Raw genomic sequence first — 66,520 nt, 5'->3', positions numbered from 1 at the left:
TAGGGGTGAAGACCACAACCTAGATGAAGGCCTCGTCTACACACTCTCGAACAACGTCTTCAACTATGTCTCAACAAGAGTCTTTCATGTGGCTGGAAGGCAGATTTCAGAGGATGAGTCAAAACAACTTAGAGGGGCTCAGGAATCAACAGGTCCAAGTCAATGCAAGTTCAAGCGATCAGCCAGGAATCCATCTGCCTACTAGGACAAAAATCAACACTACCCAGGGGCAAATATCAGAATCCCAAGGCTGCTCAGTATGTTTTATGCGTATGAAGTTCCACATAACGGGGGGGAAGGGCCTAGGCATACAAAGCAAGAGGAAAATGTGACTCCTACTCCTGGAAAAAAATCAATCAAAACAGACCCTGATACGGCCCAGTAGTGGGACTTAGCAGATCTGAACTTTTAAACTCACATTATAAATTTGTTGAGGATTTAAAGGAAAATATGGTCCTAATGAGTGCACAGATAGGGAATCAAAGAAATGAAATCCTGAAAAGAGAACCAAATGGGAATTCTAGAACTTTCCAAAGCACCATAACAAGTGAAAAAGTAACTGGATTTACTTAAAAGGACATTAGAAATGACAGAAGAAATGATCTGAAAACAGATCAATGGAAACGATCCAACCTAAAAAATAGAGATTAAGACAACGTTTAAGAAAGTTAATGGCGGGCCTCCCCAGTGGCGCACCGGTTGAGCGCTGGGTTGCGAGGCTGCCTGCAGCCTCTGCAGCGCCGGTTCGATCCCCGACCACAGGGCGAGGGTCCCACATGGCGCGTAGACCTCTCCTGCCGCCCGCTGCTCCCCTGAGCAGTGTACTTTGTCACTCTGACTGTTCTGCTCTCCGCTCTGGCTCTGGTGAATTCTCTCACCCTTCCACACCTCTGACTGTACCCAGTGCTTGTATAAATAAATAAATAAATAAATAAATAAATAAATCTTTAAAAAAAAAAAAAAAAAAAAAAGAAAGTTAATGGCTCCTCAGACAAAATAAAGGCTCTAGTGCAGGTATAGTCGCTGTCCCAGAAGGGAAACTGCAGGAAAACAAGGCAGAGAAAACATGAAAACAAATCATTTCCTGAAATTGGTGGGAATAATCACTCTACAAATCCAAGAAACTCAATGAACTCCAAACTGGGATGATTACAAAAGGGGGTTAGACCAACCACACTACTAAGGACCAAAGATAAAATCGTGACGCCGGCCAGAGGGAAGCAAGCGTATCACAAACAGGGGAACAGCCATCAGAACAGCTGCCGGTGTCTGGTCAGAAACAGCGGAGATCAGGGCGCGTGGGAGAGGTACTTAAAGCGTTGAGGAAACAGGAATCGTCACCTCGGCACAAGGGGCGCTGGGAGGAGGCAGAGGACAGGAACCTGCCGGCTGCGGGTGGGAACGTGGACGGGAGCTGCTATCGTGGACAGGGATCTGGGTTTACTTTAAAAGCCAGAACGTGGACCCCGTGTGACCCTGCAGCCCACTCTTGGCATCTACCCGAGCAACGTGAAACCGGCAGCTCAGAAACGACGCGCTCCCCAGCACTGGTCTGGTTACAGCCGGCAGGGCGCGAGGGAGCCGAGCGCCCTCGGACAGAGGGTCAGATGGAGAGATGCCGCCGGCCACGCCGTGGAATGCGGCTGGACCGTGAGGAAAAACCAAAGTCCCACTCACAGCCCCCGCGAAGGCGCGCAGAGGAGCCGTGTGTGGGAAAGCGAGAACCACCGGACGGGCTGACGTCACGAGCAGATCCGACAGGGTGACCTTCTAGCTGACACCTGTAAACGCAGGAGTGGCCTGGGCGGGGCTGGGGCCTCCAGGACGGTCTCCACGAAACCCACTGTGGCCCGGGAGCGCCCTCGCTGGAGGCGCGTGGCCGTGAACGCTGCTGGCCTCGCCCACGACCCCAGCTCGAGGAGCCGGCGAAGCGGCCAGAGGCTCAGCCGCAGCCAAGCCCGTCTCCGGGGCAGGCGTCTGTGGGGGCCAAGCTGCTGGGGCCTCCGCGCCGACACCAGGTCGCCTTGATCCAGGTGGATGACAGCAAGAAGCGGAGGGGGCAGACCCTGGGAAGGTGACAGCAGGTGGGCATGGTGGGAGAGCAGGGAGAGGGCAGGGGAGGGGGCTGGGGGTGGGGGCTCCTTCACACAGACCCGGCAGGGGCCCTGAGGTGCAGAGACCGCAGGGGGTGGTGGAGGGAGACTTCTTCACTTGACAAAGACTGAGGGTCGAAAACCAAAGGCGCCAGGACCCCGGGACAGGCCGTGGGCAGTCACCCCACTGAACTGGGGAAAACGAAGGGGACCCTGTTATCATCTAGTCCGGAGACGTGATCAGAAATCACAAGGCAGCAGTGCACAGGCCGGGTGGGCGCGGCGCTGGACGCTGCCCATCTCTGTGGGCCTTTAGAGGGGGAGGCGGGAGCCCACGCGAGGGCTGCTCAGCCCGCTGACCCCTGGCCAGATCTGCGCGGCCCAGCCAGGCAGTGCATCCTCCTCGGGACTCCTCAGCCTCCCATCCCAGGCTGTGCCTCTGGCTGCCGAGTAACATTTGAAAATCTCCACCATCCCCCAGCCCGGAGGGAAGAGGGCGTCCCCTCGCTCCGGTCACCCGGGGGAGGGGGCCAGAGGAACACCGCTGCCAAACAGGCCCCGGGCCCACGCTGCAGCCAGAGCTTCCCGTGCCCACCCCCGCCCTCAGCCCATCTCCCAGCCCCCTCGGCCCACCCATCCCCCCATCGCACCTCAGGGCGAGCGCACCCTGACTGCTGGTCCTGCCCATCTGAAAGCAAGGAGACGCACTGAGCCCTCACGAGCCGAAGAGCCCGCGTTCCCGGGACATCCCAGGGCCCCGGCCTCAGGAAGCTCTCCAGACAGAGGCCTGGCCGCCCCGCGGAGCCCACCACCCGCCTTAGCCCTCCAGCCTCGGCCGCACAGCGACTCGAAGCCTCCGCCTGCCGCATCTAAGAAGTCCGGGCCCAACGGCCCAGCGCGTCCAGAACCACGCGGTGAGCAGGGCCGGCTCCAGCCTCCCGAGCCAGCCCCGGGAAGGGCCCCACTCCTGCCTGGGCCCCGGGGGCTCGGCCGCAGGAGTGGGCCGTGCATACTGGCCCACTCTCCCCGCCCGCCTGCCCAGGCTTGGGAGTTTATCACCTTAACTGTGCCTGAGCCCTGGGGCCCACATGACAGGCCCAAGCCACAGAGGCCTCCTGCCGAACACCCCCACAAACACCAGCTCCCCTGAATCAGGGTCGCAGGGTAGCCGGCACTCCGCCGTGGGGAGCACACTCGGTTGTCCAATTTTGCAGTTTTCCTCCAAAGCCTCCCTCCAACTGTCCTGCTCGTATTCTTCTGAGGAGGTTTGCACGTCACGAGTCGGAGTCTGAGGGCAGAAAGCAACACTGCATGTTCCAAGAGCCGACAGCTCAGCCTCCGCACGCAGGCCCCTCGTGCCCTGAGGCCTGCAGACCAGGCCGCTCCGCGTCCTCGTCCTCACGATCGCAGCGAGCCGCCTTTGCAGACAGACCCCCCCTCCCTGCGGGCCACTTCTGCGTCAAAGCTCAGAGGGAGTTTCCCAAACTCCCAAAATTTCCAGAAACGCCTTCTCTGGGAAGGCGGGTGGGAGGAGCAGGGGTCACTCTGCAGGGAGCAACCCTGACACACCCGTGTGCACCGGCAGCGGCACCTGCAGGTGCAGCCGTTGGAGGCCGTGCATGCGGCGGGACGAGCGAGCTTTCAAGGGGGGTGGACAGCAGTTGGTCCTTGCGCTGGAGACCAAGGAGTGATGCCCTCGGGAGCAGGGGACACCATGGCAAAGGACCGCTGATGCCAACGGCAAAGTCTGGGAAGGGTGGGCACGTCAGGGTAGCAGCAAAGGTTTTATAGGGAAATAAAGGCGACAATGACTTGGGCAAAGAGGGTCCTGGAAAGCCCGGCTTGCGACTCTAGAACATCTTCAGGGGGCCTGGGGGTACCTGAGCATGGAGCCAGGAGCTAGACCATCGGGTGTGCCAGGCCAGACGGTGGGAAAGGGGCGGTTGCATGCACCGACACCAAGCCGGGTGCTGCCTGTAACCACGCAGTCACATTCACAGCTTATAGCTGCAGGGGCCTCCCCGGTGGTGCAGGGGTTAAGCACCCCCTGAAGCTGTCCGCAGCCTCTGCAGCACAAGTTCGATCCCTGGGCAGGAGCTACCCACACGGCGCAACAGACCTCTCCTGTCTTGCCCGCTGCTCCCCTCAGCAGTGGATTTCAGTCAGTCTGCCTGTTCTGCTCCCTGCTCTGTCTCTGGTGAGTCCTCTCACCCACCCCCCGCACCTCTGGTCTACACCCCAGCTCTTGCATGCACAAATAAATCTTTAAAAGGAACAAAAAAAGAAAAACACAATTCACAGCTGCAGCCGGAGAGTCCGGAAGTGGACAGAGTCAGTCCCCGCCTTTGCTCTTCTCCTTCAAGACGGAGTTGGCTGCTCTGGGTCTTCTGCCGCTCACGTGAACTTCCGTTTGTCACTGTCCACGGAATAAGTTCCTGTGGTTTTAACCACGATGGCAGAGAATCTGTCCATCAAGCTGGGCAGAACTGATAACTGGCCAACGTCGAATCTTCTTAGCTATGAATTTGGAATCTCCCTCGTTTATTGCTCTTCCTCCACTCACCAGAGTGTGGTCAACCTTCCGGAGACCACGTACATAATTTTGTTGGGTTTACACCTAAGAATTTCATGACGGGAGCGTGCCAACATAGTGTTGTGTTTTTAATGTCCAATTCCACTGTGCGTTGCTGGTGTGTAGGAAAGCAATTGACGTTTGCGTATTAACCTTATATCCTGCACCTTTGCCACCGGGCCTGGCCCGAGCCAGGGGCCAACCCCTAAGTTCCACTCACCACTTCCACCCAAACCCATTAGCCAGGACTTAGTTATAGGGCCACACCCAGCTGCACGGGGGGCTGGGAAATGGAGTCTTTAGCTGAGCGGTAAGTGCATAGTTAAAAATTCTATTTCTGGGGGCAAAGGAAACGGATATCCTTGTAGCCACCCTTGAAGGACCATCTACTCCAGCCACCTCCTTTGACAAAAGACACTGAGGGTCCCCAGCAGGTAAGGGATCCTAGGAAGGAGGGAGGGATCAAGTTCCTACGGCAGCTGAGGCTTAAGAGCTTCCTTGGCCTCCTGGTGATGGGGGCCCAGCTCCTTACTGCCTGTTCTGGTGGCTGCGTCGGAGAAGACAAATGCAGGGTCTAAGGGGCAGAACCCCCAAGTCCCTAGCATGGAGAGGGGGTGGTGGTAAGGTCCTGCGGCGGCTCAGGTCAGGCGGCTCCCGGGGCTCTGCAGGGCCCGTTGGGAGACCGGGGCAGAGGAGGGCCGCAGCCTGGAAAGTCTGAGATCAGTGTCTCTTTTCACAGGTTGAGCCCTGGGTTGCTTGCAGGGTGCTGCGGGTGCAGGTGTGTCTGGCGTCCGTCCGCGCTGGCGTCGCACCCCCCCTCCCTGACCTCTCCCTGGACCCAGCACGGCTGATGAGGACAAGGTGTCCGTCCGATGGAGTCTCTTAATGTCATACCGAAAAAAAAAAAAACAATTTCTTCTGCATAAGTGCTTCCGGCTCCAGACTCCCCGATCGCCCTGAGGCAGGAGGAGCAGGAATGGGAAGAGGGGACAGAGGAGGCGAGGAGGGCGGCGTGGGGGTGCAATGGCCGAGAATCCCCTTTGGACGCGTTCAGATTCAAAGATCCCCCGGGTCTCCTGGATCCCTGCAGCTAAACCCCTGAGGTCCTCCCCCACCCAGAGAATGGCCAGGATGGCATCTAGGGCGCAGCCGGGTGTTGGGGTGTGCGGTCACTCTCCAGGCCACTGCATGGCAGGGAGTCACCCACCAAGCGAGGCGTTTCTCAGAACACACGCCCTTGTGGAGGAAAATCAGCGCACACAGGAGAGCTGAGCCTGCCCCGCGGAGCCGGAGACACACGTCCTGCGAGACACACGTCCTGGAAGACACACGTCCTGGAAGACACACGTCCTGCGAGACACACGTCCTGCGAGACACACGTCCTGGAAGACACACGTCCTGCGAGACACACGTCCTGTGAGACACACGTCCTGCGAGACACACGTCCTGGAAGACACACGTCCTGCGAGACACACGTCCTGTGAGACACACGTCCTGCGAGACACACGTCCTGCGAGACACACGTCCTGGAAGACACACGTCCTGCGAGACACACGTCCTGCGAGACACACGTCCTGTGAGACACACGTCCTGGAAGACACACGTCCTGCAAGACACACGTCCTGCGAGACACACGTCCTGTGAGATACACGTCCTGCAAGACACACGTCCTGCGAGACACACGTCCTGCGAGACACACGTCCTGCGAGACACACGTCCTGGAAGACACACGTCCTGCAAGACACACGTCCTGCGAGACACACGTCCTGTGAGACACACGTCCTGGAAGACACACGTCCTGCAAGACACACGTCCTGCGAGACACACGTCCTGTGAGACACACGTCCTGCAAGACACACGTCCTGCGAGACACACGTCCTGCGAGACACACGTCCTGAGAGACACACGTCCTGGAAGACACACGTCCTGCAAGACACACGTCCTGCGAGACACACGTCCTGTGAGACACATGTCCTGCGAGACACACGTCCTGGAAGACACACGTCCTGCAAGACACACGTCCTGCGAGACACACGTCCTGCGAGACACACGTCCTGGAAGACACACGTCCTGCGAGACACACGTCCTGTGAGACACACGTCCTGCGAGACACACGTCCTGCGAGACACACGTCCTGGAAGACACACGTCCTGCGAGACACACGTCCTGCGAGACACACGTCCTGTGAGACACACGTCCTGGAAGACACACGTCCTGCGAGACACACGTCCTGCGAGACACACGTCCTGCGAGACACACGTCCTGGAAGACACACGTCCTGCAAGACACACGTCCTGCGAGACACACGTCCTGTGAGACACACGTCCTGCAAGACACACGTCCTGCGAGACACACGTCCTGCGAGACACACGTCCTGCGAGACACACGTCCTGGAAGACACACGTCCTGCAAGACACACGTCCTGCGAGACACACGTCCTGTGAGACACACGTCCTGTGAGACACACGTCCTGCGAGACACACGTCCTGCGAGACACATGTCCTGGGAGATAGGGACGAGCAGAGCCCGCTCCAGCCCGCCCACCCCGGGACGTCCACCCCGGGGCCCTTATCCAGCCCTCACAAGGAATGAGGCGCTGATGAGCTGCTACAGGACACGATGGCCCCAGAACCCCTCTCGCCCTGAGACAGACGCCAGCACGGAGACCCAACGCCGGCCGTGTGTGAGGGCGCACAGGCGGGGCCCCGGAGCCCGAAGGTGGCCCCAGCTGCTGAGGGCGCGAGGAACGGGGCGACTGCTAATGCCGCCGGCTCTTTGCGGATGGTGGAAGGGTCCTCTAGATGAGAGCCCCGGGCCCCGCGGCGGCCGCACAACTCCCGACGCTCCACGCGCAGCCTGCGCGGGCGAACCTGGGGCTGCTGAATCATAGCTCAAAAAAGCTTCTTTATACAGCGAACCCCGGGGCGTCTAAGTGCTGGTCATTTGCCCCTTGCCTGCGGGTTTCAGAACGAGATGGCTAGAGGGGTCTGGGTCCAGAAGGCTCTGCGGGCCTCCTCGACCGGACGCGGCCTCGCTGTCAGCCTGGGAGCAGGGGCCGCCCAAGTCTCTCGGCTCTCGCCGGTGTACCCCACGGCCCCGCCACTCCCCGTGCCTTCCTGCTCCCATCTTACCTCCCGTCTCTTCTTGACAAACAGCCCCTTACCTTGAAGCCTGCGTGGGACGTCGCTGGGGTTTTCTTCCCTGGGAATTCCAAGCTTGGCCTCATGGCTAAAGCCAGAGCCGGAGAAACTGCGGAGGCCCAGGAGGGGCTAGAGCTTCCAGAAGCCGCTTCCCGCACCCCAGCCCCACCTGCAGCTGTGGGGAAGCACCGGGCCCAGGCCTGGAATCAGAGGAGTGGCAGGGTCAGGAGGGGCTTGGACCTGCTCCCATCCATGCCAGCCTGGGGAATCCCAGCCTAGCCAGAACCCCAGCGGGCCCCAGGGGGTCCCAGCAGGCCCACCGCTGGCCAAGGTCTGCGCCCAGGGTCCCGGGAAGCGCTGGGTATTTTCTCTTGCTCTGATTCTCAGAAAATGGACCCTCAGGACTTAGGGGGGGAAAAAAAAAAAGCCCAACAACCAGCCTAGCCAGCTTAGGGTCCTCTTCCTACCCCCCAAGTCCTCTGGATTCTGCTCCCACTGGGCGGTGCTGGCCGCAGCCACCCACCGGTCTGGGGTAACAAGGGAAGGGCGCAACCCCGGAGGGCTGCAGCTCCCCCTCTCCCGAGAAGGCATAGTGGTCCCTGGTCACCTCCTCCGCAGGGACAGTCACGCCATCAGGGACGCTCGCGCCTGAGCGCCCTCCCTGCCGCCTGCGCGCGGGCGTCATGACTCCAGCAGCACAGCCCTCCCGAGGAAGCAAAAGCACCCCGTTCCTCGCGCAGGGAGCGGGGTGGGGGCCTGTCCCCGAGCCTGGCGGCGGCGCGCCCCGGGAGGTGGCACGCGCTGGGCGGCCGCGGTGCGCGCCTCCTCCAGCCATTACGGTAGCGCGGCGCGGGCACCACGTGGCGGGGGCCCGGCCGGCGGGAATGCGCGGAATGCGCGGCGCGGGGGGCGCAGCTCCCCAGCCGGGGCCGGGGTCCGCAGCGCGCGCTCCCGCCGCCCCGCTCTCCCCGCGCGGCGCCCCCCGGCCCCGGGCCCCGGCGCCAGGACGCGCAGGGCGGATCGGGCCGGGTGGGGGCCGGGGCAGAGGCCGGGGCGCACGAGGCGCGGCGCGGGGTGTCGGGCGCACCGCCGCTGTGCCTGCGCCGCCCCTGGCGAGGGTCGGGGCCCTGGGGCTCGAGGGCCTCCTGGTCAGCACCCGGCCGCCCCCCCAGGGCCACGGCGAGGATAGGCGTTTGGGGGCGCTTCAAGGGCAGAGGAAAGCAGGGTGGCGGGGTGCGAGAGTGCGGGGTCCCCCCGGCCGGCTGTGGCGCGCCCGGGCAGTGACAAATCCTGGCCCCCCCCCCCCCCGCGGGAAGCGACGGGGTGTCCTGGCGTCGGTTCCGCCCCTCATGTCTGCTCCGCGCACCCCCACCGCGGCTCGCGAGGCCCGCAGCGGCGCCCTGCACCCCGGTCCCGGCCTCGGGGGGCGCGGCGTGGCCACGGGACGCGGAGGGGACGCGGACGCGGCGCCCTCGGTCGTCACCCCCGCCCCCCGACCTCCGCTTGGTTGGGGCGATCATCTTCTCACCCTGGTGCCCACCCCCCGTCGCCGGGTCAGCGCCGGGTTCCTGTTCCTCGGGGCGCAGGCGATGCGGTTTGAGGGGCGCGGGTCGAGGCTTGGACTCGCCCCCACGGGAGCATTTTCCCCAGGGATCCCCGAGGCGTCGCGGGAGCCAGCCCCTCCCCAACCACTTGGGGTTTGCTTTGGAACCCCCGCACACACCTCGCCCGGCTCCCGCGGCCTGGGCGCCCCGAGACTGGGCGCGTGGGGGGCGCAGCCTGCGCGTGGCCGGACGAACGGACCGAGGTGCAGACGCGCGCGCCACTCGCGACGGGAGGGGCCCCAGCCACGTCCCGCCCCTCTGGGGCGCGGGGATTCGCGCCGCGGGGTCGGGGTGCCAGTAGCGCGGCACGTGGGGCGCCACAGGCGGCCACAAGGCGAGCCCTGTGCGGTAAGGGGAGCCCGAGCGCCCCCGGAACCCCGCGGCCCGCTTTCGGAAGCGTTTTCCAAGGCGACTTAAGGGCTTAGCGGGGGAACCTGGCGGGGCCGGGCCGAGGCCTTTCAAGTCGCCGCCAGGTGTGCGGCTGCAGGTGACCCCACCTGTGCGCCCCCCCCGCGCCGCCCCCGTCCTCTCCGCGAGGGGGGGCGCGGGGGGTCCACGCCTCGGGAAGTCTCCCCGCGCCCTGCACCCCCTCCCGAGCCCCCCCGCCCCGAGGGGCTCGCGCGGCCGCGGCCCGGCCCCGTGAATGGGCGCGCGCCCGCCGCGCGAGGGGAGGTGCCCGCGGCCGGGACGGGGCGGACGCGCCGCGCGCGGATCCCCCCCTGGGCTCGGGGGGCGCCGCAGAGTCCCCCAGCCCGTCCTCGCGGCTCCCGCGCCCCGACGCCGGCGCCGGCCCTTTGTGTCCGCGGGGCGCCGGGGTGGGGGGCAGCGCGGGAGCCGAGCCCGGAGCCCGCGGGGTCCGCGTCGGGGCGGGTTTTTGGGGTGTTTTGGGTTTTTTTAAGACAGTGCGAACTCTGGACTGCGCCGGGAAAGGCTCCGAACGCTGCGCTTCGCCTTAAAGATGAAGCCAGAAAGCGCGCCGCTGCCCGCCCCGAGCGGCCGCCCCCCGCGCCCCGCGGCCGTCGGCCCTCGCGAGGCCCGGGGGACCCGAGGGGCGCCCCCGCGGGGCCCCACATTCCAGCGCCCGCCCCCCGCGCGGGGTCGCGGCCGGCCCTTCGCTCCCGGCCGGGCCTGCACTTTTGCGCCCGTCCCTGGGCGGGGCTCCCCGAGATCTGCCCGCGCCGCCTGGCAACAGCGCGGCGCCCCCATTGGCTCATGCTAATTCCACCCCCGCGGCCGCGCGCGGCCGGGCGGGGGGCGCCCCCGGGCCCGGAGCCCCCTTCGGCCCGGGCGGGCGAGCCTCCCGGCGCCCCGCGGGCCCTCGCCGCCCCCGGGGCCCGCGCCCCGCGCCCCGGGCCGGCTCCGCGCGGCGGCAGCGCGCAGCCCCGTAAATCAGCGGGGCGGCCGCCGGGCCCGGATTTTATGAATGAAGCGCGGCCGGGGCGCCGCGTGCGCGAGGCTGCTGCGAGGCTCCGCGGGCGCGGGCGCCGGTGCCCCCGGGCTCTCGGGGGGCGCCCCGCGCCCGGCCACCCACCGCCTCCGAGGCCGGCGCGGGGCCGTCGCCCCCCGGACCGGGCTGTTAGCACCCCGAGTTCCCGGTGGGGGAGGGGCCGCGGGAAGCGTCTCTCCCGACAGCGGGGTGCGGCTCGCGCCCTGCAGACGAGGCCGGGGCGCTGCACCCACCCCCGGGCCCCCCGCGGCTGCAGCCGCGGGGCTCGCGGGCACCGGCCTCGGAGAGACGCCGGCGGTGTCGCCCCTTGGGGCGGGGGGCGCAGGACACTGGAGGGTGGACACTGGGCGAAACGTCTTCCAAAGCCGCCAAGACACGGGCTCTGCAACTTAGAGCGCTTTATTCTTTTATGGGTCTCTGGGGTAATATCGGGGACCCTCCCCGAGCACCCCATGTGTAGACCTTGTGTCAGTCACCAGGTCGGCACCCCATTCCCTGCGCCTCCAACTGCCCGCCCTTCCCGGCCCCCCGCGCGCGAGCGCAGCCCCAGGGCGCGTCCCCCCGGCGCGGCGCGCACCCCGGCCCGGCCAATTAGGCGCTTCCGGTGGTCCCGGCCGGGGCGGCCGCGCCGTGTCCAGCGGTTTGTTATTTTTTTTTTTAATTTAAAAAATGAGACCGGACAGAGGCCGGGGTTTCCGCAGCCTCCGAGGGTCTCTCCAGCCGCTGCACGCCGGGCGGGGGCGGGGGGCTGGAGACCCCGGCCGGGGCGCGCGGGCCGGGCAGAGAGGGCGGCGGGCAGCTCCCCGCGCGCGAGGGCGGGAGGGAGGAAATGCCGGCCACCATCTTGGGCTGCGGCTGGAATTTTCGGGCATATATTTTATCTTATTTTTTGAAGCGGCACATGCTAGGCTGAAACCCCTCCGGCGTCCAGGGTCGCCCCCGCGGGCACTGGCGACGACCCCCCCGTGCGCCGGATCGAGCCTCCGCGCAGGCTCGAGCCCTGCCCCGCGGCCCGGCGGGCTCAGCGGCTCCTGAAATCTGCACGTGGCCACGAAAACGAAAGAGGAGCAGCCGCGGCGGCCGGGCCGCCCTGCGCCCGTGGGTGCCCGCGTGGCGCGCTCGGAGGTGCGCGCATCCTCGGGCTCAGCCCCCGGGCCCGGCCCCGCGGCCCCCGCCCCGCGGGCTCCCCGGCTGCGTGTGGCCCGCCCGCCCGCCCGGGCGTCCCCGCTGCAGAGCCGCTGCCATCCCACCCCCCAAGTCCCGGGGGGCCCACTCGGGGCGGGCGCCCCCCGCGCCCCCTCTCCCCCGGCGGGGAGCGAGGCCGCCTCGGGGCGATTTGCATTTCTATGAAAACCGGGCTGGGGGCCCTCGGCCGCGGGGCCGGCGCGGCGCCTCGGGACGGCTTTTGGGTCTGCCCCTCGCCGCGCCCCGCGCCGCCCCGCGCCCCCGCCCCCGCGCCCGCCCGCCCGCCCGCGCGCATTCTCCGCCCGGCTTTGATCTCCGCTTAACAACAGTAACGTCACGCGGCTCCAGGGGAGTTTTGTTGGAAGTTGCAAAGTCCTGGAGCCTCCAGAGGCCGTCGGCGCAGCAGCAGCGAGCAGCAGCTCCGCGCGCTCCGGCCGGCGCCACAGGAGCCCGAGGAGCGCGGGCCGCAGGCGCCCCGCGAGCGCGTACCCGGCCGCCCCGCCGCCCCGGCCCGAGCCGCCCGGCCATGGCGCACCAGCTCCTGTGCTGCGAGGCCGAGTCCGTCCGCCGGGCGTACCCCGATGCCAACCTGCTGAGCGACCGGGTGCTGCGCGCCATGCTCAAGGCGGAGGAGACCTGCGCGCCCTCGGTGTCCTACTTCAAGTGCGTGCAGAAGGAGATCCTGCCGTCCATGCGGAAGGTCGTGGCCACCTGGATGCTGGAGGTGCGCGCGCGGGCGGCTCTCCGCGGACTCCCTGCCACTTGTTGCCCAAACCCGCATTTCCCGGCCACCCACCGCCCTCGTGCGCCCCCCGCCCCGGCGCTCCCCTGCGCGGGACGGCGCCGGAGGCGGCTTTTCGGGCCGTGGATGGCGAGCGCGCGTGCTTTCTCGGCCGGTGGGGGTGGGGGCGCAGAAAGGCCCCTTCCTGGGGGGAGGGGTGCCGTCCAGGAGGGGTCCCTTGGGGGGAGGCCCGCGCCCGGGGGCGCCCCGCTCGGCCTGCAGGAGCGGGCCGGGCGCTCGGGCAGCGCGGTGGCCCCCGCCGGGGCAGCCGGGTCCGCGTCGGAGCCCCGCGCGCCGCCGCCCGGGGAGGGCGCAGACGGGGTTCGTTTCCAAATTAATACCATGGACACGTATGCACGGGCCGCCCGTGCCAGTATTATGCGCCATCTTTGTTCTTTTATTGCAAAGCAAAAGTGTTTATTAATAATTGGGGGCCGGGTGGGGGCGGGGAGAGGCCCGCGAGGCGCGGGGGCCGCCGCGAGGGGCCGCGCGGCCGCCGGGAGCCGGCGCGGGGGGGGGCGCCGGGCCGGGGCGCCGGCGGGCCGGGGCACCCCCCTCGGGAGAGGAGGCCCCTTTGTTCGGGGAGCGAGTCCCGGGGCGCCCGGGCCGGGGAGCGCGCCGGGCTGCGAGGTCGGGCGGCCCCGGGACGCGGGGAGTCGTCCTCGCGCGGGGGCCCGGCGCGGGGGGCCTGTGCGCGGCGAGCTGGGGGTCCCCGCGCCTTTTCAGACCCGCAGCGGGCGCCGGGGCCGCCCGCGAGGATTTTAAAGTCATTTTTGGAAGCGCGGCGCGGGGCCCTGGCGAGAGGCGAGCGGCGCCTGCCCGGGGAGGGGGGCGCCCGAGTTTGAATTCCTGGGGCGCGCCCCAGCGCCTGCAGCGAGCTCCCGACCCCCGGCCCGGGTGGCGGGTCGCCCGGGGGTCATTTTCAGGGGGTTCTTAGGCGCCCAGTTATTTTTTTTATATTTTTAAATATTTTTTGAAAAGATGACGTCTGGGGAAATGCGGCGCGGCCTGGACGCCACCTTTGTGTCTGCGCGCGCGGCGGCGCCCCGCGGCCCGCACCCCTGGGGCCCGCACCCCTCGGGGCCGACCGCGGGCCGGGCGGGCCGGGGGCCCCGGGGCCGCCTCCCGCCGGGCGCGCCCCGCCCGCGCGCCCCCGCCGCGCCGGCCCGCGGGAGTTTCCCTTTCAGTTTCGGGGCGGGGGTGGCGGGGCGCGGGGCGCGCGGTGACGGCGCCCGCCCGCAGGTGTGCGAGGAGCAGAAGTGCGAGGAGGAGGTCTTCCCGCTGGCCATGAACTACCTGGACCGCTTCCTGTCGCTCGAGCCGCTCGCGAAGAGCCGCCTGCAGCTGCTCGGGGCCACCTGCATGTTCGTGGCCTCCAAGATGAAGGAGACCATCCCGCTGACGGCCGACAAGCTCTGCATCTACACCGACAACTCCATCCGGCCCGCCGAGCTGCTGGTACCCGCGCCCCGGGCCCGGGCCCGGCCCCCGGGGGGCGGGGGGGGCCCGCGGTGGCGCGCGGAGGCCGGCAAGGCGCCCCCGAGGGGGCCGGCCACGCCGCCCCGCCGCGCTCCGGCCGCGGCGCCCACCCGGTCTGCGCCCCTAGAGCCGCCGAAAAGTGGGCGGCGAGCGCCTCCTAGCGGCCGCGCGGGCCCTGCGCGCCAGGTGTGGGGCCCCCGGGGCTCCCCAGCACCGTCCCCAGCAGCCGCCTCTTGCAGCGCACCTCCTGCTGTGCTCTGGGGTCCCGAGGCGCGCCCCACTTCCCGGGCCCCGCAACAGCCCCTTTTCCTCCTCCCCAGGCCTCCCTGTCCCTCTGGCTGGGTCCCCCCAGGCCTGCCCTTGTTCCTCTCTTCATGCTTGTTGCCCCCCCTCTCCTGCAGCAAATGGAGCTGCTCCTGGTGAACAAACTCAAGTGGAACCTGGCGGCCATGACCCCCCACGATTTCATCGAGCACTTCCTCTCCAAAATGCCGGTGGCCGAGGAGAGCAAACAGATCATCCGCAAACACGCGCAGACCTTCGTCGCCCTCTGCGCCACAGGTACGCCGGGCAGCTGCGCGCCCCGCCTCGGTCTCCCCGCGAGGGCACAGCTCCAGGCCCCTCCTGCTCTCCCAGGGTCCTGCTCTGCAGAGGGCTTGGCGGTTTTTGTGGGGGCTGGATGGGGACCCCATGTCCCCCCTTCTGGGCTTGGCCCGGCCTGGTGGCTCCGGGATGAAAGGGGCGCCCCCGGTGGCCACGCCTGCTTCCCACCCCCCAGCAGCCCTCCTGGTGTCCAGAGCTGCTGGCCCCCTGCTGGCCTCTCCCAGGCTGGGGCGCCTGCAGGGGTGAGGAGCACTGCAGCCTGTGCCACGTGCCCGGCCGCCTCCGGCAGTGGCCTGCAGAGGAGCCCGGGGCCCACCGCCGGGCAGACCTGGGAGAACGGCTGTGCAGGGAGCTGGGCTGGGGCGGCAGTGACTGGCAGCAGGGGGGCCACCCTCCTGCCCCCACAGCTGGCCTTTCGGAGCCCAGTGGGTGATGTCAAGTTGGGGTGGCCTCGCCCCTTGCTTCCACCTGCTCAGTGTGAGCCCGTTGTTCCAAGAGGAGGTCTCTCTTACCAGGTGACCTCTGCCTCCTCGGGGGCCAGCCCTGCAGGTGGCCAGGGAGGCTGGGATGCCTTCGAGGACAGAGGCCTCCAGAGAGGCGCAGCCAGCCTTACCCGGAGCCGACCGCGGCTTGGAGATGGCAGCGTCTCCTGGAGAGGGGGCACAGCAAGCTTCCTGCACACCCGCCCCAGGGTGCCCCTGTGGCCAGGCGACCCCCTCCCGGGACCAGGGGAGCCCGGCTGGAGGCTGCCCAGCCAACCTGTCACTGCTCTGCAGTGCGGCCTGTGGGGGCAGCTCCTCCAGGGGGCCCCGGCCCTGCCCCCCACTGCCCTGCCCCGAGCCCACTAAGGGCCCCTCTGGGGATGACAGTGACTCGTCACAGCCCAGGTCAGGGCTGCAGGGTTTAGGGTGCAAGTAAACGTCCCTGTGCGCGGCGGGGCGCTCGGCTCCTGCACCCGGGGTGCCCAAGGTGCCCAGGGCTGGGTTTGCGTTGGCCCCAGGGGCCAGGTGGCCTGTGCCGTCAGGGTTGGCGCACAGTGCGGGTCATTGAGCGGGTGGCATCGCTGCCACCCGGCCCTAGTGGTCACAGTGGCCCTCGGCTCTTCACTGCAGGGAGCCCGGAGCCCCGAGAGCATGTGTGAGCGCCCGCCTGCCCTCCTGGGGAGCTGGGCACAGACCCAGCCCGGCCCGACTGTCCCTCTGCTGTGCTGCCCTCTTAGGCAGGGTCCGGAGGCTCCGCGATTCCGTGGGTGTCCCAGTTTATCATGACGAGCTTGCTCTCAGACCCCCCTTTACTGGGGGAAGGGGCGCCTTGGCAGGTGTCTCTGCCAGCCTCGCAGTGCCCGGCAGCAGCTGTCCCCCACAGCGGCTGCCCGGCCTCCCGCCCCGGCCCACAGGAGCCTTTGGTTGAACAGCCCGAGTGATGGCCGCTCCGTATAAAGCCCAGACGCCTGGTCTGGGGGATGGCGGAGAGCCCTCGGGGCCCCTCCATACCGCCAGGGAGCCCCGCGGCCTAGCACACACCGGGCAAGAGGAGGCAGAGGCCTGACCCCGCCACGCCGCAGCCCAGCACCTGGTCACGCAGCCGGGGCTCTCGCCTCCCCGCCCACCGCAGGGGCTTGCGGCTCCCAGACTGCCGCGCTGTCCTTGCCAGCGGCCCTGGGAGGAAAAGCAGACCTGCCGCTGGGCCCCCCGGGGTCCCGAGTCTCCCCACTCCCTGTGGGGCCCCAGAGGCTGCAGGAAGGGCAGGCGCGTGCCCACTGCGCCCCCTGCAGGCCGGCGGCGGTGCAGCACCCGTGGGGGCACCCCCGCTGGAGAGGGGCTTGGCAGCGGGCGCTGGGCAGGGCCCCCGCAGAGCCGCCAGTCTCCAGGCCGGGCTGCGTGCTCTTGTCGGTGGCGCGTCCACGGGGCTCAGAAGGCTAAAGGCCGGCCCGACCGTCCGCCTCGCCGCCTGGTCCCCGCCGCCACTCCTGTCGTGTCCGAGCGACCGCCGGCCCGTGGGGGCCAGGCCCGAGCTGGCCGCGAGGGGCCGCGCACCTTCCTGAACGTTCTCTCCCGAGACGCGCACGGGGCCTGACGCTGCTGGGGGGTCGCGCACCCGGGCGCGGCTCCGCTCACAGGCCCGCCTCTCTGCTGCAGACGTGAAGTTCATCTCCCACCCGCCCTCCATGGTGGCCGCCGGGAGCGTGGTGGCCGCGGTGCAGGGCCTGCACCTGGGGGGCACCGGCAGCCAGCTGTCCTGCCACCGCCTCGCCCGCTTCTTGTCCAAGGTGATTAAGTGTGACCCGGTAAGTGACCGCCGTGTCGCCCCTGGGGGCAGAACCGTCCAGAAGGGGGGGCAGTGCCAAGGCCCCAGGGGAGTGTGCTGGGCTCTTGGGGGTCCCGGCTTCACCCACCTGACCCCCTCCCCGGACTTGGGGACTGCACCTGAGGGTCCTCGCTGCCCGAGGTGTCTGCCCAGTCCAGCTGGCCCGTGGGCCCAGAGCCGCTTGGTCTGGGTGGCCAGGCACCCGCAAGGCCCCTGGGGGCAGCACAGCTGAGACCACCCGCTTTGCGGCCCTCTGAGAGGCTGCTGCCCTGTGCCGAGCTTTCCTCCTCAAAACGCCACCGTTTCACTCAGTTCTTTTCTGGGAAGAGAATTAAAACGACGGTCACCAGGGTTTGTGGCCTTTATCGAACGAGACCTCGGGGTGGGTGGTTCAGCTGGGAGCCAGTGGCTGCCGCGCCCCGGGTGCCCCAGCCAGGGCCACCTCACCAGTGTGACTGAGGGCAGCAGAGGTAGTGCGGGACAGGCGGCTCAACACCGGGCCAGGCTGCCTTCCACAGAAGCCCTGGGCAGTGCCTGGTGAGATCAAGATTGTTTCCATTAGATCAGAACCCAGTGGCCTCAGGGCTGACAGGCGGGGACACTCATGGAGGCTGAAATCCCTTTGTGGGGCTGGCGGGGGCCCAGCAGGTTGCCCGGGGCCAGCCGCTCGCAGCCAGAGTCCCCTCTTCCTGGGGGGTCCGCTGAGGGAAGGCAGGAGAGAGGGGCCCCCTGGATGGCCTTGGCTGGCAGCCCAGTGGCTGGGAGGTTCCGGGTGCGAGTGGGGTCCCGTGGCCTGGACAGTCGGGCCAGGCAGCTGCTAGCCAGGAGCCCCCGTTTCGTGGGTCCCGGGGCTTGGGGGAGGCCGCGAGGCAGGCTGGCGCCTGAGGACCCCACGCCCCGCCCGCAGGACTGCCTCCGCGCCTGCCAGGAGCAGATCGAAGCCCTGCTGGAGGCCAGCCTGCGCCAGGCCCAGCAGAACCTGGACCCCAAGGCGGCCGAGGAGGAGGCGGAGGAGGAGGAGGAGCTGGACCTGGCCTGCACGCCCACCGACGTGCGGGACGTGAACATTTGAGGGGCCGTGGGGGGGGGCCGGCCGGTGCTCTGCTGGCCCCTCCGGGACCTGTCGCCCGGGAGGGGTCGCGCCCTCCTGCTGTCGTTTCCTTTGCTCTTCCTCCCTTCTGTCTCTGACTTAAGCAAAAAAAAAAAGTACCTGAAAAACTCTTAAGAGAGAGCGAGAAAGGATAGTGTTTGCATAACCCTGAGCGGGGTGGGGCGGGTGGGGGGAGGCGGGAGGCGCTGCAGAGTAGAGGGGTTCCCGCGGAACCAGCTCTCGCGGCGGCGGGGGTCCGTGCTCCAGGGGAGGATTAGGTTTGATTCTTTCTGTGTCTAAAACAAACAAAAAAAGTATAAAAACATGTTTTGAAAAAATAGAAAAAAAAGTGAAACCACGTTTAAAGTAGAGGGTTTAGGTAAAGAAAAGACGGTTCTCGAGCGCCGCAGGGAGCGCAGCTTTAAGGCGGTTTCGGCGTCTGTCTGTCCCCCGCTTGCTCGTGCAAATAGTCACTTTATATGTCTGTGCGTGGAGGTTAGCACGTAGGTGGCGTGTGGCACGGGCCCTGGCGAAGGCCGCCGTGGCCGAGGGCGGCGTGGGGCTGGGCGCCCGAGCTGGCTGCCCCCTCCTGCCATGCACCCCCAGCTGAGTGGTTTGCGGGGCGTCCCCCAGCCGAGCATCCGGGGGGCTTAGCCGCCTCGCCGGCGCCCAGGACACACCGCTCCCTGGAGAAACTGCCCGGGCGACGTGATATATTCTATTTTTGTAATCTCCCTATTTTTGTAGCTCCCTGGTTTCACCCCCAGACTGCAGCCGCCCCGTCTGTGCAATCCACAGCTCCTCTTGTGTCTTTTCCGTCCGGTATTCTGGAAGCATTCCATTGCAAAGCACTTTCGGTCCGTGGGGAGAGGCGGCCTCTGTCTATGTTGTGTGTGTAGGGGAGCAGTGCTGGGATGGTTGAGGAACGGTGGGGACGCGGCGGCGGCCGCAGGGGGGCCTGAAGGCTGTGTGGACGGTCCGGAAGAAAAGGGCCGCCCCCGCGGCCAGGGTGGCGGCTCCCGCCCTGTTCGCAGACAAGTTGACGTGCAGGATTCCTTTGGTGCCGGCTGGCGTTGGAAGGTTGAAGGTCGGGCCCCGAGAGGGTCTCCCAGAGAAGGCGTAGTTTCAGGCTTTTCTTTAGAGGTTTTGCAAGCGGAAGGTTTTTAAACACTAAAATATATAATTTATAGGTAAGGCAAAAAAGAATATTTATTGCAGAGGATGCTCGTAAGGCCAGTATGATTTATAAAGTAATGCAATCTCCCCTTGACTCACACACACACCCCCCTTTCTGCCTAGGATGTTCAGGTTTGATTCAGCTGACAAAAAAAAAGTTAGGTCCTTTGTAGGAGGAAAAAAATCCCAAGGGCGCGCGTACACACGCACACACACACACACACACACACATACACACACGTGCGCGCGGCCTGTTGGGTGTGTCCCAAAGCGACTCCGTCCTCAGAAGGATAACGGGGGTCCCTGAAGCAAGTCCAGTGCCAACACGGCCTCGTCCCCCTCTACGGTGTCGGCCACCGGGACACACGTGTGCGCGCCGTGGCCACCCATGGACCTTCCGTTGCGCGGAGCGGCGCGTGGGAGGGGGGCGGCCGGCTGCTGCCGGGACTCGCGGGGAACAGACTCGCGTGGCTTCTCTGTCTTTCACATTGTTTTGCTGCTATTGGAGGATCAGTTTGGTTTTATACAATGTCATTTACTGCCATGTTCTCGTTTTTATTTTCTTGTAGAGAATTGTATGATGGATGCCCTTGTTTTGTAGTTGTTTTTTTTTTTTTATGTGCTCGATTTTGACTTCATGTGATTACTGCTCTATTCCAAAAAGGTTCCTGTTCCACAATACCTCACGCTTCACTAGCATGTGTCGACCGGCGGGCGGTCGCCTCCGCCTCAGGCAGACCCAGACGCGGCGCCCTCTGCGTGCCCTGCGGCGTGCCCGGCCGCGCTGGGGACGCGTCGAGGGGCGGCCTCTGGGACAGCGCCGCGGCGGCCGCGCCAGCCTGCGGTCACGTTCCAGTGTTTGCTCATCATCCTGTCAACGACAGCGTCCTGCTCGTTAGAGACTCCAGATCTCATGAAGCCGCTGACCGTGCCGCGTGCCCGCCCAGCGCGCAGCCCAACCAAAAGCCCGCGCGCCTGCCCGGGGCCCGGAGACCGCCGCCGGCCAGGGACACGGCGCCCTCCCGTTTACCTCAACCCTCGTGGCTGCGGCATCTCTGTCTGAACCAAACGGGGTCCCTGAGGGCTGGCTGGTCCGTGACGGGCGGCTGGGTGGGCCGCAGGGCCGGCGGGGAGGTCTCCGGGCGGCGGGCGCCTTGGTTCTGTGTGTTCTTGGTTGTACACCGCCGCGGTCCCCAGCACAGACATGTAATCGGCACATTTCCAGCAGAAGACAAAAGACAAACGTGAAAAGTCTAGAAATAAAATTGGTAAAACCCCCCAGGGTGTGGCCTGTGTGTTTTTGTCTCACTGGCTGGGGCTGAGCTGGCCTCCCCCTCAGGACCCTGGACGTCCCAGGACCGGAGGGCATTCCCCCAGCAGGAGGGAGTCCTGGGCTTGCCAGTGGGAAGGGGAGGCTGTGTGGCCCCCAGGTGAGGCCCCTGAGAAGAGTTTGGGGTGTCTGCAGCAGTTCACACCCCCACCCCCACGACCTAAGACAATGGCTGCCCGCCACTCGCACAGGGCGCTCCCGGCTTATCTGCAGACACGTTCTCTGCCTCCTCGACCCGCTTCTGGTGCAAACTGCTGCTGCTCTTGGTGGTTCTCAGTTCCCGGGACACCCTGGGCTTGAGGTCAGTGGACTCGGGCCTTGTCCTGGCACCCAGAGGCCCACTGGGCACCCCTGGGCTTCCGATGCATGAGACCGGCCTCATCCTCCTGGGTGGAGGCGGCAGTGGGGACGTGCTGGGAAGAGACAGCGGCCTTGCTCACAGCTGTGGGGCCAGGGGCTCCCCAACGTGTATGGGAATTCAGTGCGTGCTTGGGAGCTACACAGACACCGGGTCCCAGGTCAAGGTCAGTACCTGCCAGGTCAGTTCGCTGACCTTCAAGAGTGCTATACAGGGCCCTGCTCCGGGGAGGGGCAGCCCCCCATCCCCGGGAGCACTCACGGGGGGCTGTGGGCTCTCCGTAGGTGTCAGCCCCTCTAGGATAGGTGGGTGTGGCGGGGCTGCGGCGGCCTGTGCTGCGGCACCAGGAATTGCGGGTGCTCCGGAGGCTGCCCCTGCATGGCAGGGTTCCGGGGGCAGTGAGGCCAGAGGAGGCCCCTGAAGGCTGGACCTGGGTCCAGGCCCCAGGACACGTGTGCACCGTGAGGGCTGAGCCAGGGCAGCCTCGACCCCGGAAGGGCTGCTGGAGTCAAGTGAAGGTGGAGGGCAGGGGCGGGGAGCAGGTCAGGACTGACTGGGGCGTTTCCTTTTTCCCGGATGAAGAGCAGAGCTGTAGGTGGACAGTGAGGTGAGAGGGGTCTGGCCCCTGGCCATGCGCAGGGCAGGGCAGAGGCCCCTGGTCTTTCCCCCTGGGAAGCCCCTATTATAAGGAGCATCTGAGCTCCCTGTCACGAAAGCCAGCGTGGGCGCCTGCGTCCCTCCGGGGCTGCCAGGGATGCGCATCCCCTGTGCCCGAGGCTGGCCTTGAGAGACTGACAGCAGCCCCTTCCGCCAGTCCTCGTCCTGAGGGTCTCACCTCAAGGGTCTCACCTCCCAATGTGTCCCGTCCCGATGGCCCCTCTGCCCAAATGCCCCTGGGGCGCCAATGCCCAAAGTCCTGGGACCTCCCGGCTCTCCAGGAGCCTCAGACTTCCCGAAGCCACAGCTCCTGCGTGAGACAGGACGACACCCCAGGCCACCTTCATCCTCCACTCCACGCCGGAGGCTCTCTGCCCATTCCCAGCCTGCCACCATCACTGCTGAGAAGTGGGGGCTCTCTGGGGGGCTGGGGAGCCCCAACCTGCTCTGACCTAGAGGGGTGGCCCTGCCCGACCGGGGTGTAGGGGCTCCAGGGCTCAGGACCCATCCCGTGTGCTGAGGCCAGTCAGAGCTGGGCTGGAGACTCGGGAGGGTGGCAGTCAGGCCCCTGGGGTCCATGGCAGCAGCCCAGCCCCATACTTCCCCCAGACCTGTCCCGCCCGGCCTCCTGGAGGTCCCACTGCCCACTTGTCTGGCCCCATACCAGCTGCCAACCGCAGCGCTGCTGCTGCTACAGTGGTGTAGGCTGCCCAAGGCGTGTGGCCCCCCCCCCCCCAAGCTGGGCTGGCCTCTGGAGCACCCAGGAGCCGTCATCCCAGGAATGCCTTTGATCAGGACTGCACACCAGGGAAGCCTGGAGGCCTAATCCGCTCCCAGAGCCCCCTGCCCTGGGCCCCAGCCCTGGGCCACACTGCAGGCCAGCAGACAATAGCGGGTGGGCGGGCAGCTCTGGCCAAGAGGCTGGAGGCCCACATCCGGGGCATTGTCACTGCTGCGCAGGACGGGGAGGACAGGGAAGAGGGCATGGAGCCCCCGGCAGGCCCCCGTGCCTGGAGCCGCTCAGAGGCTGCGCCACGACTTTAATCAGCAAGTGACAGCAGCGACAAGACACTCGACAGGCTTTCAGAGCAGCCGGTTTAGTGGGGGGAGCCCTAGTCTGCACCACGGCCCGAGCACAGCAGGGCCGCCCGCCCCGCGCTCCCAGCTAGCGCCTCTCTCTGAGCTGCTGCGGGGTGTGCAGCTCCTCCCCACCTTACAGCAAACCCTCCGGCAGTGCGGGCAGGGTCACCCTGGTGCGGGGCTCTGGGCTACGTTCCCACGGGGATAATTATTCCATAGAGCAGGGGCCTCCCTGGGGGCACAGGGGTTACATCTCAGCGCTAGGAAGCTCTCACCAGACACTGCAGCACGAGTTCGATCCCCGGCCAGGGAGCTACCCACATGGCGCGCAGGAGGTTTTCATCCGACAACTGTCTTAAGGATGCTCGGGGCCCGGGCAACTCAGGCCCCACTGTGAGCCCCAACTCCGTGCTGGCTCCGCCCCGCTCTATACAGGGGCAGCCACCCTCGGAGGCCAGGTCAGGACGGGCCGGCGGCCGCGGGCGCAGAGGCTTCCCCTCCCTTCCTCCAACTCTCCTCAGTGTCCTCGCCGCCGGGTGGACGCGACATAAAGCAAAGGCAAAGCGGGCAGTGACGTGGCCTCTGGGGCCCAGGCCTTCCTCGGCCTCCGTGGGCCCAGAGCCCCCGTCCAGGTGGCCGTTTGATCCTCCCACTCACTCCCGATCACTCAGGCTCCAGAAAATGAATGGAGTCACGTCCTCGTTATGTGAGATAGCTGTCTTCTCCCCCGCGCCCCCAGGGACGTGTGTCCCACCATCCGGATGGGGTTGGGGGGGTCTTCACGGAGATGACGGAGGTCAAGTGAGGTCACGGGGCCCCGAGCCAAGACCGTGTCCTTCTAAGAGGAGGACCAGGACAGAGACACGCACAGAGGGGTGGCCCCGAGGACAAGCCCAGGAGGGGCTGCGGGAGGACCCCTGCCTGCCCTGACCCAGACGCAGCCTCCGGATGGGAGAAGCGGTGTCTGTGGGAGCGTCTGTGGGAGCCGGGAGCCGACTGAACACACCACGTCTCCCCCAGGAAGGCGCCTGAGAGCTGTGAATCTAAAGGGACAAGGTCTGACCCCAAGAGCTTGTGAGCCCAGCGGGCCTTGGGGCTCACCCCCCGCCAGCAAGGCAGACAGGAGGGCCGGGGTCTGTGGGACCTGCCCCCACGCAAGCTGTTCTGCAGCGCGGACGAGGCAGTGGGTTGGCAGGGAGGGGCAGGGAGGCCCGGCCGGCGCGAGCGTGCGGCGCAGACACCTCCCGCTGTGAAAGGCGCTCTTTATTGCCACAAGTAGAACATTATCGGAGCCGGGGATTTGAGAGCACAAAACCCACAAAGACAGCCACACCGCAGGCCCTCCGCTGAGGCTTTCTGTGGCAACAGGCACCCACGGACCCCACAAGTGAGCCCCAGGACGAGGGAAGAGCGGGCAGCCACACGCACTGAGCAGTCGGGCTAAGTGGGGCCCCCGACGCTGACCAGCGCCCCTCTCCTCCCGGCCAGCGCCAGGGCCGGCAGCTAATCGGGAAGAAAAGACGGCCACCTGTCAGGGCTCCCGTCTCCGGTGGGATTCGGAGTCCCGTGTGCGAGGGGAGCCCCATTTCTAGATGCCCAGGGGGCTTTTAAAGCTGGAGCAGGCGGGTGGCGCCCCTTTACTAGCCGACCGCGCGCGGATGTGCTTCCGCAGACAGGAGCAGGGGCTGCGGGTGACCAGCGCTGCCTGGGGCCGCGGGAGGGGGCGCCAGGGGGCCCGGCAGGGGCTCAGGAAGGCGGCCTGGCTGGGGCCCGCACAGCCAGAAGCACCGCGCACGGGCAGGGGGTGGCCAGGCCGCAGGAGAGGCCCGGGGGGCACCCAGGCCCCGGGGCCGGCCACGGCGGGGAACAGCCTTTCGCCGCCAACCGGAACCCTCCTCAGGGAGCCATGAACGCGCCGCTTTGTCCACCTTGCTCGCAGCTGGGCGCGGGACACACGGACACCTGCTCCTGGGCGTGCGGTCTTTGTTCGCCCGGCAGCCTCAGAACGAAAGCCCGGCGCCTCCCGCGCTCACTTTAAAGTCCGGCTGGACGTTTAGCAAAGAACAAAGCTGAAGGCAGAAGGAAAAAGACGGGGTTTGAATTCTCGCTCACCGACTCGCAGAGCGGAACACACCTCCGCGCGGCCCGTGTCGTCGCCTCTGCCGCCGAGCCCAGCGGCTTCCAGCCCCGCTCCCCGGGCCGCCTCCCGCTCCCGCGCTCGGAGACGCTGCTGGAGCCCCCGTGTGGCCCCGCGCCCGGGCCCCGGCCCCCGGGGAGGGGCGCCCTCTGGACACACCTGTTTAAACTTCCCTCTGATCTGGTCTAAGTCCTCGTGAAGTTTCTCGTACGTCGGGTCATCGTAAGGGAACTTCTCAATCATCCCGATCAGCGACTCTAAGACCTTCATCTTCTTGCTGGAACGCAGACACAGCCGGTCAGTCCTCCGCGCGCAGCGGGCTGCACCCGGGCACGAAGGGCGGCCACGGGTGTGTCAAAAGTAGTACACGGGGCTCCCTTGCTCCTATTTATTCACCGAGTCCCGGGCTCCTGCCTGCCCCGGCGGCGGCACCACCCCAAGCGCGCGGAGTCACAGCCCGGCCTCGGCCCAGCCGGGAGTGCCCTGGTGTAGGGGCGTCGGCCGCCCCAGGCAGCAGCGGACGGGGGCGCGGGGACTGGGAAACCGAGGGCGCGGCCCGAGTACGGGCCTCCTCGCCCTGCTGTGGATGGGACCAGAGAGCCAGCGTGGCTCTGGCTGCTGCCCTCGCACCTGGGCGGCCAGCCGCTCCCCGGCCCGACCAGCAGCCACCCCGCCGTGCCCCACTGCCCGGCCCGACGGAGGAGCGGGGCGCACCGAGGCAGGCGACTAGGACGCACCTGATCCTGAGTGCACGTCAGTGACAGCCCTCGCTCCAGAAACGCAAGAACTTCAAGAGTCCCAGGGATGGGGGTGCCCCTGCCCTGCTCTAGGAGCCACAGTCTCCCCAGCCACTCCCGGGCCAAGCTGTCAGCACCATGATGCTGGGCGCAACCCCCGGAGTCTCTGGCTGCCACGACCAGCAGGAACCAGCACCACAAGCAGAGGCTGCTTAACCAGGCTCCGAACCATACACCAGGGCGTCCGTGCCCCGCAGGCCGCCACCTTCAAGCTGGACAGAGGCACCCTCCCGGAGCCTCACTGCCATCCAAGCTGCTGTGCTCCTCCCACCAGAGCTTGGGGAGACACAAGGAGAGAGAAACGACGTCTGCACCTCCTGCTAGCAGGAGCCCAAGGCGCTCAGTGAGCTCTAATACATCCGGCAGCGGCAGGAGGAGGGGCCCCCAGAAGCAGGGGCAGCTGGCTGGCCTCAGACACCCACAGGTGCCGGGCGCCGCTGACCCCTCCTGCACATCTCACCACCACACTCAAGTCTCCATTTCACAGATGCGGCACCCGGGCCACAGACTGAGGAGGAACGGCGCCCCACACTTTACCTGTCCTTCTCGGTGGCACAGCCGTGCAGGAGGCATCTCCACGCGAAGGCAAAACCTTGATAGCACCCGATCTGTGGACACAAAACAGGGATGACACTGACAAGCAGCAGGCTACACTGGACCTCGCTCAGAGGGCAGCGGTGCCCGCCTGCTGTTCTGGAAGCATCCGCTGAGCATCAGGCCATGGAGGCAAGAAGTCAAGTCCTCAGCAGGGCAGCCATCTTCCAGATGCCCCCGCCCCCTGCCATTCATCCACTCTGACGACATCAGGGCGGCCTGGGGAGCCAGAACTCAGGGAAGGACAGCGGGGGCCAGGCAGGCGAGATGCCGCTTCTGGCCTGTTCCCTGGCTCCTCACCCAGGTGTCGGGAGCCCAGGCGGCCTCTCGGCTCTCCGAGCCTGCACAAGGGACCCCCATCTGTAGCCTTAAGCCCCTTCATTTTGCAGCCGTTCCTCTCTGCAGCACAGGCGTCTAACACGGCACAGCTGCCTCAGCCTTGCCAGGGGAGGCCAGCTATCAGAAGCGAGGCCAATGTATGATGAAGGACAGAGAACAACTGCAGGCGTAATGGCGTTTCACGCAAGTGTAATGTTTCCCACGACACAGGGCACCCACTCCTTGGGTGAGGCTTCAGCCGGCTTAAGACGGGAAGCAACGCCAAAACACCCCAATGTTAACTGAGGTGACGGAGAACTTGTTTTCTCATTCTCCAGCCTGCGGCCTCACCATCTATCTCGGTCAGGATGCTAGAAATCCTCCTCCAGCAGCAGCCTACCTAATCCATCGACTCCGCTGGACGAGGCCCGAGGCTCCAGGGCCATCCCACTGCACGTCACTAGTAGACCAGCAAGAATAAATGAAAAGGCTTTGTTTAGAAATGAGGGCCCCACTTACCTCAGATCCGATCTTAGCTCCATGTAACGTGCCGTGCTGTCTTCCCTCAATTATACCCAAACTGCTGCCTTCCTCGTAGCCTTCCTGAAACCCTTCCCCATGAAACCTGTCACGGAGAAGACGCAAGCCTGACCAAACAAGCAGAGGAAGAGTGTCTGCCTGGAAGCCTTTTTTGCCCCATGTCACCCAGGCACCAGGAAGTGCCAAGCCTGACTCCAGAACAGGAGACCCAAGTCCCACCCCAGCTCCGCCCTGCCTGTGTCTCCTCTACCATGGGCCGCGGTTGAAGCCCATTTTCCTCTTCTCCAAGGACTGATTCTCCAACATGGGAGAGAACAGGAGAACTTTTACAATGACATTCAAGAGTCTCTCCCCTAAAGTAAGGCCCCGGATAGCGGAGATCCTAGTCCACACCCGGGGTGGGGCGAACAATAGCTCTGAGTGTTGAAGCTGTGCCACCGGGTCAAGTGTGTCCAAAGAAACTGCAATACGGACAGGACTTTCTGGAACATGTCAGATCCAGTAAAGAGAAATGCCACCGCCGGAGTCTAGGCTCTGCCTCTGAACACTCAGCAGTGGGATCCGCACCTTAACCTGCAGTCCCCCAAGGGTGTGCTGGGGACCCCTCCCCAGGTCCAGTGAACAGCTCCCTCTCTCTGCTTGTGTGACTCTGGGGTGGGGGTGACCTCCAATTTCACTCGCTTCCACTCGTCTGTGGAATAGGCAGAATGCCTTACAAGTAGGTCTAAGATAAGCGGGGTTCCGCACTTAGCTCCCTGCCGGATTCACAGCAAACTCTAAACAGAGGTCAGCGACGGACTGTTAAATGTTCTTTCTTCACTGACACCTATTCACGTCTCTAGAGGGCCGGGCACCGGGGAACAGCCACAAAACAACTCACAGCAGCCGTCACCGGCCTGGGCGCTCCCCACGGGGTCTGGAGCGGGTGGGATGACGTCTGACACATTCATCACCCCGGCATGAATGCTGCCGTATGTCCCCCGACGAGGGAACAAGAAAAAGGGGCAGCGCCCAGATGGCGCAGGCCTGTCCCGCCCGGAGGGGCGTCCCCGGAGGAAGGCGACCCCAGGCCGAGCAGATGCTGCGGCGGCCCCGGCCCGGGGAGGCGGGTCCGGAGCAGCAGCTGGGCACGTGGCGCCGGGCCGAGGGGCCGGCCGGGCGGGCGCAGAGCAAGGGGGATGAGGGGCAACCCCGCCCCGCGCGCGCCCCAGCTCTCCGGGCGGCCGGGCGCGCCCCCCGACCAGGCCCGCGAGGCCGCCGCGGACCCGGCGCCGCCACTCACCTCTCCTCCGCCATCACGATGGAGTCGAACATATCCCGACTCTCGGCCATGGCGGCGCCCGGCGGGGCCCGGCCCCTCCTCCTGGGGCCCCACCGCCCCGCGCCGCCGTCGCGCACCCGCGGGGACCCCGCACCGACGCGCCGCTTCGGAGCGGGCGACGCCACTTCCGGGGCCGGCGGCGCGGGGCAGGCTGGGTAACGACGGCACGCGGGAGGGCCCAGCCAGCCCCGGCGCGGAGCCGAGACGCAGGCGCGCGGGAGGTGGGCGGGGCCAGGCCAGACGAAGCCCCGCCCAGTAGCCGCCCCCAGGCCGCGATGGGCGGGGCCGCCCTGCGTTCTCGCGGCGGCCGTTTCCCTGGTAACAGCGGCGCGCTCGCCCCGCACCCGAGAACCCAGAGCCCGCGCGGGACCCGCGGCTCGGGACCGGGCGGGAAAGCAGCCCTGGTGTCAGCGAGCGCGCTGGGAAGTTTAGTTTTTTTAAACTAGAGATAAAGGGCCTGGCCTCCCTGGGGGCCTAGGGGTTCAGTCTCAGGGCCATCACCTCTACGGCCTGGGTTCGATCCCCGGCCAGGGAGCCACCCACCTGGCGCGGCAGACCGCCCCCTTCGCCCCGCTGCCCCCCTCAGCGGTGTGTCTGAGTGGATCTGCCTGTTCTGCTCCCCACTCTGTCTCTGGGGAGTCCTCTCACCCCCGCCACCTCTGGCCTGTTCCTCAGTTCTTCTATGCATAAATAAATAAATCTTTATTTTAAAAAAATGGGGGGGAAATCCTTTTGGAAATGATTATGCCATTGTAGCCTCCAGCGCATAAATGAACGTCCCCTGTGGCCGGGCCTTGGCAAGGTGGGAAGGGCTTTTTAAATGCTTTTACCTTTTGACCTAATCATTTCACTCCCAGGACGTCCATCTCAAGGAAATCATCAGAGAAAAATGTAATTTTTTCTGACACTGGGGCTCAGTGCCACGAGATCTGCAAAAAGCCAGAAAAAGCACCCTTGACAGAATGGGAAATTGCAGCCTCCCGTCGAGGGGTATTCACTTTGGGGACCCCTCAGCACCCCGCCAAGATCGTATTTGAGACAAAAGTAATGTCAGGGGGAAATGCTCATGATGTTAAAGGGGAAAAAAAGGCACCATCTATACAAATTCCAATTATGTGAAATAATTATGCTTCTTAACGAACTGAAAGCCAGTCTTACATTAACAGTCATTATATCAGCACTTGGGGATTATGGTACTTTTTAATTTCCTCTTTTATATGTTTTCCGCATATTCTAGGGTTGCACAGTGGGCATGAGTTGCTTCCATAAGCATATATATTTTGGGAAGAGGACAGTAAACAGGTTTTCTATTATTTTGTTCTCAAAATGTCTTTCTGCATTTTTTTTTAAAGCAAAATCATAAAACATTTGGAATGTAAGAAAAAGTGCAAAACAGACAAATCCACTGAACCAGACTCTGGCCACCAATGAATTTTTACTATCAATAGTTGTGTTACATTTTTCCTTTGAATCTTTCTTTTTTTTTTAAGATTTATGTATTTATTTATACAAGCACTGGGTACAGTCAGAAGCGCGGGAGAGTGAGAGAATTCACCAGAGCCAGAGCGGGGAGCAGAGCAGGCAGAAGGACCGAAGGACACTGCTGAGGGGAGCAGCGGGCGGCAGGAGAGGTCTGCGCGCCATGTGGGACCCTCGCAGGCAGCCAGGGATTGAACTGGCGCTGCAGAGGCTGCGGGCAGCTTCCCAGCCCAGCGCTCAACCTTAACATCAACATAATCTTAGCACATGTCCAACTTGCCTTCCTCCCCCTTAACATTATATTACAAACACGTTCTCTTATTATTACGTAGATAAGATACATGTTTGTATCTCAGCTGAGAGAAAATACAATAAGCTGTAATCTTGGGCAGAGAAAAAGATACTTGCTGAGAACAAAAAGGGACAAGTTACAGGATAAAACCTATGGACAGAGGGCCTCCCCACTGGCGCAGCGGGTTGAGGGCCATGCTGTGAAGCTGTCCACAGCCTCTGCAGCGCGGGTTCAATTCCCGGCCGGCCGGGGAGATACCCACATGGCATAGCAGACCTCTCCTGTCTCGCCCACTGCTCCCCTCAGCGGTGTCTTTGGTCTGTTGCCTGTTCTGCTCCCCACTCTGTCTCTGGTGAATCCTCTCACCCTCCTGCGCCTCTGACCTGTACCCCAGCTCTTGTATAAATAAATAAATCTTAAAAAAAAAAAAACCCAATGGGCAGCGAGAACTGCACAGAAGAACAGAGTTTTAATTTCAAACTTAAGAAAAGCAGTGCAGGGGCCTCCGTGGTGGCACAAGGGGTTAAGATGCAACCTATGAAGCTGTCTGCAGCCTCTGCAGCTCGAGTTCGAGCCCCGGCCAGGGAGCTACCCACACGGCGCAGCAGACCTCTCCTGCCGCCCGCTGCTCCCCTCAGCAGTGGACTTCGGTCCTTCTGCCTGTTCTGCTCCCCGCTCTGTCTCTGGTGGATCCTCTCCCCCTCCCGCGCACCTGGCCTGTACCCCAGCTCTTGTATAAATAAAGTAAATATTTTTTAAAAAGACATTTTTTTAAAAAAGAAAAGAAAAAAGTTAATAAAAAGACGGAGCTGGTGGGGCCCGCCCGGCCGGCGCGTCGGCCGCTCCCGCCCCCAGAGGGCGCTGTCCCCCCACGGAGGACGGGCCGGGGCGCGCGGGGCGCACGACGCCGCCGGAGCTCGGGGTCCCCACGTGGCCCGCGCGCCTCCCTCCTCAGGGGCTCCCCTGGCCTCCAGGGTCTGCCCCGCCTCCGTGGCCCCCGCCCGCCCCGGGCCTTTCTCCCCGCCGCCTCGCCCGCCCCGGCCCGCGCGCCCCGGCCCCTCCGCGAGCGCACCCGCCCGGCCCGGCCTCCGCGTCCCGCCCAGGCCGCCCCGCCCGCCCGGCGCGCCCGAGGGGGCTGGCTCCTCCCGGCCCCGGCCCGCGGCGGGCGGGTGTCCACGCGGGCCCGAGCCCGGGAGCCCCGTGCCCCGCCGGCTCCCAGGAGGACGGCGCCTCCCCCCGCGCAGCCTCGCGGGGTCCGGCGCCCCCCGGGGCTCGTCTGCGGAAGCGGATCGCGGGGAGTCGACGCACCGGGAGCCGCGCGCCCTGGGGGCGCCTGGGACTGCCCGCCGCTCGGGGCTGGGCGCACGGGGCTGGGCGCACGGGGTGGGGCGCGCCCGCTCCCCGCGCCTCCGCCCGCCACCGGGGGCGCCCCTGCGCCCGCACCCGCCGCCAGCGAGCCCCCCGCTCCTTGCAGCGCCCCCGGGCGCCGGGACCCTCGCCGCGCCACTCCAGGCCCCGCCGGCCGAGCGGCGGCGCGGCGGCGCCGAGGACCTGCGCTCCGGCTCCCCGAGGTCGCCGGGCGACTTGGCCATGGAGACGGTCTGCTCGACTCCGGGAAGGACAGGCGCGGGGCTTAGGGGCTCCCGAGGACGCTGGTCAGCCGCCCCTGCTGGCCGTCCCGGGCTGCCGGCCCCGGTCATAGCTGGGGACCCTCTACCTACTCTTGTGACTGGGGGGGACACCCAGGCTGACGGCCCAGGGACTCGCTGCCCGGCCCCCCACCTGGCGGTGCACTGGGCTGCCCCTGTGTGGGCTTGGGTCCAGGCTTCCCCCTCTTCCGGCTCCTCCTGGGGGAGGGTGGAAGACTCTGTCTCTGGCATCCCGACCTGCCTGCCCAGGTCTCAAAGCAGCAGTGCCACGGGGTGTGGCACCTGGATGGGCATCCTGGGCTGCCACCAGCAGGACGGAGTGTCGGGGCCCTTAGCAACCATCTGCACTGTCCCCAGCGCACTCAAACCCAGGGGCTCCCAACACAGAACCCCCCACACTGGCACCCCAACCTCACCCGGGCTTACAAATGACGTCAGAGCTCCGGTAAGAATAAGTTTAATGGAATGTCTGGCGATTTCAAATTAAGAACATGAATACGACTACATGCTAGGAAATCATTGCAATACATCAGCCTGGTCCCAAAACGCGGTTCCCTACGACACGAGAAGCCTCTGGAATGTCGCGACATGAGTGCGCCTCGGGGCCAGGCGCCTCCGTGGACGGCACGCGCCCGGGGAAGCAGGAGTGAAATCAGCTCTGATTTGAAATAAAGATTTGTTGACGGGCAGTTCTGCGCCTCCACGTTGACCTTCCGGCAAAAAGGTCGCCTTCCGGGTGGGCGCCGGGCCCGAAGCCTCAGCCCTCGCCCCCTGCGCTGCGGCGGACCCAGGTGTCATTTCTGAGTCTCCAGGCCGCGGCTGCCAGCGCGCCAGGAAGAGGAGCAGCGAGCGAGCGAGCGAGCGAGGCGCGCCCCGGGCCACCAGCCGCCGGGGCTCCAGGGCCGTCAGTGAACAGTGTTTCCTTTGATTTTTGTTTGAAATGACGGATTGACAGCAAGTTGCTGAAACAGTGCCAGGACCCCGTGCGGCCCATCCCCAGCCTGCGCCGCTGCATCTCAGGTACCGACAGCAGGACGGTCCCCGACCTGCCCCCACCCCGCAGCCCCCAGCTGAGATGGCCGCTTCTGGGGCACACGCGGGCGCGCGGCTGGCCTTTAGGGGGCAGGCCCGCCCAGTGGGTTGCAGCGTGAATGTCATCACCCTCTTTCTCACAATTCTCCCTCCGACCGGCCAGGGTACCAACGCGCCTCCCTTCGTGCTTGCTTTCCCAGCCTGCCCTGCAGCCAGGGGTGTCCTTGTGAGCGATGCTGATTTGGCGGACGCCACCAGAATGTGCGCGAAAGGTCTAAGGGTGCTTCGGCACTCCTGGTGAGGACGTGGCCGCGAGGGCTCTTCCCGGCTTGAGCAGGCAGCTATTTCAACGGGAGGCGCAGGTGCCACCCGCGACCACACGTGGAGACGCCGAGAGTCCCCTAGCACGGCCGGGCCCTGGACACACTTTGGTTACCTCTGGGCCTGTGACTAGACAAGCAGCACCTCTTTGTGCAGGTGGGGGGGGCTCTCCCCGGTGACTGTCTCCCACGGAGGTGCAGCCTCTGCTCCAGGTGAGATGCTGCTGTTCTACTTGACCGCTTGGGGACACCTGCTCCCAGCAAGGGGTGCACGGCCCCCTGAATGTGAGCACGCTGAGCGTGGGGCACCGAGTTTGGCCACCGCTAGCCAGGGCTTCTGTTTCCTGTAGCCGAACACCCTTCCGACAGGGGCTCCCTAACTCCAGGAGAGGGAGCGTGAGGCGGCTGCGTCCCTACCAGCCTCCACTAGCCGGTCACCCTAAACCGACTGTTCAAATGCTTGGAGGGTTCCTACGACGGTCCGGGAGCTGCGTGCTGTCCGCGCAGCAGTGGCCACACTGTGGGCCCCTCCGTGCACAGCACAGCCGCGCCTTCCCTTCCCTCCTCCCTTCCATGCACCATTCCAGCTGGTTCGGGATGCAACCTTTGATACACACTCCGCTTTAATGTAGCAAACAAAACTCATGTACAGACATAAATACAATTTGGGGGTATAAATAAGGTAAGAAAATAGAGATGTACATATGGCACAAAATAAATTACTCATAAATACGTGGGACGCGAAGTGCCAGGGAGCGGGCTGGCCGGCTCCGCCTGCACGTGTTTCCGCCGAGAACCAGGGCTTTCCAATACTCCCTTGACAGGCTTTTGGCTGAAATGCCGGGGTGATGAGGTGGGGGTGACCTGGGGAGCGGGGCAGAGGACTGTGGACAGGATGCGGCCTCTGGGAGCTGCTATCTGCGCTTTTCAGGTCAACGTCCACGGCCCGCAGGGGGAGGCCAGACCCCGCGCGGGGTCGGGGCTGTGCAGCTCATCGCCAAGGGGCCGCCTGTGGCATCCGCAGGCCCGGGGAGCCCGAGGCGCCTGGTGAGGAGGGGCTGTGTCCCCAGGCCTCCCCTCTGAGCAGGCGGCAGCAAGGCCTGAGTCGGGTGAGCGGCGGCTGTGGCTGTTGGGAGGGGGCAGGGCAGAGGGCAGAAGCCAGGGAACTGCCCCAGAGGCCGTGGGCAGATGGCCAGGTCGCCCAAAGCGGAATCGGGCCTGGCTCTCGAGATTCACCCAGGCTGGAGGGAAGGGCTGGAGCCCCCCTTGAAGCCTGCACTGTCAGTTGTCCCGGGGGCGCTGGGGAGGGCCAAAGTCCTCCTTGGAGCTGAGACGGGGGCAAGTCTCGCGTGCGGCCGAGTCTGGATTACCTGGTGCTTCCGAGCTGGTCCGCTGCCTGTGAGCTCGGCCCACGCTCCTCTTCCGCCGCCCCTCCTGGAAGCCGTGGGAGGACTGCGGGCGTCAGGCTGGGCCGGGCATGTCCCCAGAGGCAGCGGAGTCCCGTCGGGGAGGCGTGCAAGCACACGGGACGGCGCCTAGCCAGGCGGCAGGGTGGGGGCTGGCACCGCCCCGTCATACAAGCTGACCCGCAAGCGAGCGGCACAGCCGGCGTCCGACGCGCACCGGCCCGAGTCCTAATGCTCCTTCCTAGCGCTAGAGACGGGAGGTCACAGGTCAGGCCGTGCGGCCCGGCCAGAGTCCACTCTGCAGGCGGCCCGGGCCAGGACCTGCCTCCGTGGGCGGGAGGGGGCCCGGACTTCCGTCACTTCTGAAAGCTGGGGCTCTTCACCCTCCCCAGCCTGGTGGCGATCCCGAAAGGGTCCATGCTGTCCGTCTCCAGGGGCGAGGCAAACACCTCCCAGTGGAAGAAGTCCTGGACGCCCTTGGGCTGCATGGGGTCCTGGGGCAGCATGGGCAGGAAGCGGGACAGCGGCAGGAAGCCCCTCCCTGTGTGCAGCTGCCTCTGCTTGGGGCTGCTCAGGGACACCGGGAGCCGGTGCTTCCTGGACAGGTACACGTTGTAGCCGTCGGGCAGGATCTCCTCCTCGAAGGCGCAGTCCTCATCCGAGAACTGAGGCTGCGGAGAAAACGGGCAGCCGGTGAGCGCCCATGGGTGAGACGCGGGCAGGGGCTGGTGCTGCCAGCTCAGGCCGTGGCACCCAGAGGACGGAAGGAGACCAAGTACCCGCTTTCGGGCAACTTTACATAGGGAGCGGATCCATCTCCCCACACGCCCGCGAGTGGGTGTAAGCGGGTCGGGCCCACGGGGAGCTTCCCTTGTACCCGCGCGGACACCAACACCCACCCCCGCAGCCTGGAGGTGCCCCTGCTCCACCTGGCGCCCTGGGACGCCAGGGACACACCTGTCTGGGGGACATGCTCACCCACACGCTTCCCACACACCCTCCCAGCTGCGCCCAAAGCACCCACCTTCCAAGCTTGAGTCTCGCTCTGAGCCCCGGGCACAAACCCTGCGTGCTCTGCCCCAGGGAAGGGCGAGTGAACCCCGCGGCCAGCCCGCGGGCATGGACGCCCCGCCCGTCTCCCCACAATCCCCCGCCACCCCGTCTCCCCTCCGCTCTTTGGGAAACACTCCAAACCCCGCGAGCCTTTCAGGATCAGCCTTTGAATTAGGAATGACCCGGAATCCGATCTGGGGCCCATTAAAGCATCTCTTCCCCAGCCAGACCCAGGAGCCGGCGGACTCCAGCCCTTTTTGTCTGGGCCATTGTCAGGACCCTCGGCCCCCTCGGGCGCCCCATTCAGCAGCCTCCGGGCAGCCGGCCAGCGGGCAGGACGAGCCGCCGCCCCTCCCCCGGCCGCGGCCGGAAATGCTGGCGGGGCGCGCGGGGGCCCCCACTCCAGCGTCCTTCCCCCGGGGGCGCGGGGGGGCCAGCTGGGGGGGGGAGCCGCCAGGGTGGGCGTTGCAGCGCCGCAGGAGGCGCCCGGCTGACCGCGGAGGGTGCGCTGTGCTGATAAGCGCTGATAAGGCCCCCGGGGCCGCCGCGACAGCCCCGCGCGGCGCGGGGTGCAGCCGCCCGCCCGCCCGCCCGAGGGGAAATGCAAATCGATAAACCGGGAGGGAAACCAGAGGGGGCGACCAGCGCCTCCTCTCCTCTACGGGCAGAAAATGGAGGGCCGGCCTCCCGGGGAAGGTGACTTTCTGCTGACAAGGAGCCCCCGCCCGCCCCGGGGCCCGCGGGCCCAGGAGGGGCCCCTCTCGCGCCGGGGCCGGGGCGCGCGGGGCCGGGGGACCCCGGATCACAACGACAGAAGTCGCGGCCCGGGCGCGAGTGGCCTCGGGGCCCGCCCGCCTCCGCGAGCCCCCCCCCCCGTCCCCCCGCTCCTTTGTCCTGCTCGAGGCTCCGCGCCGGCCCGAGGGCGCTCCGGGCGGACGGGGCGCGGGCGCGTCGGCGCCACGGAAAACGCAACTTTGAGGCTAAGGAAAAAGCCCTCCCGCCGCAGGGGGGGCGGCTTTCGCGTCGCCCCGGGGAGGCGGGGCTTTCCGGGAGGCGCGCGGGGCCCCCGCCCGGGGCCGAGGGGCCCGGACCTCACACAGCCGGGTCGGCGCGCGGGGGGCGCGGGGGGCGCGGGGGGCGGGGCTCGATCCTTTGAACTCGCAGCCTTTGTTCCCCGCGAACGGAGACCCGCGGCCGCGCACTTCCTGCCCGGAGACCCCGGGGGTCACCTGCGCACCCCCAGAAGCGTTCCCGGGGGGCGCGCCCCGAGCGCGGAGAAGCGCGCCGCTGGATTATTCTCCTGACGTGTCTGCAAAACACGCGCGCTCTGATGTTCAGAGACAAGTACACGCCTCTCCAATCTCAGGGGTGCTGTTTCCCCCCCTGATTTCGAGATCGACTTCGCGAAGAGCCCACGTCCCGCATTTTATTCCCTTCCATCCGCCCGCGGGGAGGGCCCCGGAGGCGGGGACCGCGCGCCGGGCTGGAGGGCCCGAGGGGGGCTTCCTGCTCCACATCCAGGAGCCCGCAACGCGCCGCCTCCGGCTGCGCTGGGAGCGCGGGGGCGCTGGCGGGGTGCTGCCTCAGAACCCCCCCCGGAGCGATGTCGCCTTCAGCTTGCAGAGGCCTTTGCGGCCTTTTCTGGGGGTTCTGCGCGGCTCGGGCTGCGGCCGGGAAGCCCTGGGCCCAGCCCGCGCCCCCTCCCTTCTGCAGGCCCCACCCCGGGGGCGCGCAGGGCCCGCGCGGAGACACCTACCAGCCCCTGCATCCTGCCGTCGGCGCCCATGCAGAGGTACCGGGCGCTGTTCGCCCCCTTGATGGCCACGGTCCGCAGGGCGACAGCCTTGATCTCCACCAGACCTGAGTGCGAAGGGAGCAAAAGGCTGCAGCGAGGGCCGCGGGGCCACGTGTGGATGCGAGGGGAGCACCGACCCATGTCACCCCGCCCCCCACTTCCTCCGCTGTCGGGGGCCTGCGGAGCCGGCCGGGGGCTAGAGGAGGCTGCAGCCGCGTTCGCGAGTCTCTGCCCCGGTGCGGGGGCTGCCGGCGGCCCCGCGGCGGGAGCAGAACGCGGAGACCCGGGGAGCGAGGGGCGCGGGGGGCGCGGGTGAAGGGGCCGCGGGCGGGCACTCACTGTGCGCGCTCTGGCCCCGCGCGCAGTCCACTGCGCCCTCGGGGCGGATGCGGAGGAAGCAGCTGGAGAGCCCCGGGGGCCCCGCGGCGTACAGGTGCCGCAGGCGCACGGGCTCGCCCCAGCCGTAGCGCACGTGCGGCCCGGCGTCCGAGGACAGGGGCCGCCCGGCGGCGGCCAGCCAGAGGCCGGCCAGGACCAGGGCGCGGGCCGCGACGCCCCGGCTCGGCGCGCTCCGCATGGCACCTCCGGAGGGCTGGGGCGAAGTTCGGGCGGCAGCTGGGGCGCGCGGGGCAGAGCGTGGCGAGGCGCGCGGCCGCCACTCAGCCGCCAAGCGTGCGCTCCGGGCGCGGCGCTCCTGCTCCGACGGCGCGGCGGGCCCGGCCCGCGACCTTATATAGCGCGTCGCCCCGGCCCGGCGGGTGGGTGCCCGCGACACCCGAGCGTGTCTTATCGGGATTGCATCAGGCCTCCGCCCCCGGGACACACCCACTCACACCCCGCCCCGACCCCAGCCCCCTCCGCGGGCCGCGCCCGGGTGACCCCGCCCCGGCCGCCGGGACCGGGGTGGGGGGCGGGGGAGGCCCCGCGCGCGGGAGGGGCAGGAGCGCCCCGGCCCCGCGGAGGCGGCCGGGGCCGGGGCGCTCCCCGCAGAGCGAGGCTGAGTTTATGAAGCGGTGAAGAGGCGACGGGGGCCCGTCCCCCGGCCGCGGCCCCCTTAGGGCGTGCGCGCCTCGCGGGGGGCTCGCTGGGGCGGGGGGCAGGAACCCTGGGGCCAGAGTTAGGGGGCACCAAGTGTTGCGCCCCTCGGTTCCAGCCCGGGAAAGCCCGGCCGCGGCTTCGGGGCCACCCCCGCCCGAGAAGGCCCCCCGCCTCGTCTCCAGACGCGAAGCCGTCCATCAGCATCTCCCGGAGGCCATTTTCTCGGGCTTTCCTCCCCGCGGCCCCGCCCCCTGCCCCTTTTCTTCTGGTAAATTGCGCCCCGACGGGGTGCCGGGCGCGCTCTCCGCCCGCGGAGACAATGGGGCGCGGGGCGCGGGGCGAGCGCTAGATGGCGCCCCCGCCCGGGCCTCGGCCCTGCGCCCCGCGCGGGTTCTGACCCGGTGCCGAGCGCGCCTCGGCGGGACCCGGCGGCGGGGGCGCCCTACCTGGCGGGGAGGGGCTGCTGGGCCCGGGGGCACCTCTGGGAGACGGGGCTGCCGCGGGGGCGGCTCTGCAAACGGGGGGCTTCCTTGACGCCGCCGCGGGCCTGGAGCAAGGGGGGTCCCGGCTGCGGCCGGGCGGGATCCGTCCCTCAGGCCCCCGAGGCCCCCCGCCCGGGCCCCCGAGGCCCCCCGCCCGGGGCGCGGCCGGAGCGGGGGGCGGCGGCGGGAGCGCGGGGGGCCGGGCCCAGCCGGGTGGGTGTCCACGAGCCGAGGCCGCGTTCAGGGCGGGGCCCACGACGGCGCCCGCGGGACGGTCGCCGGGGGGCGCCTGACGAGGGCACCCCGAGCGGCGCCCGCGAAATCCCATTACCCCCCCGAGCCCCCCCCGTGGCTTTAAACCGACCGCGGCTCCTGTTCACTCGGTTACGCCCCCCGCGGCTCTCGCTTTAGAGCCCCCAGAGGGCTGCGGGCGCTGGGGGGGCAGCCGCCGAGCCCCAAGTGGAGCCCCGACGCTGGCTCCTCCCCCTCCCCAACGGCGGGGCAGGAGAGTGACCTCTGACCCCGACCTCAGGGCGAGGCGAGGCTGGCTGCACCCCGGCCCTGGTGAAACGCCGAATGGGGACCCCTCCCGCGGGGAAAAGCGGAGGAGCACCCCCAGGGCCCGCAGCCCGTGAGTGGGGGGCCCGGCGTCTGCGCCCAGGCCCGCGGCTTGGAAACTCGGGTCCCCGCGTCTGCGGCCCGGGTGGGGGCTCCCGGGGATCCCCGCCGCCCCCCGACGCCGCCCCTCTGCCCGCCGCAGCCTCGCCCGGGGCCTCGGGGTGCGGTCGCGCGGGCGGGACGCGGCGGAGGGGCCCCCGCACGTGCGCTCCCGAGCCTGAGACCCGCGCGGCTGATCCGCGCCCCGGGCGAGGACCCGGGGGCTGGGGGCGGCCAGACCCCCGGAGCGCGGGCGCGGGGGGGGGGGGGGGGGCGGGGTCGGCGTCCCCAGCCCGGGCCCTGCGGTGGGGGGAGCGGCCGCCGCGGGGGTGGGGACGCGGGGCGGCCAGCAGGGGGCGCCGCGGCAGGCCGGGGAGCCGCCCCAGCCCCGCAGCCCAGCCCCGCAGCCCAGCCCCGCAGCCCAGCCCCGCAGCCCCAGCCCCGCAGCCCAGCTCTGCAGCCCCAGCCCCGCAGCCCAGCCCCGCAGCCCAGCCCCGCAGCCCCAGCCCGCAGCCCAGCCCCGCAGCCCAGCCCCGCAGCCCCAGCCCCGCAGCCCAGCTCTGCAGCCCCAGCCCGCAGCCCAGCCCCGCAGCCCAGCCCCGCAGCCCCAGCCCGCAGCCCCAGCCCGCAGCCCAGCCCCGCAGCCCCAGCCCGCAGCCCAGCCCCGCAGCCCCAGCCCGCAGCCCCAGCCCCGCAGCCCAGCCCCGCAGCCCCAGCCCCGCAGCCCCAGCCCCGCAGCCCCAGCCCGCAGCCCCAGCCCCGCAGCCCAGCCCCGCAGCCCCAGCCCCGCAGCCCAGCCCCGCAGCCCCAGCCCCGCAGCCCAGCCCCGCAGCCCCAGCCCGCAGCCCCAGCCCCGCAGCCCAGCCCCGCAGCCCCAGCCCCGCAGCCCAGCCCCGCAGCCCCAGCCCCGCAGCCCCAGCCCCGCAGCCCAGCCCCGCAGCCCCAGCCCCGCAGCCCCAGCCCCGCAGCCCAGCCCCGCAGCCCAGCCCCGACCCACACACGCCCCCCGCGTGCAGGCCTGGGCCGGCCTAGAGCCTCCGGGCTGCGCCTGCCTGGCCTCGGGCGGGCAGACACCGCGGGGGGGGGGGGGCGGTTCATGGGAGCTGGGAGCGGGGCCGGGCTCCAGGCCCGGTGGCCGCGGGGGCTGGACGTGCGTGAGCCGCGGTCCTCCGAGCCGCCCTGAGCCCTGTCTCCGCACCGGGCCCTCCCGGCTGCTCCCGACGCGCCAGAGGAGCTCGTCCCCGTCGCAGCCCCAGCCGAGACTCCCCTGCGGGCTGTGCCGGAGCAGCCACGTGCTGCTTCTAGTTTCCCGCTTGGGGCTTGGCATCCCAGACACGCGTTTCTAAGCAGCCCCCTCCCGGCCCCACCGCCCAGCGGCGCGCAGTGACCTTCACTGCTGGGTGTTGGTGAAAACCCTTATCAGACGGGAGATCTGCGGCCGGGCCTGGGGCTGAAGTCCGGGGTGCAGGGCCAAGGCTGCCGGCTGGTCCCCGGGGCCCCTGAGCTCCGCCCTGCGGCGCTGCTGGAACCTGCGCTGCGCGCCCCCCCAGCGCAAACCCATCTTCCTCCTTTGCAGATCGTCATTCCCAAAGGGGCGACCCTGCCAGCCCAGGAGCGTCGGGGTGGAAGCGGGCAACTCCTCTGTGCCTCGGTTCCCTGTCTTGAGAGCACAGTCAAAGGGAGGCCCGATGCGCAGGGCTCGGGGGAGAACCCGGAGACCCCAGCCCTGATCACGGGGATTGGTGCTCATCCCGAGCCGCCGGCCTGGGGGGGGGGGGGGGCAGAGGTGACAACTGTTCTGACCTGCCGAGGGCCACGCTCCGGCGCCCTTCGCTGAAAGAACTGTGCTGTCAGGGCACCAGGCGAGTCTAGTCCAGAGTGACAAAGCCCAGTGGGTGACGGTGTGGCGCCGGGGACCACGGGGTCGGCCAGGGAGGGGCTCGAAGGGCCCACGGTGCCGCCGGTGGACCGTCCCGCCCCTCGCTCGGTGGTGGCGGGGTGAGCTGGCCGCGACAGCTGCCGCGGCTCCTCGTTTGAACGGTGCCCGGCAGAGGCGGTGTCTCCGTTTTAAGTTACGTCTCAACAAAGTTGATGGCGCCCGGTTCATTGCCAAGGCCGTACCCGTTCAAGGCCAATTCAGAAGATCCAGACTCGGGGAAGCAGCCTGAGGGGATGGGGACTCTCCCCCCGTAGGACCCGCCCCCCATCGGCTGCCTCCGCTCAGGAGTTCGCCGGGGCCTCTGAACACGGCTGCCCGGACCTGCAGCCACAGGAGAGCCAGCTGCTGCCCCGCTCTGCGGGGGAAAGGCCGGGGCAGAGCTGGCAGCGACACCGGCTGGTGGGTGAGGGCCTGGCGGAGAGAGCACGTGGGCACCCAGGGAGGGAGCGATGATGCCTTTTAAAGAGGAACACCCCCCCCCCGCCCAGGGTTCCTTATAGTTAAAAGGCCTAAGCAGGGCCTCCCTGGTGGCGCCGGGGCTAAGTCTCAGCACTGTGAAGCTAGTCCCCCGCCAGGGAGCTACCCGCAGGGCGCAGCGGACCTCTCCTGTCTCCCCGCTGTCCCCTCGCAGTGGGTTTCAGTGGATCCACCTGTCTCTGGGGAATCCTCTCCCCCCAGTACACCTTTGGCCTATACCTCAGCTCTTCAACATAAAAATAAATTTTTAAAAATCTTTTTTTTTTTAAAGATTTTTTTATTTATTTGTACAAGCACTGGGTACAGGCCAGATGCGCAAGGGGTGGGGTGTGTGTGTGTGTGACAGGATTCACCAGAGCCAGAGCGGGGAGCAGAACAGGCAGAAGGACGGAGGTGCACTGGTGAGGGGAGCAGCGGGCGGCAGGAGAGGTCTGCGCGCCATGTGGGACCCTCAGCCGGCGGCCAGGGATCGAACCGGCGCTGCAGAGGCTGCGGGCAGCCTCGCAACCCAGTGCTCAACCGCTGCGCCACCAAGGGAGGCCCAATTTTTAAAAATCTTTAGAAGAAGCAAAAGGCCCGAGCAGCTGGGTGCTGCTGGGGTGGGGGCTGGCTGCCCGACGGGTGCTCGGTAACTCGAGAAAAGCGTGGTTATCACTATTCTCCACGCCACACTGAACCGTACACTTGTAACTGAACCGTACACTTCTACATGGCTGGTTTTGTGTTATGTGGATGTCACGCAAAAAAGAAAGCGACCCGCGGAGGGCGCCCAGGCCGGGGCGTGACCGGGCAGCGGGCTGAGGGGGCTGGGCTGGGTGGCAGGCCAGGCCCTGCCCAGGGCTGTGGACAGACGTCCCCGACCCCGCAGATGGGGCTAGCACGGTGTCTGTCACCCCCGCCCTGGATGTCCAGGTCGCCGTCCCCAGCCGTCCTCCAGAGCGGGCGGCGCGGCTCCGGAGACGCCCTGGCCGGGACAGGGTGGCGGCGCCAAGGAGAATGTGGGGGTGAGGTCCCGCTCTGTGGTGTCTTCTTGGGGCGTGCCTCCTAGGGACCATGCTGTGTCCCGACTGGCACTCCCCGTCTCTGGGTCTCTGTCTCTGTCTGATGAGGACACTTGTTGGATTTAGGGGACCGTGCCAGGGACGAGCTCACCCGAGACCCTTCATTTCATGGGCAGAGACTTTCCCAAACAAGGTGACGTCCACCTGCCCTCGGGGAGCACCAGCTGGTGCCGTCCTCGGTGCTTGTCCCCCACAGCACCCCGACCCCCACCGAGAGCAGGGGGTAGCGACGGCTGAGCCTGCATGTCCTGGAGCAGAGGCCGGCGCGTGCACCTGTGGGGGCTGCACGGGCCAGCAGGGTCCTCTGGGCCGGGGCTGCTTGGAGGGTGTTAGGCCCATGTGCCCCCGAGGCTAGGAGAGGTCGTCCATGCCGCTTCTTCTGCACATTGGTTGCCCTGGGACTCTCCTCCCGCCACCCCTCGGGCCCGCGGGGCTCTGTGGCCTCACTCCCCACCTGCCAGGCAGCTGGTCAAGCACCCCCCCAACCCCGGGGGGCACATCAGCAAATCCCCGTGAAATACGTGAAAGGGCGCACCTGGAGAAGGGGGGACCCCTGGAGGGGGGAGGGTGCCTAGGGAAGGGAGAGCACCAGGAGAGGGGGGAGCACCACAGAGGGAGGGAGCATCGTCCTCTGCCTCACGTTCGTCCCCGCCCGTGGGGCCACCTGCGTCTGCTGCCCCGGGTGGGCCCGCCTCGGTCACACCACAGGAGCCATCAAAGCCACCCACGAACCTTGTCCCACGTCGGCTGGGCCGGCCTGTCCCGTCAGCCGGGAAGGCCCACGCGGGGCCTCTGCACGGCATCGGCGGCCCCAGGCGGGCGGCCCGTGGCTGCTCTCGCGTCCCGGCTGCCACCTCCGCCGCCCCGGCCATCCCCGGCCTCCGCGCCGGCCTCCCGAGCAGGCTCCTCGCCAGGCCCAAGCCACCGGGGCCCCGAGCCCGGCCACCCGAGGCTGACCCCTGGCCCCGCCAGGCCCCCGGCCCCCGTGTGTTGGCCAGGGAGGCTTTTAACTTCTTCAAATGCTTTCGCGGCTCCCGATGGTGCCTTCTCCAAAGAGCCCCATGAAATTCTCGGAGACCTGTCAAGCCGGGGGAGCCCCAGAGCGCTTTGATTTACAGGACAGATGTTTGCCAGCTGACACTTGGAGGGGCCGAGGGGGCGGGGGGAATTAAATAAGAATAGGGGTGTCAGCTCCCAAAAGGTGGCATCTCTCTGCTTAATTCCTTGACGCCCAGTGTGGTTCAGAGGTCGGGCTGTTAATGGCAGGGGACAAATTGGGGGCCGCCACCTGTGGTTCTTCCAGAGGGGGAGGGAAGCCCCTCCACATTTCAGGCCTGGCCCCCTAGCCAGGCCTGACCGCCCTTGACTGCTGAGCGCTCCCTGGCCTCTCCGGGCCTCGGTCTCTCCACCTGTAACACAAAGGGACGGATGCCCGGGAACACCCTGCGTGATGCCCGCCGTGGCGGGTGCTGCTCCCCCACAGCTCGACCACCCGGCGGGGCCCTCCCCGAGGCGCCTTCCAAGTGGCCGCCCCCGCCACCCGCCCACCAGCGAGCACCCCCATGCACAGCTGAAGCCCCGCTCGCCCCGCAGCCCCCTGAGCCCCCACCCCCGACCCAGGCTCCCGGCAGCCGGCCCTGCCCCTGGGCGGGGAGAGCCCGGCACGCGTGCTCAGGCCCCAGGGAGACCCACGGGCGCAACTCGCGGGACAGATGGACACACAGACACCCGACACCGGACAGGCCCTCGCGGGCGCGGCCGCTGCTGGCGAAGGCGGGGGCTCACGTGTGGGCGGGGGCCAGGGGGCCGCAGGGCCCAGGCGGGGCCCTCTCCTCCGACTCTCGCTGCGGGCGGGGGCTTCACCTCGCCAGCCAAGCTGCGTGTCAGGCGCACAGCGCCGTGTCGGGCGCCCCGTGCAGCCGGTGCCCGGGGCGGCTCCCGGGTCCCTCCGCGGCACATTAGTAAAGCCGGGGCCGTTCGCCGCAGGCCTGGAGCCGCCGTTGGCGTAGCCCTCGCCAGCTTTGATCACCCCCTTTCATGCCAGGGCCCAGCACTCAGAGGCTCCGACGGCACAACTCGGGGTGAGGGCTGCCCGCTCCCCTCCCGAGGGACGGCGGGGCTCCCACCCTCACGAGGCTGGGCCTAGGCGTCCTCGCCGCCCCGAGCTGGGTGCCAAATGGCGGCACCGGGCTGCCCGGCAGCTCCGGCCTCGGGCCTCCAGCAGTTGTAAAGCACTTTGGGGCCCACTGGCACCAGGCCAGGTTGCGGTGCCCTCGAGGTGGCTCCTGACTCCGTAAATGGCCGCAGCGGGGAGGCCCCGGGGACATGCTGGGGCTTTGGGGACGGTCACCCTTCAGGGCGACCTTGCAATGGGCCTTGGCCCCCCGCCTCCCTGGGGAGAGGACCTGGAGCAGGGTGGTGGGACCGGACTCCCCGGGGAGAAGGGTGGGGTGGCTCAAGGGCCACAGGTCGGGGGCCTCTGGGGTGGGGACCCTGCCTGGGTGCTGGAGCTGAGGACCCCAGGCCAGCAGCAAAGAGGCTTTGGCGTTCCCAGCCCAGTATCGGGGCACCTGGAGCCTGGCTCCCAGCCCAGGCCGGGGCCCCACGGGCCACGCGCATCGGCTCCCACGCCTGGGCAGCCCCCTTCTGTGCTCACGGTGCGCCTACTGTGTGCTGCCCACACCCTCGGTTAAGGATGCAAGGAACTAAAAAAACTCTTTCCAAAGGGGAAACTGAGGCCCACTGAGCAAGCCTGGCTGCGATCCGGCAGGGCTTGGGACCTTTTTCCTTGGCGGGGACGCCCTGTACACACATCTGGGCGCTCTCCCTTCAGCTGGTGGGATTGGCGGGTATTCCGGCTCTACCTGTGTTCTCAGGGGGTCCCGTTCTGCCCCCCGCAGCTGTGCAACTTCATCTCAGGAAGGAGGGGTCCCCAGACACGGGTCTCCTGTGGCTCAGAGGGACCAGCTGGCCGCCATGTTAGAGGCAACCCCAGTGCCCTGGGGCCCGCCTCCTGGGCCCGGGCCTCGGGCTCCGGGGAGCACCTTTGTCTGGCGAGGGGGGCACCATCTACCTCTGTGCGCAGGGGACAGGGGGCTGCCCTCCACACGCACACACTCGTCACGCGCCCGTGCACACACCTGCACCCTCACGCGCACCCTCATGCACACACATGCACACACACACTCCCCACCAAGGCCGCTCCTCACTACTGAGCGTGCCCACCTCCCCGTGTGGGGTTGCACGGGCCACTAGGAGACCCAGGGTGCCCACAGCCGGCCCAGTCCCATCTTTGCCGAAGATCAGTCCAGGCCCAAGCACTGGGGGCCCCCACACCTGCTCCCCAGGCTGCCCGCTCTGCAGGGATCTTACCTGTTACCTGTGGTTGAAAGTGATTTGCTTGGGCCGAGAGTAATTTGTCTTCCAGGCTAATCCAATTATCTCCTGGGGGGCTCCCTACCTGTCCCCTGCCTCAGGCTCACCATTACCATCAATTACCATAAAGACCCTCTTCAAAGGGCGGCCCCCCCAGGCTGCCATTAGGGCCTGGCCCAGCCCCTGCCGCTGCAGATGGTAAACAATGAAGTGCCAGACCGGAGGGCCAGGCCGAGCTGGGGCTTATCTGGGTGAGAGGCCTGCTAATTGGCAACCCGGATCTCTGCGGGGTCCAGCAGCTCAGCGCCGCCTCCCACCAGACTTGGGCAGCACCCACCCTGCGCCCCTATATTAGCCCTGAAGCTGGTCGCCCCCAAGACTTCTCCTGGATCTTCGCAACAGCCCGCGAGGCCGGGGCACGTGTGTCCACCTGACAGGTGAGGACGCTGAGGCTGGGGGGACATGCTGGGGCTGCCCAGAGAGGCCGCGGGGTCACGGGGTGGAGAGTTATGCGGGAGCTTCACCAGTAGCGGCGGGGACCAGGGCCCTGTGCGCGCCCCCTGCCGTGGTCCAGCCACACTGTCCGTGGGCACCTGCGGGCTGGGGGCCCAGGCCCCGGCTCGTGGGCAGATCTGAAGCCCCAGCACACGCCTTACCCACATGTCTCCACTCCGTGGGGAGCGGGGGGCAGCCCGCGACGGGTATCTCTAGCGGTTAGCCGGCCCGCAGGCGCTCTCCGCAGAGGCCAGCAGGGTGGGCACGGCCATCGCCGGCCACTCGGCGCTGCCCCAAGCCGTGACTGGCTGGCGAGCAGCTGGCTCCAGCCCCCGCCCCTCCACGCTCGGGGCATCGACACACGTCCCCGCACCTCCTCCCCGCTCTGCCCCGCCTGGTGCCCCTCAACCCTGCGCAGAGGCCACCGGTCCGCCGGGAAAGGATGAGAGCAAAGCAGGCTCCTCTCCCCGGTGCCCGCGCCTGCCTGGCACCCGGCACTGTGCGGGCGAGGGGTGCCCGAGAAGAATGGGGGCCTTTTATGCAGGCCGGCGGGAGCAGCGTGGAGCAGGAATGCGGCAGCCCTGACCTTTCAGGCGGAATTCTCCTTCCCAGCCGCCCCCCGCCTCTGGCCGCCTGGCTGCCCGGGAGTTCCCGCAAGCCGCTTCCCCTTCCGCCATCGCAGGGCCTGGGGGAGCTCCTGGTTGGGTCCCTGGCGGGGTGCCCGGCCCCTCTCAGACCCTGTTACAGATGAAACATGCTAGCACCCACCCCAGCTCCTCGCCCTGGCAGGCCAGCCCCCTTCCGCACCCTCTGGCCCAAGGAGAGGGGCATGGAGGGGCCGAGCAGGTAAGGCCATGCTGTTCAGGGCAAGAGGAGATCAGTTTGACTTCTGGACCCAGTTTTGGGGGGTGGCCGGAAAAAGCAACCCATGCGGGGGGCCTTCAAACAGCTGCCAGGACCGGCTTGCCCTTGCACCGCCTGCAGCGCCAGGCTCGTTCCCACCCTTGTGGTGGGCTGGGTGGCCCCCGGGGGTGCTCCTGCAGTGCGCCCCGCAGGTGAGCCCGCGCCCCCCACCCCGGCCTTTGCACAGGGCAGCCTGCCCAGGGCTCGGGGGACCAGGAGCCAGCAGAGCCTTCAGGCCACGGCTGTAGGGCCCAGGCGCCACTGCGTCCCGCTGGTCCAAGCAAGTCCGGACAGCCCAGACCCAAGGAGGGCCACGGCCACCGAAGGTTAGGGCTTGTCTCCGAGAATGTCCCCCTGCAAGGTCGTGGCCTCAGCTTCTGGCCACCACATCCTCCCTGACCCTTGATGAGGGGAGACACCGGGGCCTGTCCTCCCCAGCACGGCCCCCGAGGGCCCCCCAGGCCAAAGGGAAGCGGGCAGAGGACAGCGGCGCCGGGGCGGGCGGGGAGGGCCCGCGGACCGTCCACCGCCCGAAAGGCTCGGCCTGGCCAGCCGGAGCAGCCGGGTCAGCCGGGCCCCTTTCTGCCCTGTGGTCGGTTCCCTGCGCGGCGTCTCCCGAGGCTCGGTCCTTCCCCGGCCTTCTTGTCCTCGCCTAGTCTGAGGCACGTAGACGCGCGACCTCACCTGGCGCACAGGACACAGACCCGAGACAGCCCAGGACGTCCAGGACATCCCCACCTGGGAGATGCGCCCGCAGCATCTTCACAGCCCTGGGTCAGAACTTAGTCATGTGACTGTGGCCGCACAGGAGGCTGGGAGATGTAGTCACATGGTCATGCTGCCGCACAGGAGGCTGGGAGATGTAGTCACATGGCCATGCTAGCCGCACAGGAGGCTGGGAGATGTAGTCACAGGGTCATGCTGGCTGCACTGCAGGTGGTAAGTGGTCAGGTAGCCAGCAGCCTGGGTCAAAGTTGGGGACTCTATTCTTTCACAACAGAGGTGTTCAACCTGTTTGAATTATGGAACCCCTTTTTCATCTGACAAAGACTGTGACCCATTCTCTGAATTATATTTTTAAATATTTAGAGTAAAAAACACAGGCCGACAAGGGTAACCATTTGTACTAAAATATCATTGTTACTGAAGTCTATTTAAAAATAAATTTGTAACAGTAAAATTCATGCTTTATTGATACATTAAATAGCAAGATCTTGTGGGAGATCTAATAGCCACCCTAATTTGGTGGTGATGGTGAAGATAATGGGTATTTCCAGAATAATCACCTACAGCAGCTCGCCGAGTGTGGCTGCTCGCGACGGCAGCGCCAGCACTGCTGTTACCATGTTGTGATTTGCAGAAAATGGAAACTTTCATTAAGGTTTGTAAGAATAAATCCTGTACAAAAATGAACAATGATGTAAAATACACACGCACACGCACACACACACATACACACATAAAAAAAGAATAAATCCTTTTTCTCTTCCCAGTGCCAGCCCTTTCCTGGGTGCCCTGCCGCACTCCCCTCCTCCCTGCTCTGGACGCAAAGGGACCCGCACTGGGTGGCCGGCCTCCCGGTGAGACATTTCCTGTGAAGGGGGAACTCTTTGTCTCTGTCTCCCTGGGCCACGCGACAGGCAACTGCACACTCAGAGGCCTAACAGCACAGGCATGATTCTCTCCCCATCTCAGGCCAGCGACTGAAATCTGAGGGTCGTGGGGCCACGTTCCACCCAGCGACTCAGTGGGGGCTCCAGGCTGTCCCGGACTTAGGCCGCGGGGTCTGGCCTCCGCCTCTGTTCCCACTGCCTCCTCGTGTCTGCGTCTCCCTTTCTGTCTTTCGAGGACACCCATCACTGGCTCCAGGGACTACCCCGCCTGGGCGAGCTCAGCTTGGTCCTTTCCTGAATTACCTGTGCAGACCCTTCTTCCAAATAAGGACAGCTTTGAAAGTTCCAGGTGGACAAGAGCTTTGGGGTGACACTTTTCAACGCACTACACGTTTGTTCAGCGCTGGGCTAGTCATTAAACACGGGCCCTTCCCAGCAACCTGTGAGGTGTCTCCTAGAACAAGGTGTCTTCTGGAAATTGACAGTTGTGCCCTGGCTCAACTTGGGGTCCTGCGCCCAGTCTCCCGGTCTGGGGCAGGTGACTGGGTCTGGCTTCAGGCACCGGCTGGTGGCTCCCCGGCCGTGCAGATGAGACAGGCGTCCTCAGCACCCCTGTCCACGCTGCGGGTGACCGGCCGGCGTCCCGCTTTCCCTGGAGCGGCGCCCTGAGAGCTCAGGCTGCAGGTGGCTGCCCGGCGGGCCTCTCCAGGTGGGCTCCAAGGCCATCAGCACCCAGTAATGATCAGGGAGCCCTCCTCACAGCGTTCCCCTAATGGTCCATTAAAGGCAAGTTGGGGCCTAATGATTACAGGGAAAGTTCACCAGTCTTCCTCTTTGAAATGCACAAAGGCTGCTCAGGTGATGGGCCTAGTGAGCGTTTGAAGTGCGGTCCTTCTGGGGAACATCTGGCAGGCTGTGCACCCACACTACAAACACGCCGGGCACAGCTGGCCCTCAAAGGCTGCCCGGCCCAACAGCGGGGCCGGGTTCTGCTTTTTTGTTTGGTTTTGACTCGCCCCAAACTCTAGGGTGCTCACTTGTGCCTTGCTTTGGTGAGTGGGTGAGTGAGGGGGGGTCTTTCTTTTTATTTTTCTCCGAGCCCAACTTCAGAGAATATTAACACCAAAGAACCAGTGTTGCCTCATTAATTCAGGATTAGTGCTGAGCCCGGTGATTACTGCAATTCTCACAGCGGTTAAAGAAACCAAGCACCATCAGGAGCTGAGCCCTCCCCCCAGCCCCGTCATCAAGACCTGCTGCAGAGTCTGGCTGAATTCTGCAGATCAGCACCCCCGACACAGCATCCGAGACCCACTGTGTGCCAGGTAGCGGAACGGCAAGTGCAAAGGCCCTGGGGTAGAAGGAGCTGGGAGCCCAGAGCCAGAGAACTGGTCTGTGAGGGCAGCAGGGGGCCGGGGCAGCATGGAGCAGGGGACAGGGAGTTGGAGGTCATGGAAAGGCCTGACCACACAGGACACGTGGCCCTTGTCTGTGTTAGCCAACCTAGGGGGCTGGGGTGGGGGAGTGACTGGGATTTCAAGTGCACAGCCTGTGAGTGTTTAGATTCTCGGACGGCTCTCCTGGGAATCAGCATCACATGGGGAGCTCCTGGCTGGCTTTTGCCTGAAGCCCAGCGCCCGGCCCAGGCGTGGCACACAGTAGGACTGCAACACCTATTGGTTTATCCAATTAAAGGCAAATCCGCAGCAAGGGAGCAAGGCGCCAACAAATCCAGGGCTGGGGAGAGAGAGGGCGTGGCTGCTACGAGGAGCGCAGCCCTTCCTGGGCGACCCCCGCTCGGGCCAGCCGGCACCCTCCAGCCCAGGCGGGCGGATCCGGAAGTCGGAACCCTTGAGGGGGAGACGGCTGCCAGCCTGGGGAGGGCACCCCCGCCCACCGGGCCCACCCCCTAGGCCTGAAAGCGGAAGGGGCCTGAGCCGCTCCTCCTGGCCTGTGGCCCCAGGTGGGCCAGCGGCACTTCCCGCCAAACCTCCGTCTTTGTCCCCCCATCTCCGAAACACCTTCCGTTGTAAGAGTTCGCTGTGACGTTCCAGAAATAACTCAGGCCCCAAGTGCCCACCCACAGACACGCAGGCCCCCCGCTGCCCGCCAGGGCTCCCCCTGAAGCCAAGACGCGGCCTCTTCTCCGCGCCAGCCTTCGGGGTGCTCTCTCCGCCAGATTTCGATGTTGTCACCGAGGGCGTTTCCTTGGGGGAGCAAAACACTTCTTTTATTGTGGAATATACGTGTCAGCAACAGCGGCCGCGGCAGCCACGCCGGAGGGCCAGGCCAGGGCTCAGAGCCTTCACCGCGCTGGGCACGTCGCCTCTCCACGCGCAGCCCGGCCAGATGCCCCCCAGCGTCCTCCAGCTTGTCCGCCTGCCCTGCCTGCCTCAAGGGTCAGCGCTGCTCTGACATCTTGGGGGTCAGGCTGGGGGGCAGCTGGTCTCACAGCCGGGCATGGGTGTGGGGTGGGAGGACCCTCTGGGCACAGGCCCTCCTGGTGGGCCCTGGCCCCGCCCACGGCTGCCCGTCCCTGTCAAGTGGTGCTGTGAGGGCTGGAGAGGACTTGGGGAGAGAGGCCCACGGGAAGGGCCTCCAGCCCCTCTGGTGGGGTTGAGGGAGGAGGGGCCGGAGCCTCTGGGGGTGATGCCAGGTATGTCATTTCTGCAGGAGCCTTGCCCAGGAGCCAGGGGCTGAGAGATGAAGAGGGGGAGCTGGGTACCCTAGACAGAGGGGATGGGGACACTGAGATGGGGACCCGGGGGACCCGGCCCGCATCAGAGGGTGGCGGGCTCCGAGCATGTGACTTCTGAGGACCCTGGGGAAGGGGCTACAGCTGCTCGTCCACGTGGGGGTCCCGAGCAGGGGTCCCTACCGGGGCGGGTCAGGAGGCTCCCGGGGGAGCACCTGGTAGGACGAATGGAGGCAGGGGGCGGAGAGGAGCAGGACTCCCAGGCAGATGAGGGCAGGGCAGGGCAGGGGCAAGAAGGAGGGGGACAGGCCTGGGGGCTGGCCCTGGTGGGGCCGAGGGTCGTCCAGGGCCGGCCTCCAAGCCCATCTCAGGCTTCCGCCCGCACCTGCTACAGAGAATCCTCACTCCGCCCCCAGAGCACCTGCATGGCCGCTGCGGTGCCCATGGGCTGCCCAGGAGGGGACAGGAGGGGGTGGCCGCGGGCCTGGCAGGTGAGGCGCCCGGCCTGGCGCAGCCCTGAGCCCCGTCTGACCCGGGAGCAGGCCCGGCCGGCCGCTAGGCTGGTGACCGGCCTTCCCATCTGGGTGGCTCCTCCGCCCGGCCGAGGGGGTTACTGGAGCCAACACTTTGTACTTCAATCGCACTTTCATCTGCGGGTCTCGAGGCCTCTGCTCCCGCCGTGATTAAAGCTCCCGGCCCCAGCCTCCTGAGCGCTGTTTTGCAGCTGGATGGTGCAGAACAGAGGGATTAAGTGATTGTCCAAGACTGCACAGCGGAGCTGGGCCGACCCACTCCCGGGGCGGGGCTGGGGCTCCCTCCTCTGCCTGTGCCCTCTCTCCTCCTGTGGGGTGTCCTCCTGTCAGGCCCCCCTTGCCCCCGCCACGACACCCCAGCATGGAGCCAGTGGCCTCTGGCCAGGCAGGGCCACGCTGCCCCCTGCTTGCCAGCCACAGCCCACGGCGAGGATGGCAGGAGACCTTTCCCGGATGGGGTGGCTGAAGGCGAGGGTGGATCTCGGGCCTGGAATCTGCTCCCACGGGGCCTGTGGGGCCTGCAGGGCTGCCTCTGGCTCGGGCCCTCTGGGCGCCGGGCCTGTCGGGGTGCGGGGGCGGCAGAGATGCCTGGCTGTGGGAGGGGTGACGTCGGCCCCGACCTGCTTGGAAATTCCTGTCGTTCCTGTCCTTGGGTCTGTGAGCTCATGAGCTGGTGTGGCGGGTGCGTTTTATAGACTGGAAAATAAATCAGTCATTGAAAAGGAGCAAAACAAACATGTTTCCAAACTGGAGGCTCGGTGGTCACCAAAGCCAAGATCAGGAAGGCGGCGCTTGCCTCGGTTGCCTCCACCAGGCCCTTGCCTCGCTTCGTTGCTTCTTTCTTCGGCGCACGCCCCTCCAGGTGTGCCCGGTGCTGGTGCTGCCTGCCCCACGCAGGGCGAGTCCGTGGGCCCGCATTCAGGTCACCGAGCCCCCGGGCAGCCGCTCCGCTGGCCACGAGGCCCCAGGACAAGACAATAGGCGGCCACGCGGGCAGGCGTGGTGAGGGCCAGCCTCACCATGTCCTCGGGCCTGGGTGCAGACCAGAGTGCCCACCGCCCACCAGGGTCTGCAGGACAGCGGCCAGCCAGAGAGACGACCCCAGAAGACACAAGGGCAGGGAGCGCAGAGTGAGTGGGGCTCCCCACATCTGTGCCTGGGGCTCCTGGGCGACGGAGAGGTGGCGGTGCCCTCGGCCATGCCCCGCCGTGCCCACAGCACAGATGCCGGTGGCCTGCGGGGACCCCGAGCGGGATCCTGCCAGAAATCTGTTTCCTCTGGGCTGCGGCCAGCTGTAGCTTATCACAGCCCCCCGCCCGGAGCTGGGGCCCGCACAGGCAGTGACCCCAAACCCCAGGCCAGGCCTCATCCCTCCCTGTCCAGGTCTTGAGGGTCACTGTCCCCTCAAAGAACCTGCCCTGAAAAAGGGGTATAAGGGGTCCCCGAGGGCTCGGAGGGAAGAGCCAGGAGTTCGGGCTGTTGAATTTAACTGGCGAGGTCAGACCCCGGCGGCGGGAACCTCAGGCCGGCGTTGAATCATCCGCCGTGTAAGGCACCTCCAGCTCGGCGCCAGTGGGCCCCGCGCGGTCTTTGCGATACCCGCCAACACGAACAAAAATTATTTGGTGCTGAATCGAAACTCAGGCGCCTGGACTCGCCTGACACCCGGGACGGTGCGTGAGCCCGAGTGTCCGGGGAGGGCGGCTGGCTCCTGGCTTCCTGCAGACACCGAGGCCCACGGACCCGGCCTGGGGCCAGGACGGAGCGCCCCATCTCCAGGAGTGCCCAGGCAGAGGGGGAGGACTCTCGTCCCGGGAAGAGATCGCGGTCCTGGGACTAAGATTTCGGGCCGGAACTGAACAAGAAGGAAGCAGGCTGGCAGAGCGGCAGGCTCCTAGCTGCCCGCTGCCTGTGCCCACCGCCCGTGTGTGGGCCGTGGTCCAGGGTGGCGGGGGCCAGAGCGTGGCTGCCGAGCCCCACCTAGGCCCTTGCTCCGTGCCAGGACCCAGTGCTTATAGGGAGGGGCCCCGCGCGCCTCCGGTTCGCCGCCCCCTCCCAGCCCTGTTCCTGGCCCTGGCTGGGGGCCTGCAGGCCTCTGGCCCCAGATCCTTACCTCTCTCAGCCCAGGCCTCGCGCGTTTACACATGAATGCTGGTTTCCTGCCGCCGCCTTGCCCCAGAAATGCACATTTCTCACCAAAAGGCTCCAAGGCAGCCCTGCAGACTGTATGCGGCCAGGCGGTCCCGTCCAGGTGTGAAGGTGGCCCGGCCTCCCGGGGTCTGCGGGCTCCCGCCTGGTGGAACAGGGCGACCTGGGAGTCTGCGGGGACCTCGAGTGTGCACGGACAGGAGGAAACGCGGCGTGGGGGGCCGCCTCCCAACCAGAGCTCGGGCCTCTGTACTCGGCCCCACTGAACAAGCCTCAGCTGGAGCCTCGCGCCGGGGCTGCCACGCCGGGCACCACCCCTCTCCCAGGGCTCAGCATCCGCGAGACTCACAAGTGACGCGGCCTTGATGGTTTGGGGCTCTCAGAGCTGCGAGGCGTGAGGCCGGCTGGGCGGGCGCGGGATGAGGGGGGAGGCTGCTTTGGACGCAGAGGAGCTTCCTGCACTCCGGGGCCAGGACGTGGGGCGGGGGCGCTCGATGGTGGGGAGTCGGACAGGGCACAGGGTGGGAGGTGAGACTGGGACCTGGGCGCCGCCCCCTCCAGCTATTGGAAGTCAGGCCTCCCGGGCCAGGTCTGCACTAACCCCACAGCTTCCCCCGCGGGGCTGCGCCCGCTGCTGGGTCTGGGCCACAGCAATGGATGGGGTGAGCCAGGCCAGCCCTCTGCCTCTTCTATCCAGAGCCCCGGCGGGGGGCCGAGGTGGGGGTGGGCAGGGTCCCCCCATCTGCAGTGGGCTGAGTTATGACCCCCAAAAGATAGGCCCAAGGCTTTGCCCTGCCCCTGTGAATGTGTCCTTAATGCCTGCAGGTGTGACTAAAGCAAGGGCTCTGAAGGACACTTGGGTTTAGTCTGGTCCCGAAGCCCAGACAGGGGTCCTACAGAGAAGGGGAAGCCGAAACCAAGGCAGAGGGGACAGGCTGGTGGCTGGAGGGACGCAGCTGCACTGGCAGCCCCCAAAGCGGGGCGAGGCAGGAAGGGCCCTCCCCAGCTGGTGGTGATGTGTGCACAGTGTAAACGTGCCCAGTACTGCTGAGCTGTGTGCACACCCGACACACTCACATGGCGGAAAGACGCCACCTGGGGAGGGGTGGTGGGTTTCATCTTATGAGCTGACGGGAGAAAGCTCCTTGAGCTCCTCCACCAGCTATAATGAGCCTGGGGGCCTGACTCAGGCTCGGGGGGACTCGACGGGATGGGAGAGGCACCTGAACACACGCTGGTGCCCGAGGGACCCCGCCTGGGGCGGGCGCTGCCCCCTGCCCTCTGGGGTCCGTCCTGGGGAGAGAGCGCAAGCAGGCCAGGAAGGAACCACCGCACCTCTCATCCCCACCCGCTCACGCCTGTGGAAGGGAGGGGGCTGTCGTGTGGGGGCACTGCTGGCCCCCGCAGGCTGCTCTCCAGGCTGGGCTTCTGGTCCTGCTGCCCTCCTGTCCACACCTTCCCGGAGGTCCCCAGCCCCTGTCCTGCGGGCAGCCTGCAGGCCGCTGTGGGCTGAGAAGGGGATCAAAAGCCGGACCCCTCATCAAAAGGGAAAACTCCACAGCACTGTTCTCCCGCAGGGTACCCCAAGTTTTCTCAGCCCCCTTCTTTCCTTCCAGGCCCTTCCCGAGGTGCCTCTGATGAACCCCTGCGTGACGGCAGGACGGAAGGGGCGCAGGGCAGGTTCTCTATGACCCGAGCAGAGAGGGTAAAGGAGGAGAGAGAGTCCTGGAGCCCTCAGTGGCTTTTCAGGCTTTTACTGGGATTGACCAGGCACACGGCAGGCAGGGGGCCCGGGGGGCTGGCAGGACTCCCAGCCCCCAGCAAGTCCTCTCTGTGTCTGGGCTCCCTGGCCTTCTCTCGCGCTCCCTCCGCTTCTCTCGTGGGTTCCCTTCTCCATCCGTTCTGCTTCTGCTTCTCCTTCTGCTGGCGTCCCTGTGACGCCGCCCTTAAAAGCCCAGTCTCAGCCCAGGTGCACCCCATCTACATGTGCCCACACCCCGTCCCCGGTGCCGCCATCAGGCCTGCGTTCAGGACCACAGGATCTGTCATCGATCCTGATGGCGGGAGGGCAGGAAAGCCTGATACTTTTCACCTTACCCTACACCCTGCTCAGGAGCCGGGCGCAGGCGTGGCTGCTGGGGAAGCCCACGCCGAAGCCAGGGGCTGGGTGGGAACCAAGCGCGGGGGGTGGGGGGGTGGCACGTCTGGGGCGCCCCGCCCGCCGGCCCCGTTCCCTCCGAGCCCTGTCTTCAGTCCTTAGAACCGATGACCTTGGCGTTGTGATCTTAGCGGTGAATCAGAGTTCACCACTGTCCTGGCTTGTTAGTGCCCCCCTTCTTGTCCGCCCAGACCTGCAAATGTGTCCTCCCTTGGAATCAGGCCTCTGCAGGTGCCGTTCCCTAAGATGAGGTCCCCCTGGCTGGGGGCTCTGACTCCCGTGATGGCTCCTGTAAGAGGGACCTTGGGGCAGAGACCCAGAGGAGGAGGCCAGAGGCCGGAAGGCTCCTCCCCCGGAGAACTGGGGGGTGAGGGTGGGATGCAGCCTCCAAGACCTTGATTCTGGGCCTCTGGCCTCCCGACTGCGAGAGGGTCCATTTCTGCCATCCGAAGGCCCTGGCTTGTGGCTGCAGTTGGGGCCGCCTGGGGACCCTGACACCCTGGATCCAGGCCCAGGTCTGGGACGGTCATTCCCGGCTGGGGAAGGTCCCCCAGGGGCAGGCAGGACGGTCCTGCTGGGGAGAAGTCCCTGGAGAATGTGGTCCCATGGCAGCGGGGCGGGCAGAAGCTGGACACAGAGAGGCAGCCCCCCGAGCTCACTGCCCGGCAACAGCGACGCGGAGATTCCAGGGCTCAGAGCTGCAGGCCGGCAGGAGCAGGAGGCAGGACAGGTCCCGTGCGGCCTGTGCACCTGGGCAGGAGGCCAAGCGGGAGTGGCCGTGCTAGGTTTGGACCTGAGGAGGGGGTCACTGGGCAGGCCCCGGCCCCCGAGGCGCTCAGGCAAGGGGCCCTGCTGGGGGGTGCGCTGGGTGTCTTGCAGGCCTGGGTTCCCCCACAGAAGGGGGCGTGCCTGGTTGCCCTTTGCCTTGCCCCCCAACCCGGACACCCCCCCTCTCCCCACTTTTTTGACTTGAAGAATATTTAGGATCTTAATTAGGAATCAAGAGCAATTCCCTGTGGCCGGCAGCCCGGCCCGGGCCAGCCCACCACACCCAGCACGGAGAAGCCCTTGGCGCTGCCAGGCAGGGATTCCCAGCCCGTCCCCAGATGGTCCCATCAGGAGATAAAAGGATTGGAAGTTAAGACTGTAATTAAGTCTCTCAGGAGAATAACAATAACAATAGGCGACAGTTTGGCCGGGCCGGGCAGCCTCCCGCCTCCTCACCAAGGGAAGGCGCTGGGGGCTCAAGAAGTCACTGGGGCTCGTCCAAGGTCACAGGGCAAGGGCGTTGCACCTAGTTCCGCTTCTGCGAGTTGCCTTGCAGCCCTGACTCAGCCCCCAGTCTCAGCCTGCAGCCTCCCTGCCCGTCTCAGCGGGCCCCTAAGGCTTTGCGGAGCCCCAGGAGCTGCCTCTCTGACCGCACCTCCTCCAGGCCACACTGACCTCCAGCTCGGCACCTTTGCGGGGGCCGTTCCCTCTGCCTGGCCCCTCCCTTAGCACCAGCAAGGCCTGGCTGTGTGTCCCCTGCCGGTGCCAGCCCCTCTCCCTGCATGACAAGGCATGCCCGGCACACAGTAGGTCCTCAGCACGCGGGTTAAGTGAACGAGAGACTGGTCCCACCAGAGGCTGTTAGACCAACAGCTCAGCTCAGCCAGCTCAGGACCTGCCCCAAGCACAGACGTCCCCCGAGTGGGAGGGGCCTCCAGTGTCTGACCTGGACTGGTCTGGACAGAGGCCTTGTGAGGCCCACAGGAGGCAGCAGAGAAAAGGCCAACGCTGGCCATCAGTTAGAGGCCTGCCCCTGCCCCCCAAAACTGCCCGTTACTTTGTAGAGCTGCAGTGGACAGCGGGCCACAGACTGGGGATTTTAGAAAGTGGGGGTCTCCAGTTCAGGAGCCCAAGGTCAAGGCGGGCACTCCCCTAGGGGGCAGCTCTGTGCCCTTGACTTGGAGGTGAGCCACCCCCGCCCTGACCATCACAGGCCACCTCATTTTAGCTCACCCCCTCCATAAACACCCTTCTGGATGCTGGGTGGGACCACAGCATGTGGGTTTTCTGGCGGGAGGGGAGGGGAGGGTTACAGCTTGCTCTGTCACCATCCAGTCCCAGACAGACCTGGGCCCACATCAGGAAGGAGCTCGGGCCCCGCCGGGTTGGCCTCTTTGGGTCTTTTGGTGGAGTGATTGCATATATTCGGGGGGGAGAGACCCATCTTAGATCAGAGTTCATGTTTTTATTGCCATCCCCACTAAGAAACACGCCTGACCGCACCCTGCAGGCGTCGGATCCACCTGTGACTGCAGGTGGTCCCCGGCCACACCGGCAGGCACAGGGTCGGGACCGCCCTCCTCCCTGCCAGAGCTCCCTGCAGTGGTGATCCTGCTTTCAGCCTCCCAGTGGTCACCAGCTCTAGGGGTCCCCCGCCCCACCCCCGGAAAGTGCCTGCCGCCTTAGAGGGACCAGCCAGGCCTGGGCAGCTTGGGTCGCTGGTGTGGGCACAGTGTGGACAAGCACCATGAGAACAGACTGCAGGACTCGCCATCGAGGAAGTCTGCGCCTGACCCCAGGCCCATCTTCAAGGCCACATGTGTGGACACAGCTGGCTAAAATTCATCTCCCCCAGCCCATCCCCACCCCCAGCCCCGTCTGCAAGGCTCAAGGCCTCCAATAGACCCTGGAGTGGGAGGAGCCCCACCGAGGCCAGCTGAGTCTTCAGTACCATTCCCTCCCGATTACTGACATTGAGTCCAGGGCTCACGCAGGACAAGTTTTCCTTTTATTGGGCGTCTGTGTGCACAGCACATACACGGCGGGGTCGGCACCTGTATAAAACTACAGGTGTGAGAACAGGTAAACAGAAACCTCCACCCCCTTGGCGGCGAAGCGGACGCTGGGCGGTGGTCAGGGGCGTAGGGACACCTTCTGCCTCACACGGGCCACGGTGGCCGGCTCTGCCCTCAGATGTGGCATCCCGGACGGCAGGACCGACATGGTCATTGACGGCACCTACGACCAGCACGAGCGTGGACGTGACGGCGGCAGCGAGGCCACAGGCTGGCCTCCCCGCCTCTCGCCAGCCTCCCGGGGCCCGGGGCCGGCTGGAAATTTGAAATCAACTTTATTACAGGCCCGACAGCCGTTGGAGATGTGGGTCCAGGCTCAAGGCTTTGCAAGTGGCTTCTTTCTTCCAGGCCTCGGCTTCAGAATAGTATTTTAAGTAGATGATTTGCATTCGAACAAAGAGTTTTAAAAGGAATGTGAAAGACAAAAGCTCCGATTTCCCAGTCTTGCAGTCTGTGGACTCCCAGAAAGTTAATTCGGGAGCCGGTTCAGAAATCTCCCAGGCTAGCATGAAAGTCTTGAGGAAACATTCGGAGCATTTCTGGAAGCAAGCAGAGGGCCTTTTGTATAAACTCTAAAGTCATTCATTAAAATTAAGCGTTTGCCATCACCTTGGAATTTTTTTTTAAACGGCACCGGCCCTGCCTCTCCATCTCTGTTTGAACGACAGGGGTTACATTTGTAAAATATATAAAGAAAAATATAAGGTTACTTGGTGACCATATAGTGCACTCACAGCTGTCTGCAAATATTTTCCCCATGATTGTCCTTACTAAAAGTAAGTCACCGGGTAAAGATAGCTCAAACGTGACAAGGTTCGAAGGGCAAACAGCGATGCAAACTGAAGCCTTTTCGGGCTACAAATGTGGGGAAGGCCAAGGGGGGCGGCAGAGCCGGCGCGGGGCTCCCCTGCTTGCACGTTTTCCCCCGCGAGTGGCCGAGGATGCGAGGTAGGTGTTCGGCCCACTCAGCCCGGGATGCGGCGGAGAGAGGCCGCCCTGTCCTCGGCGCCAACATCCGGCGAGCGTTTCTTATACAATTACCAGGACATTCCACTAAAATCAACAGCCAGTTCCAGTCCGAAGCTTCCCAGCGCTGGGCAGCGCGTCTTCAAAATACACACCTAGTCTAGCACTTGTCAGGAGAACCTGCCGTCGCAGGTCATATTCCTCTCCAGGGTTGGGGCTGTGCTTGCAAACACACCCCTCTCGGCCCTTCCTGCCTTCCAGTGGGGTATCTGGCCCTTTCCAGCCACTTCACAGGGTTGGTTTTCCTTTGGCATTCTCCCCGACGGCCAGAGAAAAGTGGGCTGCGGCTGATCCAAAAAAGGAACACAGGAGTTTATGGAGTCCCTTCAGGGGCTCGCCCATCTGGTAGATGGAGGAAGATTGACTGCAGCGAAGTTCAAAGGTCAGTCTCGGCAGATCTAAAAACAGTGGCAGTGCTGGACTCCCACCGTCCACAGCGCACTTCTGGACCCCAAGTAAACCGATACGCCCCGATTCCTAGCCCGGGACACAAAGGGGTGGGCCCGCAGGAGGATGCTGCCAGGACGAGGCGTGGAGCAGCCCGCTGCGGCCTCGGGCCAGAAGGGGGGGACCCACAGCCCTAGCAGGACCCGCGCTGAGTGGGCCCCAGTGCACGCCACTGGCGTGGTTCTGGAAACAGGATAAGCAGCAGCCGTGACGTCTCAACACGCTCCAGCAGGGGGTCCCCACTGCTCTGCCAGGAAGTCAGGGCTCGGGCATTTTTGTGTCTTTTTTTTTTTTCCAGAAAAATACGAAACAAACCCACAGAACCATAAATAACTTGGCAGCAATATATACACATTTAAATAATTAAGTTAACTATCTTACACCTCCTCTTGCATCGAACTGTCCGTCGGAAGAAAGTGCACCCCCACGTGCGGCCCGTCCCGAGGCCGAGGCAGGGCGCGGGGTCACAGTCGGGGAAGGAAGTGGGTGACCTTCATGGTGGGGGACACCCGGTTCCCCTTCTTGGTCTTGCCGTTCTTGCTCAGGGCGATGAACAGGCCGGGGTGCTGGTGGCACTCGTAGGCGTTGTAGTTGTTGGGCAGGAGGATCTCTTTGAACTTGCACTCGTCGGTGAAGAAAGGCTGGTGGGAAGGAGGCGCAGAGTGAGACTCTCCCAGCTCTCGGCCAGGGGCGCTGGGGCCAGGGTTAGGGGCTGGCAGAGAGCAGGGGTCTGTCCCGGGGAGTGGGGGTAAGAAGGGGGCATGGCCCACCCTCCGCAGCTGGTGCTGCAGCCAGCCTGCCCAGCAGCTGGCAGCCACTGTGTCCACCCTCAGGGTGCAATCCTGCCTGCTGGGACCCCACCCCAGGGCGAAGGAGACACTACAGAGGGTGCCTACTCAGGCGACACCTCCCTGCTCCAGTCTGGGGGCTGCATGAGCCCCCACCCAGGGCACCATGGGGGCCAGGGGGAAGCTGAAGTTCCAAGATGCAGGTGTAGCTCGACCTGGGTGGGGGGGTCCCCGCGAGGGCCGACCAGCGGCGCCCCAGCCGGGGTACTCACCGAGCCGTACAGTTTGCCCTTGCTGCTCATGGCCACGAAGAAGCGGCTGGCCACGCCGTAGATGCTGACGACGCCCCTCTCCACCGGCGAGAGCTCCAGCAGGCCTGGGGGCGGGCGCGCGCGGGTCATGGCTGGGCGGGGAGCCCGGGGCCCTCCCCGCGGGCCCAGGACCCCCTCCTCGGCCTGCGCGCCCCCGAAGACCCCTTGTCGGGGGTGGGTGATCAGAGGCCCAGGCTGCGGTCCAGGCCTCCCCACGGCGCGCCGGGAGCCCAAGGTGCGCGGGAGCGACCCGCTCTCCTCTGGCCCGGGCGGCTGCGCCGGTACCCACGGCAGCGCGAGGCGGCCCCGCCGGCCCAGGGGCCAGACCTGAGCGCGGGCGCGCGTCCCGGGCCCCCGCGGGTGCCGGTGGCTGCGCCGCGCGCCTGTGCCCACGGGCGAGGACGCTGGAATTCCGCGCGCAGAGCCCGGGCTTCCGAAGGCGGAGAGGCGGGGCCGCGCGTCCGGCGCCAGGGCCCGTCCCGGGGCGACTCCCGGGGCCCCGAGCGTGCGCTCCCCGCGGCAGCAGACCGAGCGCGGGGCCGCCCGAGCCGGCGCGCGCAGGTGACAGCCGCACCTGCGTGGGGGGCGCGCCCGCTGGCGGGCCCGGGCGGCCGCGGCCCGCGCGACGACCCGCCCCGGCCCGGCACTCACTGTCGCTCGTGTCGGCGTGCACGCCGCCGATGCGGCCGTCGGGGAGCACCTGGAGCTGGAAGCCGATGCCCACGTTGCAGTAGAGCCGGCGCAGCCGCTTGATGCCCAGCAGGTAGTCGCCGGCGCCGCTCTGGACGGCCGCCTCCTTGGGCTGCGCGGCCGCGGGCAGGCGCGCCAGCGAGCGCGCCACCAGGCTCTCCCAGCGGCGCTCCAGCTCGGCCTCCAGCGTGCCGTTGGGCAGGGCGGGCGCGGCGGCACCCCCGCGGCCCGCCCAGGGCGCCAGCGCGGCCAGCAGGACCGCGGGGAGCAGCGCCGCGGCGGCCGCCCCGGGCCCCGCCATCCCGGCCCTCGGGCCGCGCGCCCGTCAGGCGAGCCTCGCCGGGAGGTCGGGGCCGCGCGGCGCGGCTGGGGCCCGCGGGGCGCACGACCGGGGCGGGCGGGGAGCGCGGCCGGGGAGCGCAGGCGAGCGAGGGCCGGCCCCGGTGCCGGGAGCTACCCCGGCTGCATGGAGCGGCGCGGGCCGGGACCTGGGCGTGGTGCGGCCTCCCTGCGCGCTCGCCCGGCCCGGCCCGGGCCGCTATATATAGCCGGGCGCCCCCTCCCGCTCCCGCGGGGGGCAGTTCGCGCTCGCCTGGGCGCCCGGGGCGCTGCGCGGCTCGCGGCTGGTCGCAGGCCGCCTGCCAATCAGGCCGGGGGAGGGGGGCGGCCGGGGGCGAGCGCCGCGGGGCCACCTGGAGGGTCCCGGCCCCCCCCGTCCCCCGCCCCCCGCGCTCGGTCCAGGACCTGTGCGACCCGCCCCTTGGCGGCTCCCCCGCTCCTGCCTTGCAGCCCAAGTGTGGCCCCTTGCGCTTCGCCCCTGCCTGTCCCATCGCTGACCTTCTGCCCCTTTGCTGAAGCAGCCTGGGGGTCCCCCAAGCCCGCGCGCGCTCTGAGCTTGGCCTCTCAGGGGCTCCAGGGTTCTTTAGCTGGGACCCCAGGACCAGCCTGGGAACAGGGGTGCTGAGAGCAGTAAGCAAGGCCGAGCCTTGGGGGGGCGGGGGAGGGCGCTGGGGGAGGCTGGTGCCTTAAGGAATCCAGGGCGTGGGGTGTGGAGGCTGCACCGGGGAGGTGGCAGCTCTGCACCCCACCTCCATGCAAGGACAGGTGGATGGGCGCAGGGCCACGGGGAACATTCCCGGCCCGGCTCCCCTGAGTCCACGGAGGGGATGTTCAAGGGCCAGGGCCAGAGCCCCAGCCTCACCGGGACCCAGGCCAGGCTCTGGAGGGCTCCCCTCCCCCACCTGCTGTCCCACCCCCCGCTGCGCCCATTATGGCCTGCGGGGGCGGGGCCTGTGGATGCCAGCTCACCTAGGTGTGAAAATCCCTGTTCTCTGCTACCTGAGGAGCCTCGCCTGTCACCTCCCGCAGGCCCCGCCCAGCCGCAGCTGCAGGGGCTCCGAGCCCTCCGCCCTCCGCCCTCCGCCCTCCGCCGCTGCCACCAGCACCTGTGGCCAGGCGCGCCCCCACCTCCCTCCCACTCCAGTCTGAGTGCCCCGGGACGACCTCTGAACCCTGCTGGGGCTGATCCCGCAGCCCTGAAGGGGGCCTGGAGACCCTGAGCCCAGAGAGGGGGCACCCTGTCTGGGAGCGGCCTGGGCAGGACAGGAGCCCGGCTCTCTGCTCTCCCTGCGGGCGCGGCCTTCCTGCTCTCAGCTGCCAGCTCAGGGGACGGTGTCGCTCAGCAGCTGCTGGGTCCCGGGGCCCCCAGGGTACCAAGAAGACCCGGCCCCGGGCACAGGAGACCCGGCCTGCCCCAGCCCTGCCCCCAGCCAGGTGTGGCCTTGGCAAGTCCTCCGTCTCTGCAGCCCTGACTCCCCATTTGCAAAATAGCACAGAAGCTGGGCTCCCCGCCACCCAGGCCCACGTGGGCCCCTCTCTGGGAGGGGCACCGGCCCTGGTTATCTTCCCCCAGTTCCTGGCAGGGTGTGGCCGCCCCTTTCCCAGGAACCCCCCAGGGGAGCCCATTTGGGGCTCCCCTAGGACCCCTTCCTGCATCTCCCATTTGCCGGCAGGTTCAGGGAAGGACCCTGGCCTCCATCTGCCAGTCTCCCAGCCCGCCGCACCCAGTAGGTGCCCTCAGTGACTGTCCTTCCAAGTCCTGAGAGCCCGCAGGGGTGTGAGGAGCTGGGAATTCCCTGAAGTCCGGCCCCAGATGGCCATGAACCCCTGGGGGCTCCCCAGCCCCCGTCCCAAGCCCCCTGCAGCCTTGGCCTCCTCAGCTGCCCAGAAGAGCCAGCCAGACAAGGGAGCCCCCTGCCCCAGGGCTCGAGGCAGTAACTGGTAGGGGCTCTGGGTGCTCCCCAGAAGCTCTGTCCACCAAGAAGCAGGGTGCCAGGAAGCCCGTGGGGCAGCGTGGGTCCTGGGTCTGCAGTGGCCCGCGTCGGGGCCCTGCTAGGCTCCAGCCCTGACCGCCAGCGCCGAGGCGGTTTCCTCTCTACGCACAACCCGTCTCCCACCCCTAAAGCGGCCCCAGCGGTTTTCCTTCTGCCTCTGGGCGCCAGAGGGTCGGCGACAGCAGGCCTGGCCGGCACCCGTGCCCCTTCCGAGCTCACAGTCACGCGAGTCGCAGGCGGCACTGCCCCCTTGAGCTCCAGGCCCGGGAGCCGGGCACCCCAGGAGCATCCTTGCAGCCCCTCGCTCCTGGCAGGATGGGCCGGCCCAGCCTCTCAGGACCCACCTTCTGCTGGACGAGCGCGGAGAGAATGAGAAGAATCAGACGGGGCGAGCGCAGGCGTTGTCAGCACCTCTGCAGGTAACAGCTGCCCGTGCCTGCGGTGCGGTGCGGGCGGCCCGGGGCTGCTCCGGCCCAGCTGGGCGGGCGGCTTCCATCGCGGTCAAGACGCCTTCAGCACGGCCCGCTCACGGGCACCGGGCAGGCCCAGGCCTCCAGCCCAGCTCGGCTCCCGCCTCAGTTTCCTCTTCTGCGAGCTGGAGGTCCTGACCTCATCCTCCTCGAGGGGGTGTTGGGGATCCAAACGCTGCAGACCACACTCCATGCCCGGCTCCAGAGTGGGGGGCAAGGCCAGGAGCTGAGATCAGAGCCTGAGAAATCATTTTGCTTGGAAACCCCAGGACGCCCAGCAAGTCCCCAGCTCGGCGCCCCAGTAGGCTCCCAGGACTCCAGCCCTGCCCCTCAGGGCCGTGCACCCTGGTGTTCTTGGCCTCGGGCCGCCTTCCTGCTCGAGCCGGCAGCCTTGACCCCCCGG

The 66,520-nt window shown here is 66.7% G+C and overlaps 4 protein-coding genes across 4 annotated transcripts; 1 reads left to right on the top strand and 3 right to left on the bottom strand.

The window, feature by feature from the left end:
- The first annotated feature begins 12,355 nt into the window (after window positions 1–12,355).
- On the top strand, window positions 12,356–18,482 carry CCND1 (cyclin D1). Its single transcript, XM_037517417.1, has 5 exons — window positions 12,356–12,765; window positions 14,065–14,280; window positions 14,703–14,862; window positions 17,043–17,191; window positions 18,119–18,482. Exons 1-5 carry the CDS (start codon window positions 12,568–12,570, stop codon window positions 18,281–18,283), a joined length of 888 nt encoding a protein of 295 aa, XP_037373314.1. The 5' UTR covers window positions 12,356–12,567; the 3' UTR covers window positions 18,284–18,482.
- Window positions 18,483–24,711: 6,229 nt separating this feature from the next.
- Window positions 24,712–28,675, bottom strand: LTO1 (LTO1 maturation factor of ABCE1). The gene is made up of 5 exons (XM_037517416.2): window positions 28,571–28,675; window positions 27,268–27,373; window positions 26,374–26,444; window positions 25,199–25,316; window positions 24,712–24,971 (listed from the first exon to the last, which is right to left on the bottom strand). Exons 1-5 carry the CDS (start codon window positions 28,618–28,620, stop codon window positions 24,903–24,905), a joined length of 414 nt encoding a protein of 137 aa, XP_037373313.1. The 5' UTR covers window positions 28,621–28,675; the 3' UTR covers window positions 24,712–24,902.
- A 6,414-nt stretch (window positions 28,676–35,089) lies between these two features.
- Window positions 35,090–38,212, bottom strand: FGF19 (fibroblast growth factor 19). The gene is made up of 3 exons (XM_037515677.1): window positions 37,975–38,212; window positions 37,597–37,700; window positions 35,090–35,458 (listed from the first exon to the last, which is right to left on the bottom strand). Exons 1-3 carry the CDS (start codon window positions 38,210–38,212, stop codon window positions 35,144–35,146), a joined length of 657 nt encoding a protein of 218 aa, XP_037371574.1. The 3' UTR covers window positions 35,090–35,143.
- Window positions 38,213–61,915: 23,703 nt separating this feature from the next.
- FGF4 (fibroblast growth factor 4) lies at window positions 61,916–63,615 on the bottom strand. Its single transcript, XM_037518246.1, has 3 exons — window positions 63,276–63,615; window positions 62,586–62,689; window positions 61,916–62,166 (listed from the first exon to the last, which is right to left on the bottom strand). Exons 1-3 carry the CDS (start codon window positions 63,613–63,615, stop codon window positions 61,990–61,992), a joined length of 621 nt encoding a protein of 206 aa, XP_037374143.1. The 3' UTR covers window positions 61,916–61,989.
- Window positions 63,616–66,520: the final 2,905 nt, after the last annotated feature.

The sequence above is a fragment of the Talpa occidentalis genome, unplaced genomic scaffold, assembly GCF_014898055.3.
Source record: "Talpa occidentalis isolate TD23 unplaced genomic scaffold, MPIMG_talOcc4v2.1 talOcc4.17, whole genome shotgun sequence".
NCBI lineage: Eukaryota > Metazoa > Chordata > Mammalia > Eulipotyphla > Talpidae > Talpa > Talpa occidentalis.
Note: the sequence above shows the minus strand (reverse complement) of the source record. Positions and strands in the feature narration are given on the sequence as shown.

Bases quoted from the DNA above. Each gene is read 5' to 3' on its own strand.
- CCND1 (XM_037517417.1), top strand. From the start codon at position 12,568: ATGGCGCACCAGCTCCTGTGCTGCGAGGCCGAGTCCGTCCGCCGGGCG. The intron at 12,766-14,064 runs GTGCGCGCGCGG...GCCCGCCCGCAG, and splicing joins TGGCCACCTGGATGCTGGAG to GTGTGCGAGGAGCAGAAGTG. The intron at 14,281-14,702 runs GTACCCGCGCCC...CCTCTCCTGCAG, and splicing joins TCCGGCCCGCCGAGCTGCTG to CAAATGGAGCTGCTCCTGGT.
- LTO1 (XM_037517416.2), bottom strand. From the start codon at position 28,620: ATGGCCGAGAGTCGGGATATGTTCGACTCCATCGTGATGGCGGAGGAG. The intron at 27,374-28,570 runs GTGAGTGGCGGC...TCTCCGTGACAG, and splicing joins ATCGTGATGGCGGAGGAGAG to GTTTCATGGGGAAGGGTTTC. The intron at 24,972-25,198 runs GTGTGTCCAGAG...TTCTGCCTTCAG, and splicing joins TCAGAGGGAAGTTTAAACAG to CTTTGTTCTTTGCTAAACGT.
- FGF4 (XM_037518246.1), bottom strand. From the start codon at position 63,615: ATGGCGGGGCCCGGGGCGGCCGCCGCGGCGCTGCTCCCCGCGGTCCTG. The intron at 62,690-63,275 runs GTGAGTGCCGGG...GCCCGCCCCCAG, and splicing joins GCACGCCGACACGAGCGACA to GCCTGCTGGAGCTCTCGCCG. The intron at 62,167-62,585 runs GTGAGTACCCCG...CCTTCCCACCAG, and splicing joins AGGGCAAACTGTACGGCTCG to CCTTTCTTCACCGACGAGTG.
- FGF19 (XM_037515677.1), bottom strand. From the start codon at position 38,212: ATGCGGAGCGCGCCGAGCCGGGGCGTCGCGGCCCGCGCCCTGGTCCTG. The intron at 37,701-37,974 runs GTGAGTGCCCGC...CTTCGCACTCAG, and splicing joins GCGGGGCCAGAGCGCGCACA to GTCTGGTGGAGATCAAGGCT. The intron at 35,459-37,596 runs GTAGGTGTCTCC...TTTTCTCCGCAG, and splicing joins ACGGCAGGATGCAGGGGCTG to CCTCAGTTCTCGGATGAGGA.